Genomic DNA, 72089 nt, shown 5'->3' on the forward strand with positions numbered 1-72089 from the left:
ATAGTGGTTCAGAGTTTGTCCTCTCTTTGTCTACTCCACTCTTTAATGGTTTCCTATTGGAACCTGTTATGTTCCTTTTTATTTTGAAAAATATTGTAAGAGTTCAAATAATAACTAATCCACAACATCGCTGATAAAAATAAATCTCTTATATGGATCTTGACTTATATACATCGTAATGACAAAGTCTTCTACATAATCTTTACTCGATTCACGCTTCTTAAATCTCCCAACTTCACCAATTTGCTCACATTCTTTGTGTGTGGCAATCACCCTTTAATCCCACTGATTTCTTAAGCGATGAACTGTCTGAAGATTTGAGAAGAATTATGCCTTGTATATAGTCGTCAACACAGTCACTACCAAGGACACTTGGAGAGAAGAACCTCATTCTTTTCACTGGATTTTTTCAGCACCAGTGACAACAACCTCAAACTTTCAAGGTTCCTGAAAATATAAACCAAATATTCAAGAACAATTAGTTTCAAGACTACATTTCCCTTAATCAATTACCAATCTCTCCTGATCAAGATAAGAAATCAAACTTGAGGTTGAAGATGAACGAAATTCGTTTGCAAGAGTTTTTGAATTTTCAAAAGTGAGAGGGTGTTGATTTCACAAAATCACAATGTAGATTATGAAAATGTCATATGAGTTGTAAAGGTTGTGTTTGAAAAATGATGACAACAAGATTTTATATGTGCTTAAGACTAAGCATAAAAATGGATGGAAAAATTTAGTTAGATTTGAGTCAAGAACATTTCATGATTTGAGTCAAATAAGCAAGTAGTACTAAGCAAGACCTCATGAAGAAAACTGACCCATTTTCCTGTGATTCGAGTCAGGTTAAAGTTGTGATTTGAGTCACACAGGTTCCTGATTCAAATTACATGTTAAGACTAGTTCGAGTCAGACTAGTCAGTAGCTGCCATGAAGTCTGTGATTCGAGTCATGCATAAACTGTGATTTGAGTAATATAGTTTCATTATTCGAATCAGGTATAAATTTTGATTTTACCACAAATATAATTATTTTCCTTTTCATCTTTGTTTTGCTTGATTCTATTCATGGATTGTGAGTGGTTCAAATCATACACAATAAATCTCAAGTTTTTAAGTTTTTCAAAATAGTTTGAGATTCCACTTCCCACATGACTTGAATTGATATCACTTATGGTTCTTGTTTCATTAACTCAGGCAATTTACTTAAACCATCATGATTAAATCCCAAACATAACAATTGATTTATGCATGCTTAAAAATGAATCAATTCAAACTTGATTCCGAGATGTGCAATTATGAATGAGATTCAATAAGCAATAATAAATGAAACAAGAAAGTGATAAGACAAGTAACAAAACAATTGTGTTGGGGTTCTCCCCCTGAATGTGTTAGGTACATGCAACTTTAGTTTGTTTATTTGGTGTAATTAAATTGTCCAACTTGATATATTATAAACTGGTTAAACACATTTGTGAATCTTTCAACCGACAAGCATAATCTCTTTTACAAAAAAAATGCTTTCTCCAATTTAAAATTACATTTGTATCTCTGATAAAAACCTTTTTCGGATTGTATTTTTTGTTAGAAGTAATTAATATTCAAAAGCAGTGTTCTGACTCAGAAGCATAAGCTTCTGAGGTTGCTGTTCTATAAGTGTGTTAGCTTTTGATTGCAGTTTGTTTTGTTAAGCTTAACCTAGCTAGTGTAGGTTAGCAATTTAGCCTAAGTGGCAATTTTGTGTGTGTATATAAACCAAACGTGTAACAAAATTTTATAGTGAAATGAATATAGTTTCTCTTTCTCTAAAAGTTAGTTAGATATATTTTTCTCTCTCTTTTCTATCCATCTTCATCATCTTTATCTTTAACCTTGTGCACAAACAAATGGTATCTAAAGTTTCAGTTCGATTCACAAGAAAGATTTATAGGGAAACACGAGTGTACAGTGAGGCATGTGTGATTGATTTCATTTCTTGAATTCACGTTGAGTTCATGACAGAATTATAATAGAATCACATTTATTAATTTTGCGGGATTGGGAAACACGAGTGTTTGGTGAGATCTGTGTGAGTTTCAGTGCACAAAATCAAAGATGAATAGTTGAAATGGTAGCTTGAATATAAAACCTCCAGTGTTTGATGGAAAGAATTGGAATCAGTGATCGATTCAGATGCGTGTGTTATTGGCGCTTGAGACATTCTTGATCTCGCTAACGACAGTTATGTTTCGGTTGTGGTGGATGCGACAGAAGCACATAGAAACACCCAAAGAGAAATGAGGAAGAAAGATCAAAAGATGTTGTTTTATATCATTAGTGCATGGATGCGAACACGTTTGAGAAAATTGTTGATTCGAAAATGATGAAGGTTGCGTGGGACACACTGGTACGGTGCTACGACAATGATGCATCAGTGAATAAGGTAAAGCTTTCGTCTATATGTAAGAAGTATAAGAATATCAACATGAAGGACAATGAGAAGGTACCATATTACATTTCTAAAGTGATTTTGATCACCAATGAGATGAAATCTTATGGAGAAACTTTGTCAGAACAAGTAATTATTGAGAAGGTATTGAGATCTCTTACTACTCAATTTGATTAAATTATTGTAGCAATTAAATATTCTAAAGACCTTAGCACCATGAGGATTGAAGAGTTGCATAGCAGTCTAGAGGCATAAGAGTTGCGTCTGACTAAGAGAACCTCTGAAAGAGAGGTATAACAGGATATGAAAGCGTCTTTTGAGAAGAAGAGTCTAAAGCCGTCTTGGTCAGAAGCCAAGAAGAGACATGGTAGGGTTTTTTAGAAGTCATAAGTCTCCAATTATGATGAGAATAAACATTAGAAGGGAAAGGAGAAGTTTGACAAGAAGAAGATCCAATGCAAATGTTGTAAGAGTTTTGGTCACTTTGCTGCTAACTGTTGGTCAAACAAGGAAAGGAAATCAGAAGAAGCAAACATTGCCAGATGAGATTATGATGAAGAACCTATGCTATTGATGGCTTATAAATTTGATGCTGCATATTTGGTAGACTGATGGTATATGGACAATGGCTTTTCAAATCACCTAAATAGAAACAAAAAATGCTTGGTTGATTTTGTCTCTAGAAAAAGGAAAAAGTTCAAATGTGCTGATGATAAGTACCTCAACGCTGAAGGTATGGGAAATGTCAAAGTCAAGGTGAAGAATGGTAAAACTGTTTTGATCAAGGATGTTTGGTATGTTCCTGGCATGAAGAGTAATATGATGAGTGTAGGTTAGCTCATTGAGAAAGGTTTCTCAGTTACTATGAAGAACAATCTCTTGAAGTTGTATGATTCTGATCAGAAGTTGATTATGCAATATGAGCAGGGAAGCAATAAAACATTCAAGGTGAATATGGAGACAACTGAAACTAAACGCCTTAGTGCAAAAGGATCTAAAGGTGGGAGTGAGTTATGGCATAGTAGATCAGGGCATCTTAATTTCAGAAGCTTATGGCATATGAATTCTAAGAAGTTGGTATATAGCATTCCCAAGATTGTGAAGCCTGAGAAGTCATGTGAGATATGCATGAAAGGAAAACAACCTAGATTTACATTTGAATTAGAAGTAGACCCAAGAGCAAATCATGCTTTATGAGTAGTACATTATGATGTTTGTGGACCATTTGAAGTAGGGGTGCTCAAAAATTTGGTTAACTGATCCAAATATCTAATCTGAACTGAATTGAACCATAAAAAACTTAAACCATTTAAATGGTTAATAAATTGAATTGTTTATTTTAACCAATTCAATTAATCTAATTGAATTTAAAAACCAGTTTAAACTCTTATAAACTCTTTCCACAATTTTATCTAAAATATAAATACTATTATTTCACAAATTCAATAAACTTAATAAATCATTATATTAAAATGATAAATATTTTAATTATAATCTTTTAATAGTTTTTAGTTAGTTACTATTATCATAACATTTTCATTTTCACATTACGTGTTCTTCCCCAAATATGAAATATGAACCCTAAATCATCTTCTCTCCAATTCAAACTCAACATCAATTTCAATTTCACCTTCTATTTGTTTTGAATCGATTTCGATTTCAATTGATTTCAAATTTCACTCGATTTCATTTTCGATATGTTCCATTTTCACTGGGTTTCGATTTAACTCGGTTTCGATTTAACTCGGTTTCTATTTCACCAGATTTCACCTTCTCTACTCGGATCTTGCTCGTAGAAACTCTTGTCTCGACTCTTTTTGAGGTAAACCTGTTATTTTTTGCTCTCAATTTCACTTTGAATTGAAATAATATCTGAAAATTGCTTTTAGTCTTGATAGGATTTTATTTAAATTTTAATCTACCGGTTGATTTGTGTTCTCCTGAAAATGATGGTTCGGTTTGTTGGTGTAAGCCCTAGAGGCCAATACATTTTGGTACTTGTATCGAATAATAAAAGGCATTCTCTTTATTATGGTTGATTAATAAAGTCCCTGGAATAGATAGTCCGTTTAATGTATTAAGTGTGACTTAATCATGAGAACACATTAAACATAAGGACACTATTCCTAAAGTATCCGTAGTCGAGCTTTAGTGTGAAGTGGGATAACATTAAAGCATTAAGACTATTATGTTTGTAGACTGATGATCACATCTCATGGATCATGGATAAAGAGTTATCAAGTCTTAAACATAGGTATGAATATTAGGAGTAATATTTATACCGGATTGACCCGCTATGAGAATACTATATAGAACGTTATGCAAAGTGTCATAAGTTATTCTCATGGTGATAATAGTGTATTCCACTCTTCGACCTGAAACCACTATGGATCCTAGATGTAGAGTCGAGTGCTTTATTGTTGATCCAACGTTGTCCGTAACTGGATAACCATAAAGACAGTTGATGGGTACTCCACAAAGCATGCTGAGGGACATGAGTGACCTAGATGGAATTTGCCCATCCTGCATAACAGGATAAATGTCTATGGGCCCAATATTGAACTGGACAAGGATGACACGGTCTATGCCTTGTGTTCAATATAGACATAAGGGCAAAAGGGTAATTATACACATAATTATTATCACAGATGGTTTTGTCAGATCACTTGACATTTTCGTGTCTTGGGTAGCAGTGATGTGTTGCTAGATACCGCTCACTGTTTATTATATTAAATGCGTGATTTAATATAATTGCCAACGCCGCGAAAACCTACAGGGTCACACACAAAGGACGGATTGATGAGAGATAGAGTAACTAAGGAATATCGTAAGGTACGGTGCCCTTAAGTGGATTATAGAACATCGTAAGGTACGGTGTACTTGAGTAGAATACGAAATATGGTAAGGTACCATGGGCTTAAGTGATTTTGGGCATATTATAAGATATGGGCCAAAATACACTTAAGTGGGCTTTTAGCTTGAAGCCCACACAAGTGGTTCTATAAATAGAACCCTTGTGCAGAAGCACTAAGCGCGGTTGCATTCTTTTCGTTTTCACTCTCTCTCTCTCTTACTCAAAGCCTTCATTCGTACCAGCTAGCACTGAGATTGAAGGAAACCGTTCGTGTGGACTGAGTAGAGACGTTGTCATCGTTCAACGTTCGTGATCGTTTAGTGGATCTGCATCAAAGGGTTTTGACCGTCAGAAGAGATCTTCACCAAAGGTTTCAACCGTCATAAGAGGTAAATATTCTATCACTGATCATGACCATTCGTAAGGATCTCTAAAGGAGAAATTTTTAATTTCCGCTGCGCTTTGGGTCGCAATTTTCCTTCAGTGGTATCAGAGCCACTTACGAAACCATGACTCGGATAGCTGTTTAAATTTCTGTATTAATATGATTAAAAGACAGAAAGAATCAATTAATTAAACGGGCAATTAAATTTGGCATCATGAGTGTATAAGTTGGATGATTGATGTTGACTATGCTTCGGAATCCGACATTAGTATGGTGAAGCAGCGATACATCGATCGTCCATAGGTTACGCAATTGAGACCGATCAACTTATATATGATATAAGTAATCCTAATGCAAAGTACGGTATATGTGATATACTGTTTCTGTTTCGTTCATTCGAACACTAAATGATTGTTTTCCTTTGAGCGATCAATGGTCATTTGCTTCGGAATCCGACATTAGTATGGTGAAGCAATGACCTGTTGATCAATCATACTGAATCAACAATCGAGGTGTGTTTGACGGTCTGAAATTGGCGCATTAGGGTTGGTGACGGCGCAAGGGTTGTGCCGTCAAGGAGTTGTGAATTTAGGGCTTTTGGAAGAGGTCCGTAGACTGTTTCAAAGTCCTATTATTTTGGCTGCGTGAAGCTCGTGTGACGAGCGTGTTGACTGTTTCAAAGTTTGTTACTTTGGCTGCGTGAGGCTCGTGTGACGAGCGTAACAAGCGTAACAAACTGGATGTGTGACGGTCGTAACACACCCATGACGGTCGTCACACTCACAGAATTTTAGGCTTTTCTGTTTTTGATCTGTGACGGTCGTAACGTGCCCTGTGACGCTCGTCACACTCACATGGCCTGTGACGCTCGTCACACGCCTGTGACGGTCGTCACACTCCCAGAGTCAAAATTTTGGGTTTCTGATTTTGTGCCTACGCAAGAGTTGTGTTGATGCAAAAACAATGTCCATTTCAAATGAATTGTTCATTAAAATTTTGGACAGGGGCGCTGCCCCTCCAACCCCGCAAGGGCGCTGCCCCTTGACCCCGTCCGCTGATCGGTCAGCGGAACCACCGTCCGCTGACCGGGCAGCGGAAACCCCGGCTAACTCTGCGTAGTGTGATCGGTCGCCGAAATTTAATTTGGTTTTAATTAATTAAAGGAATTAAAATTAATAATAATAATGTGTTTGTTATTATTGCCTTGTTGTGATCAGTTATGGCCTTAGTCTTCCGTTATTTTGTTTTGGGTTTTAAATACGACCTGCGTGTCGTGCCTCTCCTTTTGATCTTTTAATGTAACTTCTTTTCTCATCTCAATCCCTCGTATGTAAAACGAGTTTCTTCTGTAATGTAATGATATGAAGAAAGAGAAGAATTCAATATCAAAGGAGAATAATGATATGAAGAAAGAGAAGAATTCAAGATCAAAGGAGGACAACCTTGAAGATCTTGCTTGGAGAAGCTTAGAGAAGAATTCAATACTAAAGGAGGACAACCTTGAGGATCTTGCTTGGAGAAGCTTAGATCGTTACTAGGTTAGCTTAGGTTCTCTCATTGGCTTGGGAGAACAATTGCGCTAGGGGCCATAACTGTTTCATTGTGTATGTATGTTGATGCATGTGTATGTATGTTGATGCATGTGAGAGACGATTTATATGATAAACAAGCCGGTGAGATCATAACAATTGCAATTCCCTCAAACTAAAATATTAAGTTTATGCTTTCCAAGTTTTAGCACTCATCAAGACTAGTATCGAATAATGTAGGTTTCGCCAAAGCGAGGTGCATGTTTTATATTGGTATGGTGCGATGGGATAATTGTAATATCCAACTGCTAAAACAATGGGTCAAACTTAACTAAACAAATTATGATGATATTATATGTGTTTGCTTTCCAAGTTTTAGCACTCATCAAGACTAGTATCGGATAATGTAGGTTTCGCCAAAGCGAGGTGCATGTTCTATATTAGTAAGGTGCGATGGGATAATTGTAATATCCAACTGCTAAGACAATGGGTCAAACTTAATTATAATAATATCATATATGTTTTAGAAGCAAGAGTTGGGAATAATCCATATGATGGATTGGAATAAGGAGTTGTTCACCCAACTGAAATTTTCGAGAGTTGTATGAGATACAACTGGAAGGAGTTCCTACCTAAATAACCTAGTTTTGTGTAATCCGCCTACGCGGACTTAGAACGAAGTGAAATATGGATCTCGACCCACTAGAAAATCTTCCAACGGGATTTTCCGAATCAAATGATGAGGGTCATTTGTTTTGAGTAAAATAGTGGGAGCATATTTGATTAAAGGCCTAATTAAATATGTCAATGATACTTATATTTTCTTAATCCTTATGTAGATAACCATGACAGCAAACACCTCTAACAACATCTTGCGATCAATCCTTGACAAGGAAAAATTGTCTGGGACAAATTTTCTGGATTGGCACCGAAACCTGAGGATTGTCCTCAAACATGATAAAAAGCTGTATGTCTTGGAGACACCTGTTCCTGAAGAGGAACCTCCTAGTTCTGCACCTAAGGCAGAAAGAGATGCTTATAAGAAGCATGTCGATGATGCCAATGAAACTGCTTGTCTCATGCTGGCTACCATGAACTCAGAATTGCAAAAGCAACATGAGAACATGTCAGCATTCGATATGATCGAACACCTGAAGTTGCTCTATCAAGAGCAAGCAAGGCATGAGAGGTTTGAAGTTTCAAAAGCCCTTTTCCAAAGCAAGTTAGCAGAGGGAGCCCCTGTAGGTCCCCATGTACTCAAGATGATTGGGTATGTGGAAAACCTTGAGAGATTGGGCTTTCCCCTCGAAAAGGAACTTGCGACTGATTTGATCTTGCAATCGTTGCCAGATAGTTTCAGTCAATTTGTCCTAAATTTCAATATGAATGATATGGACAAATCTCTTCCTGAACTGCTAGCCATGTTAAGAACTGCTGAGCAGAATCTGAAGTCAAAAGGGAAGTCCATTCTGATGATCGGAAATGGAAAGAGGCAGAACAAAAGGCCCACTAAGCAGAGTGATAAGGGGAAGGGCAAGGAAGTTGCAAATCCCAGACCCACTGCTGCTTTGAAGCCTAGTGGAGGCATAGCAAAAGAAGGCACCTGCTTCCATTGCGGTAAGACCGGACACTGGAAGAGAAACTGCCCAAAGTACCTGGAAGATAAGAAGAATGGAGTAGAGACTTCAACTTCAGGTATTTTTGTTATTAATTCATCTACTTATGCATCATGAGTATTAGATACTGGATGCGGTTCTCACACTTGTACAAATGTGCAGGGGCTGAAAGGGAGTAGAGATTTGGCAAAAGGTGAAGTTGACCTACGAGTTGGCAATGGAGCAAAGGTTGCTACTTTAGCCGTAGGATCTTATGTATTGACTTTACCTAGTGGTTTTATAATTCAGTTAGAGAACTGTTATTATGTACCTGCAATTAGCAGGAATATTATTTCCATTTCTTGTTTGGACAAGTTTGGTTTTTCATTTATAATAAAGAACAATTGTTGCTCAATTTATTTGAATGATATATTCTATGCTACTGCACAAATGAGCAATGGACTATATGTCCTTGATCTCATAATGCCAACTTATAACATTAATACTAAAAGGATGAAACCTAATGAGTTAAATCCATGATGAGTCACGTTGATCTTCCAAACTCCATTTGCAGACATGCACTATTGACAACAGCTTACACACTTAACCGTATTCCATCCAAAAGGTTAATAAGACACCATATGAGATATGGAGTGGTAAGAAACCACATATGTCTTACATGAAGATTTGGGGTTGCGAGGTTTATGTGAAACGACAAATTTCAACTAAGCTTGAGCCCAAATCTGACAAATGCTTATTTGTGGGGTATCCTAAAGAAACAAGAGGATATTATTTCTACAATCCTTCTGAGGGCAAAGTGTTTGTCGCTCGAACTTGAGTTTTCCTAGAAAGGGATTTTATTTCCAAAGGAATCAGTGGGAGGAAAGTAGAACTTGAAGAAATTCAAGAATCACAAATTATCGATACACCTATGGAGGAATTGGAGCAGGAAACATAAGTAGTTGTGTAAGAGCAACCTGCTCAAGTAGAACAAGACCAGCGTAGGTCAGGAAGGATACGTCACCTACCTAAGATATATGGATCAAGGTGATGTATTACTCATGGATCAAGATGAGCCTGTGACCTACTCATGGAATCTTCGTTTTGATGAAACAGTGAAACTGTATGGATTTGTTAAGAACGAAGATGAGCCTTGTGTCTACAAGAAGGTTAGTGGGAGCATAATCGTATTCCTGGTATTATATGTGGATGACATATTACTTATTGGAAACGATATCCCTACCCTGCAACAAGTAAACTCTTGGGTAGGGAAATGCTTATCTATGAAGGACCTAGGTGAAGCAGCCTATATATTAGGAATCAGAATCTATAGAGATAGATCATAAAATGCTTGGCCTAAGTCAGAGTACATAGACAAGATGCTGAGACGCTTCAATATGAATGATTCCAATGGTTATGTATTTTGCTGAAATGGTGGCGCTGTGAGCTTGAAAAGTTCAAAGCAAGATACAGTTGTTGATTCTACAACCGAGGCCGAGTAAATTGCTGCCTCAAATGCAGAATAGGGAGTTGTTTGGATCAAAGAGTTCATTAGTGAACTTGGCATAGTCCCTAGCATTGTGGATCCCATTGGTCTCTATTATGATAACAATGGTGCTATCGCACAAGCTAAGGAGCCTAGATCTCACCGACGATCCAAACACATACTTAGGCGTTGTGTGAAAATATGTAAAGTACCTACACTTGACAATATAGTTGACCCACTGACAAAGCCTCTTGCGCAGCAGAAGCATGATGGCCATACTAGATCAATGGGCATACGGGGTATGCCTGATTGGCTCTAGTGCTAGTGGGAGATTGTTGGTGTAAGCCCTAGAGGCCAATACATTTTGGTACTTGTATCGAATAATAAAAGGCATTCTCTTTATTATGGTTGATTAATAAAGTCCCTGGAATAGATAGTCCGTTTAATGTATTAAGTGTGACTTAATCATGAGAACACATTAAACATAAGGACACTATTCCTAAAGTATCCGTAGTCGAGCTTTAGTGTGAAGTGGGATAACATTAAAGCATTAAGACTATTATGTTTGTAGACTGATGATCACATCTCATGGATCATGGATAAAGAGTTATCAAGTCTTAAACATAGGTATGAATATTAGGAGTAATATTTATACCGGATTGACCCGCTATGAGAATACTATATAGAACGTTATGCAAAGTGTCATAAGTTATTCTCATGGTGATAATAGTGTATTCCACTCTTCGACCTGAAACCACTATGGATCCTAGATGTAGAGTCGAGTGCTTTATTGCTGATCCAACGTTGTCCGTAACTGGATAACCATAAAGACAGTTGATGGGTACTCCACAAAGCATGCTGAGGGACATGAGTGACCTAGATGGAATTTGCCCATCCTGCATAACAGGATAAATGTCTATGGGCCCAATATTGAACTGGACAAGGATGACACGGTCTATGCCTTGTGTTCAATATAGACATAAGGGCAAAAGGGTAATTATACACATAATTATTATCACAGATGGTTTTGTCAGATCACTTGACATTTTCGTGTCTTGGGTAGCAGTGATGTGTTGCTAGATACCGCTCACTGTTTATTATATTAAATGCGTGATTTAATATAATTGCCAACGCCGCGAAAACCTACAGGGTCACACACAAAGGACGGATTGATGAGAGATAGAGTAACTAAGGAATATCGTAAGGTACGGTGCCCTTAAGTGGATTATAGAACATCGTAAGGTACGGTGTACTTGAGTAGAATACGAAATATGGTAAGGTACCATGGGCTTAAGTGATTTTGGGCATATTATAAGATATGGGCCAAAATACACTTAAGTGGGCTTTTAGCTTGAAGCCCACACAAGTGGTTCTATAAATAGAACCCTTGTGCAGAAGCACTAAGCGCGGTTGCATTCTTTTCGTTTTCACTCTCTCTCTCTCTTACTCAAAGCCTTCATTCGTACCAGCTAGCACTGAGATTGAAGGAAACCGTTCGTGTGGACTGAGTAGAGACGTTGTCATCGTTCAACGTTCGTGATCGTTTAGTGGATCTGCATCAAAGGGTTTTGACCGTCAGAAGAGATCTTCACCAAAGGTTTCAACCGTCATAAGAGGTAAATATTCTATCACTGATCATGACCATTCGTAAGGATCTCTAAAGGAGAAATTTTTAATTTCCGCTGCGCTTTGGGTCGCAATTTTCCTTCACGGTTCCAGTAATTTTAGTCTTGATAGGATTTTTTTAATCTGTGTTCTCCTGAAACATGCTATTAGTTCAATAACGTTGTGCAATATAGAGGCTTTTCACTTATAGCTCTCACTATTTAACAGGCGAAGATTTATTATCCATTGCAGCAGACCAGCCCTTCCGGTTTCCTGCCACCTTCACATTTGTTGTTAGGGCCTTCTCAGGTAAATATAGTCGAGTTTAATATCATACCATGCATACGCATGTGACTGCAAAGTAACAGGTGTACTTGTTTCTGCAGTTTTGGATGGCATTGGAAAGGGACTTGACCCCGTTTTGATATTACCGAGATTGCCAAACCGTGAGTGTTATCTTTATATATATAAATTTATTGAACTTTTAAACATCGAGTTTTTATTTATTTTCAACCACACATGACAAAGGGAATTTTTGCTAATGAGTTTGAGTTATGAGATCGGTTTAAAGGTCCTAGAGGATCTCAATTCTAGTCGATGTACTTCCTCTATAATGAAATACAAGTAAAAGGGATTCAAAAGGTCAAATGATTTTGGTCTATATTATGGACTAAAGTTTTTTTTGGATCTTTTTTGCTTATATTTTGTTACAGAAAGAGTACTTAGAAGTTTTTGTCCAAAGGAGCTAGTGCTCTTGCGTAGTTTTGTTTTCCTATCTTGTTTCTGTTTCTTGTCCTTTCAGGTCTCCAATGTTCTAAGATAAAATAAAGGTGAAACCTCAAACTATTTGTGTTGCGTTGCATATCTAACAAAACTATCTCCTAGTCTTGCAGTTATGCCTTGGAGTTGCTGAGATTCCGTGAGGCAGGAGTTGAAGTTATTGTAAAGGTAGTCTTAAACTTGTTCTATCATAAATTATCAGTCTGAGTCTTGTTATTAACATTCAGGTTTTGTTTCTCATAATTCTTCTATAACATATACAGGATTTCAGAAAGAGATGGGACAGACAATCTCAAGCATTTTACAACTTATTTAGACAGGCTGACAGAGTTGAAAAGCTGGCCAGCGTTATCGAGAGATTGGTATGTATTATATTTTGATAGGAAAACTAATAATGAATCATATCAGGACATTTTTACATACCATGTTTATGTTCGGATTATAGTAACTGAGGCCTAATATAGCTTTTTAAAGTAAAATACTTATTGTTGGAAAAAACCATGCTGGAAATTGCTTCTAATTTACATAACAAAAGAAGATTATTGTAAGAATATAAGTGAATAACAATTTATCTTATGGCTTTTGCAGCTAGCTTCTCCTTATAGATCGAACGGATGCTTAAAACTTTTCAGCAAAATTCTAGTAACTTCGATATGGATGGTCATGACAGTGTTATGGACTTTGAGACAGAAGAACATATTGGTTCTACACCTCCAGTTTCTAATAATGCTGGTTTGTTGCCTCAAAAGCGTAAAAATCGGTCAGAATCATGGAATCATTTTACACCGACGCCGTCGAACACAGAAATGTCAAAGTCAGCAAAATGCAAGCATTGTGGCTCCTTAATCAAGTATAATGGTGGAACAATCGCTATGCTAGCTCATTTGAGAAGATGTAGTGATAATCCAGACAATGCGGTGAATGTGACGATGCATGAACCATCTTCAAGCTCAATGGAAAATAGGGAAGCGATTGTTAATTCATCTCCTTCGGCTCCCAAATTTGACCAAGAAGTTAGCCGAATGGACTTGACAAAAATGTTTGTAGCCATGGAACTTCCGTTTCAAAAGGTAGAGCATCCATATTTACATAGGTTCATTTATGGCTTACAACCAAAATTTAAGTTCCCATCACGCAATACACTAGCACGTGATATTTTGAAGAATTGGGACGTGGAGAAAGCGAAGATGAAGACTATTTTGTCACAAAATTGTCGCCGAGTTTGTATCACTACAGACACATGGACATCTACCCAAGACTCTAATTACATGTGTCTCACAGGGCATTACATTGATAACAATTGGAAGCTACAAAAAAATATTTTGAATTTTACTCAAGTCACAGACTACACAGGAGAGATTATGGCCAAAACAGTTAAGAAGTGCTTAAATGGTTGGGAACTAAATCGTGTGCTTAGTGTTACCGTGGACAATGCATCTTCAAATGACGTTGGAATTCAACATCTCAAAAGATCGCTTCACTCTCAGAATGGCATAGTTTTGAATGGAGAATATCTTCATACACGTTGTTGTGCCCACATATTAAACCTTATTGTAAAGGATGGGATGAAAGAAGTTGATGATTCTATTGTAAGAATTCGTGCAGCGGTGAGGTATGTGAGGCGTACTCCTTCGAGGTTTCAGAGATTTAAGAAATGTATTGATCATGAAACAATTGGATATAAAGGTTATGTTGGGAGAGATTGTGAGACTCGGTGGAACTCAACATATCTAATGTTAAAGGGTGCATTAAAACATAATAAGACCTTTACAGAGTTAGAATTCAGAGATCGGAAATATTTTAATGAAATGAGTAAGGACAAAGGAGTGCCTAGACCGGAAGATTGGGAGCATGTTGAGTTAATCCTTCCATTTCTACAGATATTTCATGAAGCTACAGAGCGTATTTCAGGATCTTCTTATGTGACAAGCAACATGTATATGCTTGAGGTTTTTGGTGTTGGAAGAAGCATTCTGAACATGTGTAATTCGGAAGATCAAAAGGTAAGGTCAATGGTTATAAAGATGAAGGCAAAGTACAATAAATATTGGGGAAAACCTGACCACCTTAACATGTTGTTATTGATTGCAATGGTATTAGACCCTAGATGTAAATTAAAGCTTGTGGTATGGATGGCAGCTAGGATTTATGATACTAGTGATGCAGAATATTTGAAAACCAAGTTGGGTTCATATTTGAAGTCTATTTTTGATGAATACTCTGGTAGGGCAGTGTCTCGTCTAGGTAGTTCAGTTAATCTATCAGGTGGTTTTAATGCAGTTAATGATCCGTACCATTGTGCTGAATTCTACCAATCAGATGAGTGCAGCACATCAGAGACAGAATTACAGAAGTATATTCAAGAAGAAGTAAAAAACCGTCCTCCAAATTTTGATGTGCTAGAGTGGTGGAAGGTGAATTCAAGCCGATATCCAATACTTGCAAGCATTGCAAGAGAGGTTTTAGCCATACCGATATCCAGTGTAGCCTCTGAATCAGCTTTCAGTACCGGAGGAAGAATCCTTGATGCATATCGTAGTTCTTTAACATCGGCTAGTGTGGAAGCACTTATGTGTACTGAAGATTGGCTCAAAGGAGTAGTTCCATCTTTTCTTAGTAGTGAGGATCTCAATAATATTTATCGAATTGAGGATGGTAAGATGTCAAAAGATATAAAAACTAGTGTCTTATTACTTTATTGTTACATGTTAAATTTTCATTCTTTCTTTTGCAGAACTATATTCTGCGCCAGATGCCAGAAGTTGCTCATCCTTTGTGTCAGTTGTTGATGATTAAGGGTAAGATTTTTTTCACTTGATATATTCTTTTAATAATCTAGTCCTTCATTCTTCTGCAGGATCTTGCGCCCGAGCGTGCTTTTGCTGATTTTGTTCTCTGCAATTTGGTGCAGATCAATATTACTTTATGTTTCAGTTAGTGTATTTCTCATTTTGCACGGCTACTAAATGAATCAATCTCTGCTGAATGGGATTGGAATTAATCTCTGTTAGCTGCTGATTTTGTTCTCTGCAATTTGGTGCAGATCAATATTACTTTATGTTCCAGTTAGTGTATTTCTCATTTTGCACGGCTACTAAATGAATCAATCTCTGCTGAATGGGATTGGAATTAATCTTTGTTAGCTGTTGATTTTGTTCTCTGCAATTTGGTGCAGATCAATATTACTTTATGTTTCAGTTAGTGTATTTCTCATTTTGCACGGCTACTAAATGAGTCAATCTCTGCTGAATGGGATTGGAATTAATATCTGTTAGCTGCTGATTTTTGACACTAGGTTTTGTAGGTTAGGCATCCAAATCAATTCACGGCCATGGGAAATGGCTTGTGAGCTGCTATGGAATGTCGTTTTGAGCTGCTTGGATAGGTTGCAATTGAGTTTAATCATAGGCCATGTGGAATGTGAACTTGGATAGGTTGTAACCTTTTGATTGAACCATGGTTCATGATTATGTATGTGGATGTTGAATTTTGAATTATGTAGGATTGTTAGGTAAGGTTGATTTGAATGAATGTAATGGTAGAATGATTTTGTGGAAAGGGTACTTATTTTTGGAGGCAAAAATTACAAATTTCTTTAGTTTTTCTTTTGACACATACAAATTACTTTAGTTAGAATTAATATTAGATTCAAAGTCAATTCTAATTGAAAAATTCTAAATATATCAAGATCAATGTTTCTATATTAAGACTTATGAATCCAAATACGTACCAAGATTTCTAATACAGAGTATATTATAAAACTGATACAATAAAACCTTTTTATTTTTGATTCTTTTTGTAATCATAAGTTTATGTAGTGTTTTTAAATGTGAAGTCAAATTTTCTGATATGATATAAGTGCATAGCAGAAAAAGTTGTCGGCTGTGGCATTCGCTGATGAATATGAATTCAATTTTTTTAAAAACAAAAAAGAAACAGTTTTTAAAAAATCCAGATTTGAATTCAATTTTTAAATTCAATTTTATTATAAAAACAAAAAAGAAACAGTTTTTTTAAATATATAAAAAAACCAGTTTGGAATTTGGTGAAAAAATTAATCCAATTTTTTAAAAAATTGGTTTTAAATTGGTTTAAATAAATTAAACTGGTTTAAATAAATTAAACTGGTTTAAAATTATGAACCGGTTCTGAATTGGTTTTAAACCGAATTGAATTGATTAAACAGATTAACCACTTTTTGCTAAAGTGGTTTTTAAAAACTGCATTGAACCATTAATATGGTTCGGTTCAATTCAATTCATGAACCACGAACACCCCTAATTTGAAGTACCTCCACTTGGAGGAAACAAATACTTTGTATCGTTTGTGAACGAGTTCACAAGAGTGACATGGGTAACACTCATCAAGTTTAAGCATGAGGTGCTTGCTAAGTTTCAGAAGTTCAAGGTGAAGCCTGAAAAACAGAGTGGTCAAAAGCTAAAAATTCTCATAACTGATGGTGGAGGTGTGTATAGAGTTCAGAAAGTTCTATGAGAAGAATGGAGTTAAGCATGAGGTGACTGCTCCATACACTCTTCAACATAATGGTCTTGCTGAAAGAAGAAACCGAAATTTCCTTGATATGACAAGGAGCATGATGGAGGAGAAGAAGTTGCCTCACACCTTGTGGGAAGAAGTTGTTGCCACTGCAGCATATGTACTCAACGAGTGTCCAATAAAGAAGTTGAAGAAAATTGTTCCTTTTGAGAAGTGGACTAGTAATAAGCAAAGTGTGAGTTATTTCATGGTATTTAGTTCTATTTGTTACAAACATCTTCCAGGTGCTACTAGAAAGAAGCTACATGATAAAATCAAAGTAATATTGTTAATTGGGTACCACAATACATGTGTGTATAAAATTTATTGTTTCGTCACTAATAAGGTTGAAGTCAATAGAGATGTCATTGTGAAGGAATCAAAAGCATGGGATTAGAGTAAGTTTCAATCCAACTCTGGTGTAGTGCCAACACCTGAGTTAACTTCTGAAGATACTTAAGAATCCGAGGGTTTTAAACATGAGTTAGAATCAGAAGATGATTATGAAAGTGACTCTGAAGGCGAGTCTGACTCCGAAGGTGAACCTGATTCTGATCCAGATTATGATGATAATCCAGACTTTGATGGTCAAGTCTCTAAAAGAGGTAAAACTTCTGAAGGTGAAGCTTCTGAAGGTGGTCCAACTTCTATAGGTGGTCAAGCATTTGATATTGTGTTAACATCTGAAGAATATTCTAAACAAGTTCAGATGCCACAAAAAATCAGACAAATACCAAGGATACTTATAGAGTTTGGCATGTTACAAGCTACTGAAGTAAACTCTAAGGGATAAGTCATTAAGTGTGCCATATTAATAGAATCTGAACTAGTTAGTGTTGAAGAAGCGGTCAAGAAGAAAGCGTGGTTGAAGGCTATAGAAGAAGAACTTAAGGCTATAGAAAGAAACAAGACTTGGGAATTGACTGAGCTTCTAAAGGACAAGAAAACCATCAATGTCAAATTTGTTTTCAAGGTGAAGTTAAAGCCAGATGGATCAATTAGAAAACACAAAGTAAGGTTAGTAGCAATAGGATTTCTACATAAACCTGAATTAGATTACTTTGAAGTGTTTGCTTCTGTAACTAGACATGAAACAATCAGATTGATGATTGATATAACTGCTAATAGAAATTGGTCTTTGATGCATCTGGATGTGAAATCTACATTTAAGAACGGTCCATTTCAAGAAGAGGTATACGTGTCACAACCTCCTGGATTTATGAAAAAGAATCAGGAAAGGATGCTGTATATGTTACATAAAGCATTGTATGGACTAAAACATGCTCCTAGAGCTTGGAATCTGAAAAATTGATTCATTTTTCAAGCTCCAATGATTCAGAAAGTGTGAGATGGAGTATTGCGTTTATGTTCAACATACTTTTGAAGGCAATATGATTCTGATGTGTCTATATGTTGATGACATATTGTTGACATGAAGTTGTTCATATGAGATAATGAAGTTCAAGAAGGTGTTGATGAATGAGTTTGAGATGACTGATATGGGAAATATGGTATATTTTCTAAGGATGAAGATTATGTACTCTGAGAAGGGTATCATTTTGCATCAGCTGAAGTATGAACTTGAACTTCTGAAGAGATTCGAGTTAACAAATTGCAAGACTACAACCATACATGCTGAGACGAATCACAAGCTGAATTCTAATACCGAGGGTGATGATGTAGATGCTACAACTTTTAAACAGTTAGTTGGCTCATTGAGGTATCTCTGTAACACCAAACCTGACATCTGTTATGCAGTTGGAATGGTGAGTAGGTTTATGAATAAACTAAAGTGGTCACATTACCAAGCTGCTGTAAGGATTTTGAGGTATATGGGTTCTAAAGTATGGACTGTTATCCGGTGTTAAGTATGACTAAAGATGTGAATACTGGATATTTTATCCACCTAAGGGATGAAATTGGTGTTGTATAGCTTAGTTAGCTGAATATGAATTAAGAGATGGTATTAGAAGTAATTCATATTCAGAAATAGTGTTCTAACTTAGAAGCAGAAGCTTCTGAGGTTGCTGTTCCAAAAGTGTGTTAGCTTCTCGCTGTAGTTTGTTTTGTTAAGCTTAACCTATCTAGTGTAGGTTAATAATTTAGCCTACGTGACAATTTTGTTTGTGTATATAAACCAAATGTGTAACAAAATTTTATAGTGCAGTGAATATAGTTTCTCTTTCTCTAAAAGTTGGTTAGATCTATTTTCTTCCTCTTCTCTCTCCATCTTCATCATCATCATCTTCAACCTTGTGCACCAATAATTTTAAATTAAAGGTTTAAATGCACTTTTGGTCCCCCTAGTTTGGTGTTTTTTAATTTGTAGCCCCTCCATTTTAAAAATCAGCTTTTTGGTCCCTCAACTTTACTACACTTGGGATTTTCATGATCCCCTCAAATTTTGCAGATGTGTCATCCATATTAATGACGCGACACTGCTACAAAAATACCACGCCAGATTTTATGTCATTTTTAATTAATATTTAATTATTTTTATTATTAATAATTTTTTTAATTTCATTTTAATATATTATTAGAGTAATTTAAATATGAAAATTATTGATAAGAAATATTTGGACCAAAAGTACATAGATACACCAACATTAGATTTTATATCATTATCATCTTTATCATTATCCGTTCCATACATATCACATGCTTCAACTAGGTGAAGTTGGTGACTTGTGTGTCACTTTCATTTCTTTACCAACCTTCAAATCAAGTAACTCTTTCAATTTTATAACAAACTCTAATCTATGTTGATGAAGTAATCGCTGCTGGTTGGGGTAATATGTCTAGGGTGAGATGAGTTGAGTTTATGGAATTTCTATTGTTGACGAAGAAGAAGAGTTATGAAATTGGTGCAACAACTTCAAATAGTAAGTTGAGTTCCACGTTGTTTGATTTGTATTCTGCTTAAGTGTTTATATATGTCACACTAACATTAACTTGTAATTGAATTATTGGGCTGATTGATGATGAATTAGGCTAAGGCCCTACGTTTAATTTTAACAATTTGATTAATTAATATAAAATTAATATAAAAAAATAAATAATTATTAATAAATTAGGATTTAATTGATATACAAGTATCATGTAAATCTTTTTACATTGACCGTATATAATAATTAATACCAATAAATTATCCTACTCATCCCTGTCATTAAAAATTTATCTTTTAAATTCAAAATTCAAAACTTTTAATTATGTTTAATTTCAAAATACTACTAGTACTCATTGACTTAGTGACGACCAGTTTCCATCATTTCTTTCGGAATTTATTACTTACTGTCAATTCCGAGTTTTTCGTTTCCACTCATTCTCGATTTTCTCATCATCCCTTACCCAATCAAACACAAAAGTTCAGTGGCAAAACCGAAATTACTTTCCAACACTGAGGTCAATCTTCTCCGCCGCTTCTTCCTTTCCCTTTCTCAGCTTACTTTGTTTCTTTTTCTTTAATTTTGCATTTCACTTCTCAGCCATTCAGACTCAACACAACACTGAAATTTTTTATGCTTTATTTTTCTCATTCTCTCTCTAACACACTTTCTCTCTCTACTGTTACTTCAGAATCAGATCACAGTTTCCTCACAGATTTTCCCCGTTCCTACATTCCCGCCTTTCTCCGTTCCGTTTTCTTCTCCGCCGCACCGCCGCGAGATCAGCGATCCATCAATCGCTGGAATCCGTGGAGTATTTCCTTCGTTCATTGATCGTGTGGTTCCTTTGTGACCTAGAAATATCTTCTGGTGTTTAACAGTGCTGGAGCTCAATTTTAGTGGTGGATGTTATGAAGTTGAGCGCGTGTGATAATTTAGCTTGGTGGAGCGTAGTCAATCAGGTTTTGGAAGGTTTGTTATTAGGTGAATGGAATGGTTTGGGTATGAGAATGGGTGAATGAGTGGAAGATTGGTGTTTGAAGTTTGATAATTGTTTGTGATTTTTCTTCTTCTTGCATTGAGTGATGTCACGGTCCGATACTATTATGATGACGACTACTGCAACTACTTCGGATCTGAATAGAACTGGTACCGTTGAAAGAGACATTGAGCAGGTATCTATTTTTGGCTACAATCTTCGAAATTTCAAATTCACTTTTTTTATATTCAATAGGTTTTTGATTGTTTGTTGTATAAGTAATAATGCCACTAAATGTTTGATAACTACTCTAGTTAGTAGCTAGGACAACAATACTAACGGATAATGCTAGGGTACCCTAGCAAGCAACTTCCATGCTAGCATGAGTCTAAGTTGCGTTAAAATGTGGTCAAATGCAGTTGCAATTGTGGATGCCGTGTTGGGACGGAAACCTCTAAAAAGGTTATATTGCAGGCATAGTTGCCCACAATTTAAAGCCATGCTTTCTAGCATGAGAATTTGTTTTCTGAATCTCTGTGCATTTCACGATATAATACTGGTTGGATTTAGATTGTGTACTCTTGCAACATACATTATCTGATAGAGTACTACTACATGGATTTAGATTGTGTACTCTTATAGCAAGGGTTATTTGCAATGTTCTATGATGCTATTGTTAGAGAACAGTTGCGATTTGGTGCATGTGAAACAGCCTAATTTAGTGGTGTTCTTTGTTCTATGAAGCTTGGATACTTAATATGAATATTATATGGCACAAATAGGAGAATACACAAATTTTTTAGTACCAAAGGTATGAAACAAACTAGATATGATATCGGAAATGCGTGCATGCATGCAGTGGACATCTGTGTGTATAATATACATTAATGTGTTTTGTTTGTGAAGTGGTTATTGGCATTGTTCATTAATATATAACCATATCAGTATATGATGATCACACTATAAAAGGATAGTTGTAATCATAACCAAAAAGCATAGACACCATATGTTTCTTTTGTTCATATCTAAGTAAATTCTTTCATCTCTAAAGATGTCAAAATAATCACATTGTTTCCTTACAAATGTCGCTGTCCACAAAAAGTATTAATTGTCTTGTACAAAGTCCTGACCATGTACAATTGCCTACCATATACTCTTGACTGTATACAAATTGTGTCATTTTTGTCACCCAGTTCCCCATTATCCAAAAAAGCAGAACTTCTATTTCTGGTTCATGAAGAGATTACTGTCAATTCAAGGAGTTCAACACCATCATATAGTGAATCTTTGAGTTGGTTTAGCTAAACTTCTGAAGATGTACTTATGGAAAATGAATTACTAAAAGAATCTTGCAATAACTATGCTTTTTAAAAACAATATAACTTCTCTAATAAGTAAAAACTAATCTCAATTTTTCCGGGAACTCTTATCATTTAAATTCTTCATAAATATACATACTAGGACTTTTTCATTAGTCAAGAACTATTAACTTATTTCAATTAAAAATCTCCCATAAATTAGAAGTTAATTCAGATTGGGGCCATGTACAATTCCACCAATATTCCACAGCCTTGTCTCTCTTTTAGGAGTGTATATATCCTTTTTGAGAAGCACATAAACCAATTCTTCCACATTCATTTTGTCTCTCTTAAAAGAATTACTAAAGGAGTACGAACTTCAATTCCTCTCACAGTATGATGAACACTGTTGTACACCAAGCTTCAAGACGTGTTCTTTGAGCAATATTCCTAACCTATCAAAGTCATATCCCAAACAGATCTAGGCGTATCATATGGATATTCGTATCGGATACGTGTATGCACCAATAGTTACATTACACAATTTTGGAGTAACTTGGCGTCATCATTTACAAGGTGAAGTGGAGCACCGGGCTGTTGAATTAATCACTAACTCTGGCATTATTACTGGCTCTTTATGCCAGGATTAAATGTATCATATAGAAAGTTGAAATGCCATATATTTAGCAAAGTTGGTATGATTGTACCAAAGATGGCTTTTGCACGTGTGATAAAAAGACTGATAAAGATAAAAATTTACAGAGTTAATTAGTTGGAAGAGAGCCTAACATTTAGTGGTTGAGGTAGACCATGAAAGACTCTAAGGGAAACCATAAAAGAGGATTTTGAGTTGAATGCTAGAAAGTATATATGCGACATAGGAAATGTGGATAAGACAAATTTTTAAAATTATAAAACAGTATTTATAAAAAAACACAATTATAATACTAATATAAAATACAAGCTTAAATTGAAAGAGAAGTTACTATTTTAAGTTAAAACAAACATGTCATCTAGACATAATAAAATGCTGTCATTCATCTAATCATTGTGGTATTCTATTTAAAAATTAGAAGTAAAAATTGCAAAATAGAACTAAGACCGATGTAGTCAAAATCGAGTGGTGGATTGTAATATCATGAAATCTTACGTGCCAAGGATGCCTGAGAGTGCTACGATCAAAGAAAGATCGTTTTCGTTGCCGACATGGTCAAGATTGAGCATTTTGAAGCAAGATCGTAAAAAAACGCGTTGGGGCTTTTTTTTTGGCCTGTATTATAATTCATGTGTTTGTGTATTTGTGTGTATATATACTACTCTGTTCACTATTATAAGCAAATATTCTTTTTTCAAGTTCATTGAATAATTAATGTATCTGACCTACATATAGACCGAATACATAAATTATTCAATGAACTTGAAAATGAAATATTTGCTTATAGTAATAGTGACCGGAGGGTGTATGTATGAAATTACCATTTTTCCTTCGATAGGATCTTACGTGCCGTGCTAACGAGAGTTTTACGATCTTTCACAAGCCGACCGATCCTACTTAAGATCCCGTGCTTCTCTACATTGACCAAGACAATTTAAAGGGCACAATAAGTTGTATACTGCACGGATAAGATATGGACACAACTGGTATAAGTGTTTGTGCTACCTTGATTAAATTTGGACTAATTCAGTGATATCATTTGATTGATTCATGTAGGGAACCCCGTCCAGTGTGAAGAAGCTTGGACTCTTATTGTTGTGTCTTAGTTGTTTATTCCTTTGATTAACCCAAAACTGTAGCGGATAAATTTGATCATGAAAGCTACTAGAGAATCTCTTTCTCTTCAAATAGAAACATTAATATATAGGTCGTAGACAAGGCTCGTGCTAACGATCCGAGTTTTACGATCTTTCACAAGCCGATCGATCCTACTTAAGATCTCGTGCTTGACTACATTGACTAAGACAATTTGAAGGGCACAATAAATTGTATACTGCACGGATAAGATATGGATACAACTGGTTTATGTGTTTGTGCTACCTTGATTAAATTTGGACTAATGTGATATCATTTGATTGATTCATGTAGTGAACCCCATCTAGTGTGAAGAAGGCTTGGACTCATATTGTTGTGTCTTAGTTGTTTATTCCTTTGATTAACCCTACACTGTAGCGGATACATTTGACCGTGAAAGTTACTAGAGAATCTCTTTCTCTTCAATTGGAAACATTAATATTCAGGCCGTAGACACGGCTACTGACTAGAAAATCCGGATATGAAGGAGGCACTTTCCTGTGCCTAACTGCATCTTGATTTTTCTCGTCTCCTCGAGTCTTTTCTTGTAGAGTTGCTTCTGAGTAGTGAATCAGGATAGGAAGGAACAGTTTCTGTAGAAAACTTATGACTCCATAGCTGTCAGAAGTATTTTCAAGATTCTAGCAGCGTTTATGCTTCTTTAGGGGACTAAATATGTTAAAAATTTACAAAATAGAAAAAGGTGTTGAATTGTGATCAAGTTGTAAATCTTCTTTTTAATTTTCATCTATGTTGATGTGCACACAGTTTATTGCTGTAGTGTGATGTGGAATTTGGGGCTTTAAGCAGGATACCCTTGGTGCTTGTCTATAGTGGGGATTATACTGATCGAGGTTCTTTATATATCTCAACTGCAGGCAATAACTGCTTTAAAGAAAGGGGCTTGTTTGCTTAAGTATGGAAGAAGGGGGAAGCCCAAGTTTTGCCCTTTTCGGCTTTCCAATGTAAGTTTTTACTACTTTAACGTATATAAATTAATTATTGTGAATGAGACCAATTAAATACTTCAAACATCATAGGAAGCTTTGCCTTGCCAAAAACCTAGGTGCATGTTGTTAAAGGAATCAATCTAATCTGCATGACTAAAAATTAATTTTCGAGTTAAGATAATCTTTGCTACCTTATTTGACCATATTAAATCAAGCCTTGCAGCATAATGTGGTTATGTGTTCATTGCTCTCTAGCCTTATGTTTGTTTATTTATTGCTATGGTTTATTTTGCATTATCTTGAGCACATCATTTGATTCTATTAGATATGTGCAACCATTTATATATGTTGAAGTTTCTCTATTTCGATGTTTTCCCTAATTTAGTTATTTCCTTGTATGTTGTGATTTGATCACTTCTACATATAGTGTAGAATATGAAATTGCTGCATCTGCTAGAGTTTGATCGCTAAGGTTGAAGGTTTTAATTCTGTATCAAATTTAGTATAAATCCAAGTTAGTATTTTCAAGCATTTCAGTGTTTATTTTATTTCAAGTAGTATCACAGATTATGTTTAATGAGCTTAAGCAAATCATTCGACTTTCTCCTTGGCTCACATTGTTTGGCTGTCTGCCTTTGTATTAACAAGTCAATCACCCTTTTTAAGTTGTGTTTATGTCTAGCTTTTGGCTTCTCCTTGTCGTGTCATCCTACTAGAAAGCTCAGCATCCTTTTCTATCATCTATGAAGTACCGGTACAGACACAAACCAAACACAACAACGATACTGACATGTAAGCACTATTAATAATTTAAGAAAATGGGAGTGATTGAGCATAAATAACTACATGATAAAACATCAACACATGTCAAACAAACAAACACACCTTCAACCCTACACGTGTCTGTGCCGTACGGGGTCAAACATCAACACATGTCAAATTGCCTACTTTCCAAACTTCCCTGTTTACTTAAACTGCGTATTAACTTCTAACGAGACTGAAAACTAACTTCTAGTTCTAATAACCGTCCCACACACTTCATGTCTTTTATTATAATGCTTATTAGTAATAATATGCCTAACAATACTCTCCCCAAAAGAATCATATTATCCTCAAGATGAATATTATTTAAACTGTTCGCACACACTTTTGGTTTCTCAATAATCGAATGTCTTCCTTTAGTCCAAGTAATGAAGCATCTCACTATTGGTTTTTGTTAATTGCCGTACTAGGATACTTGTAGTTCGACTTTATCTAATTATGGTAATTAGGATAATTGTGAACCAACATATTTATGATTCTCTCTCTTTCTGGTGTGATTAAAACACTCGAATTCGCTCATATAGATGGCTTGATTTTGTGCAATGTAGATTTTGTTAATTGGTTGTCCAAAGGTGAAGGTATTTAACCTTTCTATTGTTTCAGGACGAATCTCTTTTGATATGGTTTTCAGGGAAAGAAGAGAAGCGCCTTAAACTAACTAATGTTTCTAGAATTATATCTGGACAACGCACGGTAAGTCTTTCAAAATGACAATGAAATAATTGATATTATTTACCGCTTCAGGTTTTGTAAACGATATCATATCTTATAGATTAGTAGTTGTTGCAAGCTATAGTTTGTATATTAATAAAATTTGCATTTTATGCATGCACTTTTCTGGCCTATTCATCTTCGATTAAGAAGCTTTGTTTTTTTTTGTTGCTATTTTGAATGTTTTCCGATGCATGACTATTTAAGCAAATTGTTAAATCATGTTTCCAAGGAGAGATTTCAGATATATAATTATTTGATAGCATTTCATGATTAATTTGCGGGGGTTGTGGATTATCGCTCTTTCTTTCCCTTGCTATCACTTATGCAGTCTTTTAATAGCAACTATTATACTGATACACTTTTACGCCGTCTTTTGCATTAAGTTCTCACCTATGGTAAAATGCACCTGCATTAAGTTCTCAACTATTATACTGATATATATATATATATATATATATATATATACATATATATATATATATATATATATATATATATATATATATATATATATATATATATATATATATATATATATATATATATATATATATATATAGATATATATATGTATGTATGTATGTATGTATATATAGATATATAGATATGTATGTATGTATGTATGTATGTATATATAGATATATAGATATGTATGTATGTATGTATGTATGTATGTATATATAGATATATGATTTGGAGTAAGTTGATCCCATATATATATATATTCACAGTTCCTTCTTGTCTTTGACCTTGTGCAGTGAAAGCATCTCAAGGTATTATGATTGAATTAAACTTCTATTTTTTTCAGCCTATCTTTCAAAGATATCCACGGCCTGCGAAGGAATACCAGTCATTTTCACTTATCTACAATGACAGATCACTGGACCTGGTACAAATTTATTCACATTCTTTTTTTAAAAAGGAAATAGCCATAGATGTGGCTTAGAAAAAAGATTTTCTTCAGTTCTTGGGTATGTAATATTTGAGTAACCAAGTATCAATTGAATTTAATCAATAATCTACCCACAAACATGCAAAAGGGGTTATGTCTCATAGATTCTTAGTAAACTGTGTAGATTATCTCTATAATCAGATTGATACTTTGTTTGTCTTTTCCTAAGCTACACTTAGTGGTCATTTTCCCTCTATTTGGGTTGGGGGTGGATGTTATTCTTGGCCAGCTCTATGATTGCACAAATATTATAGGCGTTATGGCATTATTGACGTATTTTGTGTGATTAACCTTAATAGAATGTTTTTGATCTGATTCTTTTCTACTAGATTTGCAAGGACAAAGATGAAGCTGAGGTATGGTTCAGTGGATTGAAAGCATTGATTTCACGGAGCCATCACCGGAAGTGGAGAATAGAGTCAAGAAGTGATGGTTTTCCATCTGAAATTAATAGTCCTCGAACATACACTAGAAGAAGTTCTCCCTTGCACTCTCCATTTAGTAGTAATGAAAGCTTCCAAAAGGTATCAAACATCATCTTTATCCTCCTATTTTCTTCATGCTTGTCTATACTTCAGTTGAAGAGGTTTACTGGGAAGATATTTGTTTTCCCTTTTCAGGATAGTGGGGATCACCTTCACCTTCATAGCCCATATGAGAGCCCTCCTGAGAATGGTTTGGATAAAGCATTTGCTGATGCTACGTATTATCCTATTCCTCCAAAGGGTTTCTTCCCACCAGATTCCGTCAGTGGTTCAGTCCACTCCGTGTCATCAGGAGGATCAGATAGTGTGCATGGTCACATGAAGACAATGCCTATGGATGCCTTTAGAGTTAGTCTATCAAGTGCTGTTAGCTCTTCTAGCCAAGGTTCTGCTCGTGATGATGGTGATGCCTTAGGGGATGTTTTCATTTGGGGGGAAGGCACTGGTGATGGCGTTCTTGGTGGCGGGGTTCGCCGAGTTGGGAGTTGTGTAGATGTCAAAATGGATTCTCTATTGCCGAAAGCCTTGGAATCAGCAGTAGTTCTAGATGTACAGAATATTGCTTGTGGTGGGCAACATGTGGCCTTAGTGACGAAACAAGGTGAAATTTTCTCTTGGGGAGAAGAATCTGGAGGCAGGCTCGGGCATGGAGTCGATTCTGATGTTCCCCATCCAAAGCTCATTGAATCTTTGAGTAATACAAATATCGAACTAGTTGCTTGTGGAGAGTATCATACTTGTGCTGTGACACTTTCTGGAGATCTTTATACATGGGGTGACGCCACTTACAATTATGGTCTTCTGGGGCATGGAAATCAGGTGAGTCATTGGGTTCCAAAAAGAGTAAATGGTCCCTTGGAGGGTATACACGTTTCATCTATTTCTTGTGGTCCTTGGCATACTGCTGTTGTAACCTCTTCTGGGAAGTTATTTACTTTTGGTGATGGTACATTTGGTGTTCTCGGTCATGGGGACCGGAAAAGTGTTTGCTTGCCAAGGGAAATAGAGTCCTTGAAGGGTCTTCGTACTGTGCAGGCTGCTTGTGGTGTTTGGCATACTGCTGCAGTTGTGGAAGTAATGGTTGGAAATCCTAGTTCCAGCAACTGCTCTTCAGGGAAGCTGTTTACTTGGGGAGATGGAGACAAAGGTAGACTTGGGCATGGTGACAAGGAATCCAAACTTGTTCCAACCTGTGTTGTAGCCCTTATTGAACCTAACTTTTGTCAAGTTGCTTGTGGGCATAGTATGACTGTTGCACTTTCTAGAGCAGGCCATGTCTATACCATGGGCAGTTGTGTCTATGGCCAGTTAGGAAATCCTCAATCTGATGGTAAACTACCAACTCGCATTGAAGGGAAGCTTTCAAAGAGTTTTGTGGAGGAGGTAGCCTGTGGTGCTTATCATGTTGCAGTTTTAACTTCAAGGACTGAAGTTTTCACTTGGGGGAAAGGTTCAAATGGTCGTTTAGGCCATGGGGATACTGACGATAGAAACTCCCCAACATTAGTGGAAGCTTTAAAAGACAAACAAGTTAAAAGTATTGCTTGTGGTACAAATTTCACTGCTTCCATATGCCTGCATAAGTGGGTATCTGGTGTTGACCAATCCATGTGTTCTGGCTGCCGTGTGCCATTTAATTTCAAAAGGAAGCGCCACAATTGTTATAATTGTGGACTCATTTTTTGTCATTCATGCAGCAGTAAGAAGTCTGTTAAGGCTTCAATGTCACCAAATCCCAACAAACCTTATCGTGTCTGCGATAACTGTTTTAACAAAATAAAGAAAACTACAGAAACGGACGGTTCATCTCAGTCTTCTATTAGCAGGAGAGGAAGTATTAATCAAGGGTCACTTGAGTCTATTGGTAAGGATGATAAATTGGATTCTAGATCTCAAAATCAATTTTCTAGGTTCTCTTCAATGGAATCCTTAAAACAAGTAGACAGACGATCTTCAAAGAAAAATAAGAAAATGGAATTCAACAGTAGTCGGGTCTCGCCAGTTCCAAATGGAGGTTCTCAATGGGGGGCAATGCATATTTCTAAATCTTCTAATCCTGTTTTTGGATCATCAAAGAAGTTTTTTTCAGCTTCTGTTCCTGGATCTAGAATTGTTTCTCGGGCAACATCCCCAATATCTAGGCGTCCTAGTCCCCCACGGTCAACTACTCCAACCCCAACGCTGGGAGGACTGACAACGCCAAAGATAGTTGTGGATGATACGAAGAGGACTAACGATAACCTCGGCGCGGAGGTTGTTAAATTAAGATCTCAGGTATCCTACTTTATGCTTTCATTGATGAACAATATTCCCTTGATGATAAAGTTTTTTTAAAAGTGTGAAGAGTCTCACATCGGATAATATATGGCCTAAACATGTGTTTATAAGTGGAGGGACAATCCTCATTCTACCAACAGGTTTTGTAGGGTTGAATTAGGCCCAACCACATTTTCTTAACATGGTATCAAGAGTCTTGTTTAAGATCCGGTGGACCACCTACTATGGTTTCCGCTATCGGGCTACCCACCATTTATTTTCACACTCCAGTTGTCTAGTCCTGAACGTGAGTGTGTGTTAAGAGTAAGAGTGTCTCATTTACAATATTCTTTTTTTCAAACTAGTTGTCAGTTCCCTGAAGCATTAATAATTTTTTCCAAGTAATATATCTTTATTTATTGTATTTCAACTCGTCTAGCTACTCCACTAACTATTAATAGTGTTGTTATAGCAAATAAAACTCATTTTGTAATTAAAATAAACACAACTAATTATTTTATTAGAACATGGCACAACTCAAAAAACAGTGAGACAAAATGTTGGGGTAAATTTTGAGATAAGTGTCTAATAATGGTTGCCATGTAAATTTTGATTTTTAATTATTATGTCGGAATATGTGGCATGTGACTGTTTCAGGTAAGCTGGCTCAGTAAATATTTAAGTCTCAGGCTGTAACTGCTCAAGAAGCTAGTTGTGAGCTGATCTTGAGTTGAAAATTCTAGGTTGTTTAGTGAATGAGCCGAGCTAGAAATTTTATAGGTTCAACTCTGTTTAGCTCATAGCTGGCCCTAGTTTCACACAGTCAGTTTCTGTATTTAGGCTTTTATTTCACCAAAAGAAAAAAAAGGTTTTTATCCATGTTTGAGTCAACACAAAAAATAACTACAGACTTCTTTCTGTTAGAATTGGACAAGTATGACCTCAGGGACATGGACGACCTCAGGGACAGGGACGACCTCAGGGACAGGGACGACAAGTGTTGGGTGACGACACTGATATGTTTGAAGTGGTCGAGAAGTGGGGGTCAGAAACCCTAGACTGATGTGGGATAATGGTAGGCGGGACATTAATAACTGTCGGAAAAGGTGTGGGAGTACTTTCTTGAATGGGTTATGGAGTTACGTGACTCGATTTGAAATATGGAACCGACTCGAAGAAGGTAACATCGGCCGATACTAGGTATCGTTGTAGAGTATGTGAATAACAACGATAACCTTTTTGGGATCGATGATAACCAAGAAAGACACACTTTAGTGATCGAGCTGATAGTTTATCAAGATCAGAAGAGAGATTGTGTACAAAACATGTGGACCCGAAGACTCGGGGAGGAATTGGGTGAAGTGGGAAATTGAGAAAAAGGATTGAATGAGGGATTTTATTGTTAAGGACAGATGAGAGTATGCGATTTATAAGGTAACATGCCGTTAGCACAGCATCCCCCCAAAACCGAAGTGGAACATTACGATGGAGAAGTAGGGTCTGAGTGGTTTCTACAAGATGCCGATTTTTGCATTTGGCTATCCCGTTTTGTTGAGATGTGTGAGGGAAAGATGTTTGATGGAGAATACCATTGCGTGACATAAAATTCTGAAATTTTTGGGATAAATATTCACAGGCATCGTCACTTCTTAAGGTACGGTTAGACACACCGAATTGAGTTCTTATTTCTTGATAGAATTGTTCAAAAATAGAAAATAATTCTGCTTCATTAAAAATGACCACGTGCAACGTGAAAAAGAATCAATAAAGGTGACAAAATACCTAGACTCAAGAGTAGAGACAGTACGCGAGGGACCCTAAACATCGGTGTGAACTAAAGCAAAAGGGGACGAAACTCGTTTATTGACTCGATTGGAAAACTGACCACAAGTGTGTTTCCCTAGCTGACACGATTCACAATATAAATTAGATACCTTCAAATTATGTAGTTTGGAAAGACTATGATGACCTAACTGAGCATGGATAGTGAGTGGAGAATCTTTCGCTGAGCATGTCTGAGATAACACTGAGAGGTAATAAAGACATTGAGACTCACATCCGACACCTATCGTCCGTCCCGAATTCTGATCCTGCAGGGTAACATTATTGTTAGTGAAGGTGACACTACAATCAAGAGAACGAGTTAAATGACTGACTCAAAGTAAATTAAATAGACAATTAGGTACATAGAGGACAAAAGTAACAGAGAGAGAAGGTAGAATTTGATCAGTACCAATCCCTTTGGATCGGATTTGAGAACCATTGGTAGAAGTTATAATAGGTAAGAAACCGGATGTAGAGAGGGAAGAGAAAATATGTTTATTACCGGTAACATGATCAGACGCACCAGAATCAAGGACCCAAGGTCCAAGAGAAGATGATTGAGAGAGACAAGCAAATGAATTACCAATGTGTGCTACCGAGGCAGTAGAATCTAAGTTCTGATAATTCTGATATCACCTGAGGAAATCATCGTAGTTTGGCGTAAAGTTATGAGGAGTAGCCATGAGTATCGGATCTGAAACAGTTGACCTATGGAGAGTGGAGCGGTGGGAAAATTGTCGGGATCGACCGTCGGACGTGCTGTCACGTGCGAAGGTTTCTGCCGGTGAAAAGTGGGGAACGGCTGGATCGGATCGGAAGAGGCGCTTTTGTTGGTAGGTTATCAAAGAATTTTGAAAAGTGAGAGGCAAACCGGAGTGATGACACGGGTTGCAAAAAAAAAAAAAATTTTCACCGGAAGACAGTGGGTTAACCGGGTAAAGTACGGCGAAGAAAGAATTGCCTCTTATCAGGCTCTAGATACCATGTTGAAATACAAAAGACTAAGAGACATTTGAATAAACCGTGTGTTTTGAAAAATACTCTGGAGACTTTATTATATATAGAGAGATTACAACTAATTACATAATATAATCGATTTGGGACTATTCAATATACAAATATTCTTAATACTATATTTACAAATATCAACCGGTATAATAAAACTTTTTTATTAATGATTCATCGGTATTTTAATATATTTTCTCTAGATGATCCTTCTTCTTCGTGTATAATCAGTCACCGCCGACACTATGATAATCATATTGCTGCCGTCAGTCCAGCCACTAGACCCAAACCATTATCAGAGCAGTCATGTGCTAATACTTCTCCATCGTCTTGTCATTCTTCTAGCTTGTCTTCAAATTCTCAGTCATGTCATTCTTCCGCCGAGTTCAGAATTTCTTCTGCCGTTATCACTCTCAATTGGTTGGCATTTTCGTTCCACATCTTTGTACATGTTTAGTATCCTTCATCCAATTACACTCTTTTTTATTTCTGTTTCTTTTTGCATCTAATTGTGATTCACCGATTCAATCCCGAAACCTCCGACAAGCACAACTGACTTTGCTACGATCATCTAATCGACTTCGGCAGCTCTACAAATTTTCGACTATAGTTCTGAAGTTTCTATTATCTCTATAATACATCTTCTTTGTAAGCTTTAGCTTGAAGTACACTATTAGAATCAAAGAATAAAATTCATATCTTTTATTAAGATTTGTCTGTTATTAGAATTAGAATTAACAAGTAATATCAATTAGAATTAGTTGTATTTATTCTATATTCTATTTAAATAGAAGTGAGTGTAGTTTGATTCAGACACATAATCACAAACTCAACAACAATTAATAAATTACAACAACTAATAAATCGCAATAATCAATAATTTTGTAGCAAGCTTCAAATTTTTTAAGCTTTAACTTAAAGGACACTTTTAGAACCAAAGAGTAAAGCTTCAAATAATTTTGTAGCAAACTTCAAATTTTTTAAGCTTCAAATTTATTATCTATTTATAGTAGTATTATTTGTCAAAAAATCAATATTTCTTGCTGAGCTAGCTCAATGAATATTTGGCCCCTTTTAGGTGGAAAACTTGACTCGGAAATCCCAACTTCAAGAAGATGAGTTGGAAAAAACAATCAAACAGTTAAAAGAAGCAATAGCAATTGCTGGCGAAGAAACGGCCAAATGCAAAGCAGCAAAGGAAGTGATCAAGTCACTTACTTCTCAGGTAGAAATTTTAATCTTTCAAATAAACTGGATCTTGTTACACAGCCAAAAGCTTTCAACTCATTAAGCAATAAATGACGTGCAACGCTAGTAGTATATTGGTAAAAATGTTTTCATTTAAATAAACCAGTTGTTAAAAATAGAGTTAGACTTAACACACTTGGTATGAATATAAAGGGTTGGTGATCTGAAACTATATGCTGAACTTGGTTTGTTCAATGCACCACCCCATCACATCACGTTAAACATTATTGAATTTTATGCATGAATACAAATGATGGATAGTCTGATAGTGGAAATCTGATAGTATGTGGTCTACCAGATCTTGAACAAGACTTCTTAAAATTTGGGTTGGATTTGACTAAATTTTACAAAATCGACTTATAAGGTGGGGTCTAACAGATGTTGAATCGGACTTGACTAAATTTTACAAAACCGACTTATAAGGTGAAGGCTGCCTAAACTTTATAAACACTAATGTTAAAATACAAGAGACTAAGAGACATTTGAATAAACCATGTGTTTTGAAAAGTACTACGAAGACTTTATTATATATAGAGAGATTACAACTAATTACATGATATAGTCGATGTGGGACTATTCGATATACAAATATTCTTAGCACTATATTTACAAATATCAACACTCTCCCTCAAGTTTGAGCATATAAGTCAATGCACCTAACTTGCTACATATATAATTAGTTATGAGACTTCGCAGGAATTTTGTAAACACGTCTGCCAATTGATCATTAGAGTTGATAAAGTTTCTGACGATGTCACCTAATTCGACTTTCTCTCTGACAAAGTGACCGTCTATCTCAATATGTTTGGTCCTCTCATGGAAGACTGAATTTGAAGCAATGTGCAATGCAACTTGATTATCACAAATAAGTGTCATTGGTCTTGTTTCTTCAATTTGAAGTTTCTTGAGCAACTGTTTTAACCAAATACGTTCACATGTTGCCATTGCCTTGACCCTATACTCTGCCTCGACGCTTGATCTTGCAATTACGTTTTGTTTCTTACTTTTCTAGGATATAAGATTTTCTTCAACAAGTATACAATACCCAGAGGAGGATCGTCTATCAATGGTGACCCTGTCCAATCAGCATCGGAGTATCCAACTATCTGAGTATGTCCTTTATTTTCATACACTAAACCTTTTTCAGGAGCACATTTGATGTATCTCAGAATCCGGATAACAACATCTATGTGTTCCTGACAAGGGGAATTTAAGAACTGACTTACCACACTAACTGCAAAAGAAATGTCTGGACGAGTGACTGTGAGATAATTCAACTTTCCAACCAATCTCCTATATCTTCTTGAGTCAGATAGAGGCTCTCCCTGATTGGGTAGTAGTTTGACACTTGGATCCATAGGAGTATTAGATGGTTTAGCATTCAACATACCTGTTTCTTCCAAAATATCCATAGCATATTTCCGTTGAGAAATCATCAAATCATCTTTAGATTGGGCTATCTCAATACCCAAGAAATAGCGAAGTTTACCAAGATCTTTTGTCTGAAATTGATTCGAGAGATGTTGTTTGAACTGGAGTATACCTTGCTGATCACTACCAGTTATGACAATATCATTTACATACACAATAAGATAAATACACCTTGGGCTGAGTGACGATAAAAAACAGAATGGTCAGCTTCACTACGAACCATACCAAACTGTTGTACTACAGTGCTGAATTTACTGAACCAAGCTCTCGGAGATTGTTTGACCATAAAGAGACCTGTGTAACCTACACACCATATTCGATGACTCCCCCTGAGCAACAAATTTAGGTGGTTGCTCCATATATACTTCCTCTTCAAGATCACCATGTAAAAAAGCATTTTTGATGTCAAGTTGATGAAGAGGCCAGTGTCGAATGACTGCAATGGTTAGAAGAAGTCTAACAGATGCCATCTTGATGTCATTGCTTACCTCCACTCATGGTGAGATAATGCTTCACCTGGAGTTTTAGGAATAGAAACAGAAGACAAAGAAGGCAAACAAGTATACTGCAAAGGGGAAAGATGATGATAACATAAATGAATATAATGTGGAGAAGAATTTCCTGTTTGACGTATACCTTTTCGAAGGGCAATCGGAAGATCGGGCTCAGGTTGCAGGATCAGATCCGATGATGACGGAGGCGTCGGAGGAGTCTGCAATGACCTCAGGGACAAGGACGACAGACGTTGGGTGACGACGTTGATATGTTTGAAGTGGTCGAGAAGTGGGGGGGTCAGGAGCCCTAGACTGATAGGGGATAATGGTAGGTGGGTCCTTAATAACTGCCCAAAAGGTGTGTGAGTACTTACTTGAATGGGTTCTTGAGTTACGTAACTGGACTCGAAATATGGAACCGACTCGAAGAAGGTAACATCGGCCGATACGAGGTATTGTTGTAGAGTATGTGAATAACAACGATAACCTTTTTGGGATCGATGATAACCAAGAAAGATACACTTTAGTGATTGAGCTGAAAGTTTATCAAGACCAGAAGAGAGATTGTGTACAAAACATGTGGACCCAAAGACTCGGGGAGGAATTGGGTGAAGTGGGAAATTGGGAAAAAGGATTGAAGGAGGGATTTTATTGTTAATGATAGATAAGGGCATGCAATTTATAAGGTGACATGCCGTTAGCACAACATCCCCCCAAAACCGAAGTGGAACATTACCATGGAGAAATAGGGTCCGATAACATGATCAGACACACCAGAATCAAGGACTCAATGTCCAAGAGAAGATGATTGAGAGAGTAGAGACAAGCAGATGAATTACCAGTGTGTGCTACCGAAGCAGTAAAATCTAAGTTTTGATAATTCTGATATCACTTGAGGAAATCATCGTAGTTTGGCGTAAAGTTATGAGGAGTAGCCATGAGTATCGGATTTGAAACAGTTGTCCTATAGAGAGTGGAGCGGTGGGAAAATTGTCGGGATCGACCGTCGGACGTGCTGTCACGTGCGAAGGTTTCTGCCGGTGAAAAGTGGAGAACAGCTGGATCGGAGGAGGCGCTTCTGCCGGTAGTTTACCGGAGAATTTTGAAAAGTGAGAGGCAAACCGGAGTGATGACACGGTTTGCTAAAAAAAACAAATTTCAACGGGAGACAGTGGGTCAATCGGGTAAAGCACGACGAAGAAAGAATTGCCTCTTAGCAAGCTCTAGATATCATGTTGAAATACAAAAGACTATGGAGAGTGGATCGGTGAGAAAATTGTCGGGATCGGCTGTCGGACGTGCTGTCACGTGCGAAGGTTTCTGCCGGTGAAAAGTGGGGAACGGCTGGATCGGATCGGAAGAGGCGCTTTTGCTGGTAGGTTACTGGAGAATTTTGAAAAGTGAGAGGCAAACCGGAGTGATGACACGGTTTCCAAAAAAAAAATATTCTCATCGGAAGACAGTGTGTCAACCGAGTAAAGTACGGCGAAGAGAGAATTGCCTCTTAGCAGGCTCTAGATACCATGTTGAAATACAAAAGACTAAGAGACATTTGAATAAACCGTGTGTTCTGAAAAACACTACGGAGACTTTATTATACATAGAGAGATTACAACTAATTACATGATATAGTCGATGTGAGACAATTCGATATACAAATATTCTTAATACTATGTTTATAAATATCAATAACTACAAATGCCATATCTCTTAGCAATGTGAGATTAAATCCATCCCTTCACACCCAACAAAATGAAGGTGTTGGAGACTACGAAGATAGAATTTTCGACACATCCCTCCTGCGCAGGCCTAAATGAGTGGGAAGCATAAATGACGCGGGATGTCTAACAACAAATTTAAGATAAGCTCGATACCATCATAGAATTAGACTAGTCAATCCCAAATAGCGGCGCGGGACTGCGGATAAAATGAGATAGTGGAATAGCCGTTTTTAATAAATTTTTTGGACAAATTAACATAAATAATATTACAAGCATGAAAAATAAATTTGCTGTAAAATTAAAAAAATAACTCAATCCATACATCATTCTTATATCAAAACACACACCTTTATATAAAACACTCAAAAATCTACAAGTCTTGACTAAAACCTTCAATGAACTTGAAAAGAACTTTATCAAAACATTTATATGAGCAAACAATTATAGATGATGATGCCATGAAATAAAAAAACAGAATAAGAAATAGGAATAAGATTAACGAATAACTAGAGACCAAAAATAATAAAAAAGAAGAATGAAGAAAATGAAAAAAAAAACAGGGGAAAGAAAGAAGGAAAATAAATGAGGGAAAATAATTAAAAAAGAGAGAAAAAACAAAGAGAAAAAGAAATGTGTTAGAGAAAGAAGAAAAAAAAAGATGATAGGAAAGGGATGATGAAGGTTGGAGGGTGAATGATTGCAGAAGAAACATGTTTGAAACCTTGAACAAAACAGCACATCGTATGGAAGATGAAGAGCCACGGCTAAGTTAACTTTACCTCTCAAATGACCCTTAAAAATGCTATGGGGGTAATTCTGACTTTTCAAGTGAAAAACAATAAAGCAGTCCAGAATCTGCTTCAGGCCCACCTGCAAAAACCCTAGGAGCGGCCGCAACCCTATTGCGCCGCCACATGCCTTCCCACCACTTATTAACATATGTCCATGGTTCAAGGATCTTAAATAGGTTCTAATACCATTTTAAAAGTTAGGTTGAACCGAGTTTAATTTCACAAAATTGACTTGTAAGCGGATGACTCCCAAAACTTATAAACACTACATATATGTTATATCTCTAAGCAATGTGCGACTAAATCCATCCCTTCATACCAACGCAAAGAAGACATTGGAGGCTGCAATAAAGGCAGTTTAAATGCCGCAATTAGGCAGCTAGTGGATTGAAAAGTCGTATCCAACTCGAAGCATTTGAGTTTTCTTAAGTTGGTGGATTGAACTTTGTCTAAATCAACTAGTAGAAAAGCTTCCCTGATAAGGGAAAGTTTTCGGATGAAATTAAATAAATGTGACTGTGAGACTAAGCATAATACCACAAGTGGCTAGTGCCATAGTGTCATTTGTAAAAAATTCTTAATTAATTTTCATCTTGTGGAAAACTTCACAAATCTGAAAGCCTGTTCATTGGTTTGACATTTATATATTCAATTAAAGTAATAATCTAATAAATTTACTAAAATAACTCTAGGACTTGAAAAGATAATATTAACTGAACTACAACTAATTTTAAAAGCAATAGCAGTTACAGTTGGGATCTATATCAATAAAAAAGTTAAGCCAATGGATTGTCTATATACTCTTTAAACTTATGTCTTATACATTTGATCATACATTTCCTTGTTTCTTGCACCGAATAGCTGAAGGACATGGCTGAAAGGCTGCCCATAGGAGCAGTTAGGAATGTCAGATCACCCTGTAACTCCACCCCTGGTTCCAATGACTTGAGCGTTGCTTCCATCGATAGATTAAATATTCAAGCAACAAGCCCCGAATCAGACGTAACTGGATCATATAGCCAGTTATTTTCAAATGGATCAAGCACCGCCACCGACCGTTCTGCTGGTCACTGTAAACATAGTCAATCAGATGCAGCTAGCAGAAATGGGAGCAAACCAAAAGAGAACGAGTCCCGTAATGAGAGCGAATGGGTTGAGCAAGACGAGCCTGGTGTATATATTACTCTCACTTCCCTAGCAAGCGGTGCAATAGATCTTAAGAGGGTTCGGTTCAGGTATGAAATGCTTCATTGTATTTTCCTTGTCGGCTTAATATCTCATCCGAAATTTGGTATTCATGGACATGGTGTTTGAAAGTAACAGACAATTTCCTTCCTAAATGCTTTATCTTTGATTTGATATCTGATGGGAAAGCAAATCCCTTACTAACAATTCAAAATAAATATGTTTTATTTCATATGTTATCCGTGATATAATGATAGAGATATGAGTGACGAGGTGGACCTTAACTATGGACCTAAGCCAAAAGTGTGAAGGGTCTATACTAGAAGAAGTGTAAAGGAATAAAAGAATAAAAGGAATAATTATAGGAGTTTGTTATTGTTATTATAGGAGTTTGTTATCATAATTAGAGGAGTTTGTTATTATAATTAAAGAGGTTTGTTTCGATAAAATAGGAATAAGCTTGTGGCTATAAAAGAGGACAGAAAGGGTAGGAATCTAGAAATTCTATTAGGATTCACCATCTTGGTGAGGGAAGCACTGTGTGCTTAGGGACCGATAGGTATTCACCATAAGTTGTTACTTTCATCGTTATTATTTTGTATCTATTTATCCACGATAATACAATTGAGTCATTCTTTTACTATTTCATTAATTTATTCTCTATAATTCCATATATTCATATAAGAACCCATCAATTTGGTCTGACCTACCGGATCCGAAACCCGCACCGCGTCTGAGAGTGCTAGATGCCACAAAAACAAAAAATGGGAGACAAAATTGAAGCATTGGAGGAGCAAATGGGTGAAGTAAAGGCGACGTTACAGTCCTTGATCGAACAAATGCAGACTCAAAGTCTGGTGATTGGTGAGATGAGCAAGCAACTGGACAAAGAGAAGACATCACCAGAGAATGACACGTCTGTCAAAGTATCGTCTTACAACGCATCACGTCTTGCTGGAAAGAAAGTGAAGCTACTAGTCTTTGAAGGTGATGATCCAGTTGCATGGATTATGCACGCAGAGATTTATTATGATTTGCAGAACACCCCGGATGAAATGCGGGTTAAGCTGTCATGTTTGAGTATGGAGGGTTCAACTATACATTGGTTCAATTTACTACATTGGTCCAACCTGACTCACAAAACGGGTTCGGTGGGTTCCACGCAAAATTCCTCTTCATCTTTGCGTTCAACAGGAAAGAAAACAGAAAACGATCGACACTCTAATTTTTCTGAGATGGAAAGGGGTTCGAAGCGTGTAATGATGAGATGGAGGAAAGATGAGGTAAAGGTCTATGTTTCAAGTGCGGCGGGAAGTATCACCCCACTCTTCACAAATGCCCTGAAAGATCAATAAGGGTTTTGATACTAGGAGACGGCAAGAGTCTAAACGAGGAAGGCGAGATCGTATCCATGGAGGCTCATAATTCTGAGAGTGAAGAGGAAACGGAGGCAGAGTGTAAGTTCATTGGAGTGTTGGGAAGTATGGGTGAGTATCGAACTATGAAAATTGAAGGCAAATTGGGGGATGTTGATGTGGTTGTTTTAGTGGATAGAGGAGCTAGCCATAATTTTATTTCTCCTAAAATCACTGTTGCTTTAGGCTTGCAAGTCACTCCTATGGCTGCAAAGAGCATTAAGTTGGGAGACGGACATAAGGTGTTTTCTCAAGGGGTGTGTAAAGGAGTTAGGATAAATCTGGGTCCAATGGTGATAGTGGTGGATGCCTTGGTTCTGGATTTAGGGGGTTTGGATGTAGTGCTGGGAGTTTCATGGTTGAGTACTTTAGGGAAGGTCGTTATGGCTTGGAAGGCTCTCTCGATGCAACTTTGGCATAAAGATGAGCTAGTAATGTTACAAGGGCAGGGAGGGAATAAAGAACAACAAGGTTTCCTCAACAATTTCTTGGAAGATAGACATGAGAGAATGGGTGAAGTGTGGAGTTGGTCCAAAGGTGAAAAGAAACTAGATGGTGCAGAAAAGAATCAAGAGCTGACAAATATGTTGCGTCAATTTCAGAGCATATTCCAAGAATACATAAGGCTTCCCCCCAATAGGTCTCAAGTGCATCAAATCAAGCTGTTCTCAAATCATAACCCTATTAATGTGAGGCCATATAGGTACCCACATCATCAAAAAGAAGAGATTGAAAGACAAGTGTCCGAATTACTGGAAACAGGTGTGATTCGCCCTAGTATGAGCGCATTTTCAAGCCGTGTTATCTTAGTTAAGAAGAAAGATGGGAGTTGGAGGATGTGTGTGGACTCTCAACAAGGCTACAATACCAGATAAGTACTCTAATTCCCTAGTAGAGGAACTGCTTGATGAGCTGTTTGAAGCAACAGTTTTTTCTAAAATTGTTTTAAAATCTGGTTACCATCAAATTAGAGTAGCAGATGACGACATCTACAAAACTGCTTTTAGAACTCATAATGGACATTATGAATACTTAGTAATGCCATTTGGGTTGATGAATGCCCCAACCACATTTCAGGCCACTATGAATGACATTTTCAGACCATTTTTGAGGAAATTTGTACTAGTTTTCTTTGATGATATCCTTGTCTATAGTAAGACCATGTCTGACCATGAGAACCATCTGAAGCAAGTGCTGACTGTTTTACTGTCCAATTGTTTTGTTGCTAATCAATCTAAATGCAAGTTCAGTTGCCAACAAATAGACTACTTTTAGGACACATAATTTCTGGCGCAGGGGTGTCAGTAGACCCTGAGAAGATTAGATGTATAGTGGATTGGCCTGAACCCAAAAATGTAAAAGGGGGTACGTGGTTTTTTGGGTCTTACTGGATATTACAGAAAGTTCATTCGGGATTATGGCAAATTGGCGAAACCTTTGATTGAAATGACCAAGAAAGATAATTTTAAGTGGGGTCCAGAAGCCTCTGCGACTTTCGTTCAACTGAAGACGATCATGACCACCTCTCCTGTATTAGCTCTGCCTAATTTTTCCTTACCGTTTGAAGTGGAATGTGATGCAGTCGGAAGGGGTATCGGGGCAGTTTTGATGCAAAACAGACAACCTGTAGCTTTTTTCAGCAAGGCTTTGCCTGATGGCAATTTATCAAAATCTGTATATGAAAAAGAACTTATGGCGTTAGTATTATCTATACAACACTGGAGACATTATCTCTTGGGGAAGCAATTCACTGTGTTTACTGACAACAAAAGCTTGAAACATTTTCGTCAATAAAGAATTTCCTCACCAGACCAACAATGTTGGTTAGCTAAGTTGCTGGGATACCAATTTGAAGTCAAATATAAGCCAGGAGGTGAGAATAAAGCTGCTGATGCTTTATCCAGATGTTATGGGGATGTGGAGATGAATTCTATAGTCTCTTACCCAAAATGGTTGGAGGGTCATAAATTGTTACAAGAAGTGCAACAGGATCTGGGAATTCAGACGATCATTGATGAATTGATGGCCTCACCAAATGCTAGACCAGGTTTTACTGTAAAACAGGGTGCCTTTTTTTATCATGGCAGGTTGGTCTTGTCCCCAAACTCACCCTCAATTCCATTGTTGTTACAAGAATTTCACTGCACACCTACAGGAGGTCATTCGGGGTACCTCAGGAAAGTGTCAGAGAATTTGTCAGAACATGTGATGTTTGCCAAAGACAAAAATATGCAGCCATAACACCTGGAGGTTTGCTACAGCCATTGCCTATTCCCAATGCCATATGGGAAGATTTATCTCTTGATTTTATTATCGAGTTACCTAAGTCTAAGGGGTTTGAAGCAGTATTGGTAGTTATAGACAGATTGTCTAAGTATAGCCATTTCATTTTGCTCAAACATCTTTATAGTGCGAAATCTATTGCTGAACTGTTTGTTAGAGAAATAATCAGGCTGCATGGTATTCCTTCTTCCATCATTAGTGACAGGGATCCAATTTTTATGAGTCATTTTTGGAGTGAATTATTTAAGCTACAGGGTACAAATTTGAAGATGAGTTCGGCCTATCACCCTAAAACGGATGGGCAGACGGAGGTCATTAATAGGTGCTTGGAAAGCTACTTGAGATGTTTTGCTTCAGAACAATCTAAGACATGGTCACATTGGATCCCATGGGCTGAATTTTGGTATAACACCACCTACCATGTTTCTATTGGGAAGTCCCCTTTTGAAGTAGTTTATGGTAGACAACCTCCTAACTTGCTGAGATTTCTAAGTAATAAGATGAAAGTGGCCGCTGTGGCTCTTGAAATCAGTGAGAGAGATGAAGCCTTGAAACAATTGAAGGCGCACTTGCTTAGAGCTCAACAACAAATGAAGAAGTATGCTGATAGCAAAAGAAGGGATTTGAAGTTTGAGGTTGGTGAATGTTTTTTTCTGAAGTTAAGGCCTCATAGGCAGCAATCTGTGGTCAAACGTATCAATAAAAAATTAGCTGCTCGTTTTTATGGACCTTTTAAAATTCTTCAGAGGATTGGAGAGGTGGCTTACAAGTTGGAATTACCAGCTCAGTCCAAGATTCACCCTGTATTTCATGTGTCTTTGCTTAAAAAGGCAATTGGAAATTAACAGGTTCAAGGAGAACTTTCTAAAGAACTGGAGGTTGTTAGTACTGATGACATCTATCCTGACAAGGTGTTGGATACCAGGGTGACAGTACAGGCAGGGGTGACTGTTCCTCAGAGTCTTATTCAGTGGAAGAATAAGTCTTTGGATGATGTTACTTAGGAAGATGATGCTTATCTGAGGGGACAATTTTTCCCGAATTTAGCCTTGAGGACAAGGATGGTTTTAAGGAGGGAGGTGTTGATAGAGATATGGATGACGAGGTAGGCCTTAACTATGGACCTAAGCCAAAAGTGTGGAAGGTCTATACTAGAAGAAGTGGTAAAGGAATAAAAGGAATAATTATAGGAGTTTGTTATTGTTATTATAGGAGTTTGTTATCATAATTAGAGGAGTTTGTTATTATAATTAAAGGGGTTTGTTTCGATAAAATAGAAATAAGCTTGTGGTTATAAAAGAGGACAGAAAGGGTAGGAATGAGGTATCTAGGAATTCTATTAGGATTCACCGTCTTGGTGAGAGAAGCACTGGGGTGCTTAGGGGCTGATAGGTATTCACCATCAGTTTTTATTTTCATCATTATTATTTTGTATCTATTCATCCACGATAATACAATTTAGTCATTCTTGTACTGCGTCATTAATTTATTCTCTATTATTCCATATATTCATTTAAGAACCCATCATATAACCTGGAAAACCTTTGCATTGGTTGGATGCAGTCGCAAACGGTTTAGTGAAAAACAAGCAGAACATTGGTGGGCTGAAAATCGAGTAAGAGTATATGAACAGTACAATGTGCGCACGATTGACAAGTCAACCATTGGTATTGGGAGTATGGATCTGGCTCATTGATGTTACCTTGTAAATGGGTGATATGTTTTTGCTGGAGTTGAAGCTAGAACACTTCATCGGCAACATTTGGCTTCCATCTAATATTAAGCATTGAGGGAAGTTGGGATTGGTATGATAGAACAGGATAGGGGTTTGATTGTGATATTTTAATTTCACTTTTTTTTTTCAATTTGATTTCACTTTCCACTTTTTCCCCCATGTCTACCTTGTGTAGGGATTGTAAGGTGAGAAATGTAAATTCTTAGTAGATGACTCCCTCTTGCTGAAAGTAGCTGCTATATGTAAATTTCATAAGCGAATGCATTTACAAATTTTTCTTCTACACCGATTTTAGTAATACCTTCACCCATGTGAGATGTGGCGGAGTAGTTAATTTAGATTCCCTTCTGTCAGATGAGTTTTTTTCTTCCCGTTATTACAATACTTTTTGCAGCATTACCATTATCATTCCCATCTATCTGACAGAGTTCTTTTGAGTATGCATTCTCAACTATCAATATTCAAAGAATACAATGGATTGATAGCATTTTTACTTATAAATAGGTTAGGTCTACTTTAATCCACCTCTCAACTTGCTCAATGACATCTTGATTTTCCTATTTTAACTTTCTATAGGGATCTATCTAGACCTGTTTATTTTTTGGTAGCTATGTAAACATAATTTCGTTTTAAATTTATTCAAAAACACCTTGATTTTTTAATACAATTATACTTATTTATTTACTCTATCGATTTTATTTTCATTCTTTAATCATGCATATGTAATGTAACTTTAGATTTCTTTTCTGTTTTTTTGTGCGTTCCTCTAAAATAGTAGTAGTGCGGAATTTTTTTTTAAACGATTCTTCCATTGAAGAAAAATTAAATATAGAAGGGCTTTATAGATAGTTTTATTTTTTTATTTCTAAATTTTTGTTTCCATTTAATATCGTTTCAATTATGTTGGAATCAGATGTTCGCAACATAGTGGTTTAGAAACTAGAGCTTAAGAATATGAATGTTGAGAAATATATCTATAATCTATAACAATATATAAAGGGAATGTTTTTTTTTGGTGTAGCCTATTTTTCTACTATTTTTATCCTTATTTTATTGTGTAATTTATCTAATAACTTTCAATAAAACCACTATTATTAATATATAAAGGGAATATTTTATTTTGATGTATCTTTTTTTCTACCAAATTTATCCTTATCTTATTGAATAATTTACTTATTAATTTCCATTGAAACTATTATTATTAACTTTCAAATAACTTCTTATTATTATTAACTTCCACCTGCTATAGTTTTTAAAATTTTTACTTAAATATAAAATATAATTTATATTTTTATTGATGCGTCTTAAAAAAGAGGACAAACAGGCAGGCAAGTCCCCGTCTTGATGCTAGTATAATTGAATAGAAATTTATTCCTCGAGATGACTTGTTAGATTGAATTTTTGGTGGAAGCTTTTTCCATCCTAAACATAAGCATTACTTTTCCAGTTTAGTAAAAAATCAAAACTATTCACATTTGTATCTTCAAACATACTCTATTCACATTTATTTTTAGTCAAACTCTAGGATTATGTAAAAAAATATGAAAATTTATCTCCATATAACTTACGAAGATGTATCTTCGGACATTTTTTTAATCAAATATGCGCAAGAGTCTCTTCTCGTTCCTTACTTCTCAGCTCTCAAACTCTAGCTCTTAAAACTCTCAAGACTTCTCAACTCCCAAACTCTTTCAACTCACAAACTCTCAACTTATTCAACTCACGTCCAAATTTCTACCATCAACATCCAATCGATCAAAGAGTTTTACATCAAACTCATATTTGATAGTTTTTTTTATTTCTCTATACTTTTTAATTTCTAAATATTAAGTTATGTAATAGGTAATTTATATATGTTATTTAACTTAGTAATGTGTTTGATACGAAGGTTAAATGATCAATGCACTTTTTTTTTGGATGTTTAATTCAAAATCATTTCTGTCATTTTTGTTTTTTTGAGTTTGAAAACAATCTGAAAATGCATCTCTGATTTTTTTAATGTTTTGATTTCTAGAATCCAGAGATACATTTCCGGGTTTTTTCTGTCTCTATTGTTTGGCTTCATTTCATTGTGCTTCATTTGTATAATGCTTGTCTGGTTAACTTATATACATTATGGCTGATAACCAAGACAGATTGGGGGCACGATAGAGTTGCGCAATATGCATCGCTTCAGAGAGAAATAACTTGATCATCACAGGCACCATTCGGTTCTAGTTCTGTTGATGCGGATGTGTCAACTTATGGGGATCTTGCATTTCTGCCTTCATCTTCCCGTAGGAGGTAAGTCTCACCTCTTGATGCACTAGAAGCCCCACCGATACATGTTGAGGCACCCTAGGGGTTTGGAGGAGGCTTGTCAGACCTATTATTATTGCCTCTATATCCAGATCATCTTAGCAGAAATATTATTCCCGTTTCTTGTTTAACAAGTTTGATAGCTGCGTTTTTAATTTTTAAGGATCACTAAAGGAGAAAATTTTTAAGGATCACTGATCATGCCCATTCGTAAGGATCACTAAAGGAGAAAATTTTAATTTGCGATGCGTTTTGAATTGCTATTCTCCTTCAGTGGTATCAAGACCACTTACGTAACCATGCATCTGATAGCTGTTTATTTTATGTATTTTCTGTATTAATACAATTAAAAGACAAAATGAATAAAAGGATAAATGAGTAATTAAATTTGGCATCATGTGTGTACGGTTTGGATGATTGGTGTTGACTATGCTTCGGAATGCGACGTTAGTATGATGAAGCGGCGAGTCATCAATCGTCCATAGGTTACACAATTGAGATCGATCAAGTTATATATATGATATAAGTAATTCTGATGCAAAATACGATATATATATATATATGATATATTGTTTCTCTTTCGTTCATTCAAACACTTAATGGTTATTTTCCTTTGAGCGATCAATGGTCATTTGCTTCGAAATCCGACGAAAGTATGGTGAAGCAATGACGTACTGATCCATCATACTGAATTAACAATCGAGGTGTGTTTGACGGTATGAAATTGGTGTATTAGGGTTCATGACGGTACAAGGATTGTGCTGTCAAAGAGTTATGCGATTAGGGTTGTAACTGCGCAAGAGTTGTTCTTTAAAGTATCAAGTGTTGATGCGAAAACCGACGTCGATATCAAATGAATTGTGATCGGCAGCGGAACCCCGACTAACTCTACGTAGTGTGATCAGTCGTCGATATTTAATTTGGTTTATTTAATTAACAGAATTTAAATTAATAATAATAATAATATGTTTATTATTATTGTCTTGTGGTGATCGGTTATGGCCTTAGTTTTCCTTTATTTTGTTTTGGGATTTTAAAATACGACCTACGTGTTGTGCCTCTCTTTTAATCTCTTAATGTAACTTCTTTTCTCATCTCACTTCCTCGTATGTAAAACGAGTTTCTTTTATGTAATGTAATGTTATGAAGAAAGAGAAGAATACAATATCAAAGGAGGACAACCTTGAAGATCTTGCTTGGAGAAGCTTAGATCGTTATTAGGTTAGCTTAGGTTCTCTCATTGGCTTGGGAGAAAAATTGCACTAGGGGCCATAACTGTTTCATTTTGTATGTATGTTGATGCATGTGAATGCACGTTGATGCATGTGAGAGACGATTTATATGATAAATAAGCCGGTGAGATCAGAATAATTGCAAATTCCCTCAAATTAAATATTAAGTTTATGCTTTCCAAGTTTTAGCACTCATCAAGACTAGTATCGAATAATGTAGGATTTGCTTACGCGGGGTGCATATTCTATATTAGTAAGGTGCGATGGGATAATTGTAATATCCAATTGCTAAAACAATGAGTCAAACTTAACTAAACAAATTATAATAAGATTATATATGTTTAGAAACAAGAGTTGGAAATGATCTGTATGATGGATTGGAATAAGGAGTTATTCACCCAACTAAAATATTTGAGAGTTATATTAGATACAATTGGAAGGAGTTCTTACCTAATCAACCTAGTTTTGTGTAATTCGCCTACGCGGACTTAAAAAAAGTGAAATGGATCTCGACCCACTAGAAAATCTTCCAACGGGATTTTCCGAATCAAATGGTGAGGGTCATTTGTTTTGAGTAAAATAGTGGGAGCATATTTACTTAAAGGCCTCATTAAATATGTTATTTTAGTGATACTTATATTTTCACTATTTTTCATGTAGATTACCATGACAACAAAATATCTCTAACAACATTTTGCGATCAATCCTTAATAAGGAAAAATTGTCTGGGACAAATTTTCTGGATTGACACTGAAATCTGAGGATTGTCCTCAAACATGATAGAAAATTGTATGTCTTGGATAAACCTGTTCCTGAAGAGGAACCTCCTAGTTTTGCACCTAAGGCAGAAAGAGATGCTTATAAGAAACATGTCGATGATGCCAATGAAACTGCTTGCCTCATGCTAGCTACCATGAACTCAGAGTTGCAAAAACAACATGAGAACATGGCAACGTTCGATATGATCGAACACCTGAAGATGCTCTATCAAGAGCAGGCAAGGCATGAAAAGTTTGAAGTTTCAAAAGCCCCTTTTCAAGGCAAGTTAGCTGAGGGAGCCTCTGTAGGTCCCCATGTTCTCAAGATGATTGGGTATGTGGAGAACCTTGAGAGGTTGGGTTTTCCCCTCGGAAAGGAACTTACGACTGATTTGATCTTGCAATCGTTGCCAGATAGCTCCAATCAATTTGTCCTTAATTTCAATATGAATGATATGGACAAATCTCTTCCTAAACTGCTAGCCATGTTAAGAATTGTTGAGCAGAATCTGAAGTCAAAAGGGAAGTCCATTCTGATGATCCAAAATGGAAAGAGACAGAATAAAAGACCTACTAAGTAGGGTGGTAAATGGAAAGGCAAGGAAGTTTCCAAACCCAAACCCATAGCTCCTGCTTTGAAGCATAATGTAGGAATATAAAAGGAAGGAACCTGCTTCCATTGTGGTAAGACTAGACACCGAAAGAGAAACTGCCCAAAGTACCTAGAAGATAAGAAGAAGGGAGTAGAGACTTCAACTTCAGATATTTTTGTTATTGAAATTAATTTATCTACTTCTACATCATGTGTATTAGATACTGGATGCGGTTCTCACATTTGTACCAATGTGCAGGGGCTAAAAAGGAGTAGAGATTTGACAAAAGGTGAAGTTGACCTACGAGTTGGCAATGGAGAAAAGGTTGCTGCTTTAGCCGTAGGAACTTATGTATTGACCTTACCTAGTAGTTTAATAATTCAGTTAGGGAACTGTTATTATGTACCTGTAATTAACAGGAATATTATTTCCATTTCTTGTTTAGACAAGTTTGATTTTTCATTTATAATAAAGAACAATTATTACTCCATTTATTTGAATGATATATTCTATGCTACTGCACAAATGAACAATGGACTATATGTCCTTGATCTTGAAATGCCTATTTATAACATTAATACTAAAAGGATGAACCCTAATGAGTTAAATCCAACTTACCTTTCCCATTGTCGATTAAGCCACATAAATGAGAAATGCATTTCCAAACTCCATAAAGATGGACTCTTGGACTCTTTTGATTATGTATCATATGAGACATGCAAATCTTGTTTAATTGGAAAGATGACAAAGTCTCCATTCACAGGAAAAGGTGAAAGAGCTAATGATCTTTTGGCCCTTATACATACTGATGTATGTGGACCATTGGACATACCAGACAGATGAGGTTTTCAGTACTTCATCACATTTACTTTTGATTTCAGTAGATATGGTTATGTGTATTTAATGAAATATAAATCAGAGTCCTTTGAAAAGTTCAAGGAATTCAAGAATGAAGTACAAAACCAAATAGGTAAGAATATTAAAACTCTTCGATCAGATCGAGGAAGTGAATATTTAAGCCTAGAGTTTGATGACCATCTGAAAGAGTGTGGGATTCTATCCCAAATTACTCCTCCTGGAACACCCCAATGGAACGGTGTATATGAGAGAAGAAATCGAACCTTGTTAGACATGGTCCGATCCATGACGAGTCACGTCGATCTTCCAAACTTCTTTTGGGGACATGCACTATTTACAGCAGCTTACACACTTAACCGTGTTCCATTCAAAAAGGTTGAGAAGACACCATATGGGATATGGAGTGGTAAGAAACCACATATGTCTTACATGAAGATTTGAGGTTGCGAAGTTTATGTGAAACGACAAATTTCAACTAAGCTTGAGCACAAATCTAAGAAATGCTTATTTATGGGGTATCCTAAAGAAACAAGAGGGTATTACTTCTACAATCCTTCTGAGGGCAAAATGTTTGCCGCTTGAACTGGAGTTTTCCAAGAAAAGGATTTTATTTCCAAAGGAATCAGTGGGAAGAAAGTAGAGATTGAAGAGATTCCAAAGGAATCAGTGGGAGGAAAGTAGAGCTTGAAGAAATTAAGAATCACAAAGCATTGATACACCTATGGAGGAATTAGAGCAGAAAACACAAGTAGTTGTGGAAGAGCAACCTGCTCAAGTAGAACAAGATCATCGTAGGTCAAGCAGGATACGTCACCTACCTGAGAGATATGGATATCTCATAACTGATCAAGGTGATGTATTACTCATGGATCAAGATAAGCCTGTGACCTACCAAGATGCCATAACTGGTCCCGAGTCTGAGAAGTGGCTAGAAGCCATGAAATCTAAAATGGATTCCATGTACACAAACCAGGTTTGGACCTTGGTAGAGCCTCTTGTAGGAGTTAACCCTATAGGATGCAAGTGGGTCTTCAAAAAGAAGACTAACATGGATGGTACGGTACATACCTATAAGGCAAGACTGGTTGCAAAAGGATATAAACAAATTCATGGGGTTGATTATGATGAAACCTTTTCACCAGTTGCAATGCTTAAATCTATTCGGATTTTACTTGCTATCGTTGCATATCATGATTATGAAATATGGAAAATGGATGTCAAAACTACTTTCCTTAATGGGAATCTTCTTGAGGATGCGTACATGACACAACCTGAAGGATTTGACTTACTAGAAGAAGCCCAAAAGATATGTAAGTTACAAAGATCAATCTATGGATTGAAGCAAGCTTCTAGAAGCTGGAATCTTCGTTTTGATGAAACAGTAAAACAATATGGATTCATCAAGAATGAAGACGAGCCTTGTGTCTACAAGAAGGTTAGTGGGAGCATGATCGTCTTCCTGGTATTATATGTAGATGACATATTACTCATTGGAAACGATGTCCTTATCATGCAATAAGTAAAGTATTGGTTGGGGAAATGCTTTTCTATGAAGGACCTAGGTGAAACAACTTATATATTATGAATCAGGATCTATAGAGATAAATCACAAAAACTGCTCGGCCTAAGTCAGAGTACATACATAGACAAAGTGCTGAGACGCTTTAATATGCATGATTCCAAGAAAGGATTCATACCTATGCAACATGGCCTGTGTCTATAAAAAACACAGTACCCTTCAACTAAGGAAGAAAGGGATTGCATGAATAAGATTCCATATGCATTTGCAATAGGATTTATCATGTATGCCATGTTATTTACTCGACCAGATGTCTCGTATGCTTTAAGTGCAAAGAGTAGGTACCAATCTGATCCCGATGATGCTCATTGGGTAGTTGTCAAGAATATACTTAAGTATTTGAGAAGGACTAAGGACTCATTCTTGATATATGCAGGTCAGGAAGAGCTTGCTGTAATTGGATACACCGATGCTAGCTTCCAGATAGATAAGGATGACTTTAGATCGCAATCTGGTTATGTGTTTTTCTTAAATGATGGCACCATGAGCTGGAAAAGTTCAAAACAAGATACATTTGCGGATTCTACAACCGAGGCTGAGTATATTGCTCCCTCAAGTGCAACAAAGGAAGCTGTTTGAATCAAAAAGTTCATTAGTGAACTTGGCATAGTTCCTAGCATTGTGGATCCCATTGATCTCTATTGTGATAACAATGGTGCTATCACACAAGCTAAGGAGCCTGGATCTCACCAACGATCCAAACATATACTTAGGCGTTATCACCTCATTCGAGAGATAATAGATATAGGATATGTGAAAATATGTAGAGTACATACACTTGACAATATTGCTGACCCACTGACAAAGCCTTTTGCGCAGCAGAAGCATGATGGCCATACTAGATCTATGGGCATTAGGGGTATGCCTGATTGGCTCTAGTGCTAGTGGGAGATTGTTGGTGTAAGCCATAGAGGCCAATACTTTTGGTACTTGTATCGAATTATTTATTAATAATAAAATTCTTTTTCTTTATTATGTTTGTTTAATAAAGTCCCTAGAATAGCTAGTCCGCTTAATGTATCAAGTGTGACTTAATCATGAGATTCCATTAAACATAAGGACAATATTCTTAAAGTATCAGTAGTCGAGCTTTGTTGTGAAGTGGAATAACATTAAAGCATTAAGACTATTATATATATAGACTGATGATCACATGTCATGGATCATGGATAAGGAGTAATCAAGTCTTAAAAATAAGTATGAATATTAGGAGTAATATTTATACTGGATTGACCCGCTATGAGAATACTATATAGAATGTTATGCAAAGTGTCATAAGTTATTCTCATGGTGATAATATTGTATACCACCCTTCGACCTGAAACCACTATGGACCCTAGATGTAGAGTCGAGTGCCTTATTGATGATCAAATGTTGTCAGTAACTGGATGACCATAAAGACAGTTGATGGATACTCCACGAAGCATGCTGAGGGACATGAGTGACCTAGATGAAATTTGCCCATCCTGCGTAACAAGATAAATGTCTACGGGCCCAATATTGAACTGGACAAGGATGACACAGTCTATGCCTTGTGTTCAATATAGACATAAGGGCAAAAGGGTGATTGTACACATAAGTATTATCACAAAAGGATTTGTCAAATCACATGACATTTTCGTGTCTTGGGTAGCAATTGTTAGACTATGGCACGGATCTAGAAGGGGGGGGGGGTTGAATAGATCCCAATTAAAAACTTGAGTCGGCGCTACCAATTTAAAAGAAAATTGGTTTTGAAAATTTGTTTTAAGTGCGGAAGCGGCCGAGGAAAATTTTAGTCTAAAACGAACCGTTATTGGAAAACCGGATATGCGTTAAGCTAATGGAGTAGAGATAAAGTGAAATACAAATCACTACACAATTTGCACACTCAATGATATATTTCACTTACTAGCAAGCCTAGTTCCAATGATCCAAAATACCAAATTAAACTGGATGCAAACTTAAGACAACTTTGGCTTATGCAAATTAACAAACACTTGGTGTGCATAAACACTCCAAGTGATATTTGAGTTGAGTAAGTAATTCAAATTTATCTAGTACAATATACTATTGTACTTTGGATTCAAACAACAATCTTAATCTCTTACTCAACTTATATCAACGTTTGGTAAAATTGCTTAAACTAAAATCACTTAATTTTTAAGCTGAAAACCACTTATGCAGAAAATTAAAGAAGACAGAGATTTGATGAGGCAGTTCCCCCGCCGTCCTCGCTTCGGGGTACGTCTGCCCTCAATTCTAAACTTAGAATTGAGATGATTTAATTAGATATCACCTGTGAAATTTAACCGTTTATACAAGGATTGCAAGGCAAGTAAACAACAGAACTTCCAATGTGTTGAATGATGCTTCCTATCCTTGTTCCTTGATTCAAGATGAATCAAGACCTTCGATCGTTGTTGCTAGACCTCCGATTCCAGCCCCTTTGTTGAAGAATCTTCCGTTCTTCAAACCCTCGGCCCGACTGATCTCAAACACAACGAATCGAACCCGAATCCTTCACTTCAATATCACCGAATCCGCTACTAGACTGATGAAGACTTCCTCTTCTGAATCACCTTCGCTCAGCTGAATATTGATGAAGCAATTCGTCCAAAAACCCCCAAACCCAAACCGGTATTGGAGGACAAAACCCTAACGGTTTTATTCAAGAAAGAACCTGCCACAAGCTTCAACCCGAACCGGATTCTCCAATCACAGCTTCGAACCTTATCACCTTTAATCGATCACGAACCACATCAAAAATGATTGTGTGTTGTTGATGTGTTGTGAAATGTTGAAGATGAAGATGATGAGTCTTGGACACCTCTTTCACTCTTTCTTGTTTCCTTGAACACTTGAACTCAAATTGACAAATGTTAGTTGATAAAAGTGTTTTGACTTCTATATATAGTAACTGGCAAACTGACAAAAAATAACAGCTTTTCAAACAGTGGAAAGTACTCAGAAAACTGAGTTTACGCACGAGCGGTCGACCATAGGTCGGCGTGCGCTGACCCGTGGGAAATGCGCCGACCCCTATGGTCGACCCAAGGTTTCATGCGCTGACCCATGGATAGCATCATTATGCCATGCGCCGACCTCTGGTCGACTCAAGGGTTTTATGCGCTAACCCGTGAGTTATGCGCCGACCCTTATGGTCGACTCAAGCACGCATGCGCTGACCAATCTCTAATTTGGCTGAGTTTTGCGCTGACCCGTGAGCTATGAGCTGACCCTTATGGTCGACTCAAAATCTTCAAATCTGCAGAAATCTGTGTTTTGTGATTTTCATGCATTTCGTCATGATCACACTTTGTCCACATATGTTCTTAAGAATTATAACAGATTTAGATAAGCGTAGGAAAGGATATGATGGGTAATGTGTTGCATTTGTTTGTAGACGTGCATGATGGTCTTTTGTCATCATCGAAACTTGCGATCGTATGTTGTCTGACTCTTTGTCTTTACATACTCCCCCTTTTTGATGATGACAACCTGTATAAATCAACGAGACAAACAACATGCGGTATTGACACATTTTGCACACTCCCCCTTTCTTTTGTAATCTAAGGCTATCTGCAGAAAGCGACTGTTAGTTGTGGGCATTTTTGGCTGCCTGCTTTGTACACTTTTCTCCCCCTTTGACAACATCAAAAAGAGACACAGAATGATTATTCAACATAACAAGGAAATTTAACAGGAAATAACACAAACAGATAATAATATCACACCAATATCATTTTTGAGCAATAGTCATTAATTAAGAACAAGTAAAACAGAGAACTGAATACATCCAAAATAACAATCAAACTACAAAGTGCATGTGAATGTCTATGTCCTAATGGCGGTGTCCTGGATGGTAACAAATGCCCGGGTTTTTGTAGGGGTCAGCCAGAGATGATAGGTATTCGGTAACACCGTTCAGATGCTTGAGACTCTCGTCGATCGACCGTTCCTGACGTTCAAATGATGCCGAAAAGGCTGCATACTGGTCATTCATGCTTGTAGAGAAGGTGTCGAGACGCTCATTTTGGGCTTGAAGTTGCTCGTTAATATGAGCATAGCGCTCATCTTGAGTTTGCATGAAGGACTGTTGAGCGATCTGCATATTGCGCATCATATCCAACAGTTCTGAAGAGTCTGCTTGCTGTGGAGGGGACGGAGGAGATTCTTCATCATCTTGGTGATACGGCCGGTAAAATTGATGTTGAGTTGACCAGCCCGTATGTTGCCAGTCACCCCAGCCACCCCAGCGTGGAACATCTTCTTCAGTTGAATGCGACTGCTGAGCCCAAGCGGAGTCGGAGTAGTCGTGAGTGTCAACGGGTGGAGGACTATCATCTCCACCATTGTGATCAAAAGCGTGCCTGGCTTCCTCTTCTTCATTTTCCTCTTCATCTTCTTGTTCTTCGCTTTCATCACTGTCATCATCTGCAGGAACATTTCCTCTTCGAACAAACTTATACATTCTCCGCTCATCGCACCAAAGATATCCCATCATAGACATAGTTTTTGTGCTGAACTCTTTGTCAGATGAGATGGAAGTGTACGGGAAAGACGGATGATTAACGTTGGCTGCAGTAAGGACCTCTTGAATGAAGGATCCGTAGGCAAGAGCCGTTCCTCGTCCGGAATCACGTAGACTGAACATCCTACTGGCAATGTAGTAGGGCCAATTGATTTTCTTCTTATTTTTCAGAATGTAAATGAGATGAACCTCGGCCTGTTCGACTCTGGAGAGACCGCCCTTCTTTGGTCGCAGGATGCGTGAGATAATCCACTGAAGAATCCGTTCTCCGGCTTTCAGCTTGCCGGCAGTGACAGTACGTGGGAACGCGTCACTGTTCACAAACTGATCAGGATATGGTCGTTTCAGCATGTCATTCAATGCACTCTTAAACTCGTAGCCATCTATTTGGTGAGAGTCAGTTACCTCAGGTAGAGGATTTTCAGCATCATCGACAGACATATCAAAATATTGGTTCCAAATATTTGACTTAAGCGATACCTTTGTCAGGCCAATTCTGGAGTGAAACTTGTGCCCGCGAAAGTTGTCATGAAGGCCGGCGTAGAACACTCGGACTAAGTCTTCACTGTATTTAGTGTTGCATTCCAAGAAGTTGATAAAGCCTTGATGCTGCAGCAGAGCCATGATTTCATCGAGGTGCATGCGTTCGGCGGTAAGTTTGTAGAACGCATGTTGTTGCACAACTCCTCTTTTGCCAATATCTTTGTTGAAGGCTTCGACGCGAGCGGGTGGAACAAGCGATACAGCAGATATGGGGAGAGATACGGCGGATGATTCTCGGGATCTCTTACCGGAGGGTCTGCGTGATGTGGAAGCCATATGAGCAGGTTTGATTGGGTATAGAGTGAAGGTTTGTGAAGGGTTTTGAGAGTGATTCTGTTAGAGAGAGGTTTTTTTTTATTTATAGAGGAAATGTTAGGGTTTTGGGAAGATGGAAGATCAAGGAACAATAGCCACTAGGTAGATGCAAGTTACAAGGTAGTGGGTAGTTTGAAAGGTGATGGAATGTAAATGCACACTTAATGATGATTTTTGAATGGAATGAAACGGTTTTAAATTTTTCTGCAGAAAAACAAAATTTTCGAGCGATGCGTCGACCATACCTCTGTATGCGTCGACACATACTGTTTGATTTTTGAGAAAATACAGAAATTATTAAGCGTGCGTCGACCATAGCCCTGCTGCGGTCGACTCATACAGTCCAAATTTCAATTTTTCACTATTTAGCACATGCGTTGACAGGTTTGATGCATAAATAACAATTCATACAGCAATAAACATCCAAAGAGAGATATCATGTATATACAAACAACATCATTATGAGGTATAACTATTTTAATCATGAGACTTTACAGAGAGAGAAGGAGAGGAACAGTATCACCTCGATGCCGGAGTGACTTGGTGAACGGTAAACTTGTGCTTGCAACAACATTGATTTGTTAGAAGTACAAGATTAAAGTCTTATATGGAATAAGGTAAAACAGCAGATTATAGTGCCCGTTCCGAAATATCGAGAATGCCAAGTTCTCGGCGGATATGAAAGAAAGGTTCAGTGGCTAGCGACTTTGTGAAAATGTCCGCTAGTTGATTTTCAGTATTAACATGTTCAAATACAATCTCACCTTTCTCTACATGATCCCGAAGAAAGTGGTGTCGAATTTCGATATGTTTGGTGCGAGAATGTAGCACATGATTCTTGGTCAGGTTAATGGCACTTGTATTGTCACAAAAAATGGGAATACGTTCAAGTTTGAGGTTAAAATCCAATAGTTGTTGCTTAATCCATAGGATTTGGGCACAACAACTACCGGCGGCAACGTATTCCGCTTCGGCGGTTGACAAAGCAACTGAAACTTGTTTCTTGCTATGCCAACTGACCAAAGAGTTTGAAAATAAGTGACAAGTGCCACTGGTGCTCTTCCTATCCGATTTGCAGCCGGCAAAATCGGAATCGGAGAAGCCCACCAATGAACAATCATTACCTTTGGAATACCATAGTCCATACTTCGGAGTACCGGATAGGTATCGAAGTATTCGTTTAACGGCTTTTAAATGGGATTCCTTGGGACATGATTGATATCTTGCGCACATACATACGCTAAACATAATATCGGGACGAGAAGCAGTAAGATAAAGGAGTGAACCAATCATACCTCTATACCTTTTTACATCTACTTCCTTACCGTCTTCATCTTTGTTTAAGTTTGTTCAAGTAGGCATGGGGGTGTCTATGGCCTTAGCTTTTGCCATGTCAAATCTCTTGATAAGGACCAAACAGTACTTTGTCTGGCTCACGAAAGTTCCTTCTTTGAGCTGTTTAATTTGCAGACCGAGAAAGTATGTGAGCTCCCCCATCATACTCATCTCGAATTCGCCCTGCATAAGGTCAGAAAACTCTCTCACAAGATTCATGTTAGTAGACCCAAATATGATATCATCTACATAAATTTGCACTAATATCAAGTGCTTTCCTTGACGTTTAATGAAGAGGGTTGTGTCAACCTTTCCTCTTGAGTATCCTTGATCGAGTAAGAATTTGCTTAGTCTCTCATACCAAGCTCTAGGAGCTTGTTTGAGGCCATACAAAGCCCTTTTTAGTTTATAAACATGATCAGGATACTCATGGGATTCGAAACCCGGAGGTTGTGCGACATAAACCTCTTCATTTATGTGACCGTTAAGGAACGCACTCTTGACATCCATTTGGAATAGCTTAAAGTCTTTCGCACAGGCGAAAGCAAGGAGAAGGCGTATAGCCTCGAGTCGGGCAACCGGCGCATAAGTTTCCTCATAGTCGATGCCTTCCTCTTGGTTATACCCTTGCGCGACTAAACGCGCCTTATTACGGGTTATTACCCCGTTTTCGTCCAGCTTGTTCCTAAACATCCATCGGGTGCCGATTACTCGATGATCTCGCGGAGGAGGGACAAGGTCCCAAACCTCATTTCTGGTGAACTGATTAAGTTCCTCCTGCATTGATAAAAACCAGTGTTCATCGAGTAGGGCTTCTTTAGGGTTTTTAGGTTCCATCTGCGAAACGAAAGCGAAGTGATAACAGAAATTACTTAGCTTAGATCGAGTTGTTACACCCTTTGAGATATCTCCGAGAATGTTGTCGATTGGATGGTCTTTGGAAGACTTCCAAGCTTGAGGGAGATCATCGTTTGAAGGCGGATGAACTACCTCGGTTTCCTCATGGTGTACATCTTTGTCCTCCTCAATTTTGACTATGTCGGGTTGATCAATCCCCAGCTCGCCACCTTTGAGTATGTCTTTGGTAGATGTACCTGCACCATGAAAAACACTACCCTTTCCGACGTTTCTCGGATTGGATTCATCAAAAGTGACATGTACAGACTCTTCTACAGCAAGTAATCGTTTGTTGTATATTCTATATGCTTTGCTAGATTGAGAGTATCCGAGGAAGATACCTTCGTCGGCCTTGGAATCGAATTTCCCTAAGTTTTCCTTTCCATTGTTCAATACAAAACATTTGCAGCCAAAGACATGTAAGTGAGAAACATTTGGCTTTCGCCCTTTTAAAAGTTCATACGGTGTTTTGTTTAGAATGGGGCGAATGAGCACCCTATTCAGAACATAACAAGCCGTATTAATGGCGTCGGCCCAAAAATATTTCGGTAAGCCACTTTCATTGATCATTGTTCTTCCCAATTCTTCCAAAATTCGATTTTTACGCTCCACAACCCCATTTTGTTGAGGAGTACGTGGAGCGGAGAAGTTATGATCAATACCATGGTTACCGCAATATTCTTCAAATAAGTGATTTTCAAACTCACCCCCATGATCGCTTCTAATTGCAACAATGTTTGTATTTAGTTTATTTTGGGAAAGCTTAGCAAATCGTTCAAAGGCGGCGAACGTATCGCTCTTACTTACTAAGAAAATAGTCCAACAAAATCGAGAAAAGTCGTCCACTATTACGAAACCGTAATAGTTTCCTCCTAGACTTTTAATCCTAGATGGCCCAAATAAATCCATATGAAGAAGCTCGAGAGGTCTCGTTGTTGAAACGATATTCTTGGATTTGAATGAGATCCTCGTTTGCTTCCCCTTTTGACAAGCATCACAAAGGTGATCCTTGGTGAACTTAATTTTGGGGAGACCTAGGACTAGATCTTTTGAGACTACTTTGTTAAGTAAGTCAAAGTTAACATGTGCTAAACGCCTATGCCATAACCATGAATCTTCACTCATTGTTACAAGGCATTTGTCACTTGTTAACGATACTTCATTTAAGTCAAGCATATAGACATTGTTCACACGTAGGCCATTAAACATACTCTTCTTATCATCATTATGTACAATTTTGCAACAATCTTTTGAAAACGATACATTGTATCCTTTGTCACATAATTGACTGATGCTAAGTAGATTGTGTTTAAGACCTTCGACAAGCAAAACATCAGAAATAGTAGTAGAGGAGGGATTACCTACACTACCTTTACCAAGAATTGCTCCACGGTTGTTGTCGCCATAAGTTACATATCCCTTCTTCTTAGCCACGAAGTCAATGAAGAGAGATATGTCTCCTGACATGTGCCTTGAGCATCCACTGTCGAGAACCCATCTTCTCTCGGTAGTCTCGAGGCATTGTACCTATGACAATATAATTAACAAGAGAAGGTACCCAATGGCTTATTGGGTCCTGAATGGTGAGGAACGAAATGGTTGCATTTGGGCATCCATTGATAAATGCCTTTAGGAACTAAAAATCTCCTAAATCTACATTTAGCAATGGAGTGGCCTTTCTTGCAACAATAGAGACAAGAGAAATTTACATTTAGATTGCTTTTGCTATCTTCATCCTTTATAACATATTTATATTTTTGATATGGATTAACCATACTTTTTCGAAAGTTTGATTTGTCGATAGCAAAAGTAATCTTGGGCTCAAGAGCCTTGTCAAGTTTGGCCTTTAGGTTTCTTACTTCACCTTGCCAAATGTAACAAGTATCACACCCAAAGTTCATCATTCTACTTCTAAGGTCCTCATAACTTGTTTTTGTGCTTTCCACTATAGAAGCTTTAAGTACCTCAAGTTTCCTTTCGGATTGTTGAATTTTATGTTCCAAGTGTGAAAAAATTTTCTTATTTGAGGCAAGCCTTTTAAAGGCCTCTTTCGCTTCACAGTGTAAAGTATCAAAAGCATTTTGCAATTCATGATGAGACATACTGGAGGATTTTTCATATTTAGCATGTCGTACCTGTTTCTTTTTGTTCTTTTGATGAGCAGAGAGACATAGGTTTGCATTTTCATCTTCATCACTAGAGCTTTCATCATCGGAGGAGTCGCTATCGCTTTCCCAAGCTATGTATGCCCTCCTTGGCTTTGATGGTTTCTTGTGTGATTTGTATGATTCTTTTTCTTTTGTCTTCTTGTTCATCGGACAGTCCGGTTTGTAGTGACCCGGCTTTCCACACTTATAGCACGACCCTCTAGTTATTTTTCCTTTTGAGTCATCATTTTTAGAGTACCTAGATTGCTTCCGGAAGTTTACCAAGTTCTTCTCGGAATGTTGGATGCCGTTCTTTCTCACGTAACGGTTGTAGTGTTTAACAAACAGCCCCATATCTTCACTCTTGTCCTCTTCTTCTTCGTCGCTCGATGAATAATCACTTTGCTCTTTTGCTTGAGACTTTGAGGAGGAAGTCTTTAGAGCTATTGATTTCTTTTCACTATCCTTTGCTTTGTCCTTCTTATCTTTCTTTTCGTGTTGTTCCAGGCTCAAGAGAACTTGTTCGTGCTCTTGTAGTTTACCAAACAATGTTGTCAAGTCCAATGTGGTAAGATCATTTGCCTCTTTGATGGCGGTCACTTTCGGCTGCCATTCCCTGTTAAGACATCTTAAGATCTTATTAGTAGCAATATCATTGGAAACAGACCTACCAAGTGAATGTAATCGATTGATGAGATGAGTGAATCTCTTTTGCATGTCAGCAATGGTTTCCCCTTGCTCCATGAAAAAGAGATCAAACTCTTGTGTTAATGTATTGATTCTAGCCAATTTAACATCATTCGTCCCCTCATGGGCAATTTGTAGTGAATCCCACATAGCCTTAGCAGTAGGACAATGGGATACACGATAGTATTCATCTACACCTAATGAGGAGATTAGGATATTTTTGGCTTTCCAATCATAATTGTATTTCTTTTCATCATCATCGGTCCATTGTGCTTCGGGCTTAGGCACCACTTCGTTGTTCTCATTGGTCATGGTTATTTGAATTGGACCATTGAGAATAACATTCCATATTTTTCTATCTATGGAATTTATATGCACCCGCATACAGTCTTTCTAATAACTATAATTTTCACCATTGAAAACGGGAGCTCTATTATAAGCCCCTTTAGGTTCGTTAGCCATTTTCTATCAAAGTTGTATTTTGAAGCACGGAGTGAACCGGAGCTCTGATACCACTTGTTAGACTATGACACGGATCTAGAAGGGGGGGGGGGTTGAATAGATCCCAATTAAAAACTTGAGTCGGCGCTACCAATTTAAAAGAAAATTGGTTTTGAAAATTTGTTTTAAGTGCGGAAGTGGCCGAGGAAAATTTTAGTCTAAAACGAACCGTTATTGGAAAATCGGATATGCGTTAAGCTAATGGATTAGAGATAAAGTGAAATACAAATCACTACACAATTTGCACACTCAATGATATATTTCACTTACTAGCAAGCCTAGTTCCAATGATCCAAAATACCAAATTAAACTGGATGCAAACTTAAGACAACTTTGGCTTATGCAAATTAACAAACACTTGGTGTGCATAAACACTCCAAGTGATATTTGAGTTGAGTAAGTAATTCAAATTTATCTAGTACAATATACTATTGTACTTTGGATTCAAACAACAGTCTTAATCTCTTACTCAACTTATATCAACGTTTGGTAAAATTGCTTAAACTAAAATCACTTAATTTTTAAGCTGAAAAACACTTATGCAGAAAATTAAAGAAGACAGAGATTTGATGAGGCAGTTCCCCCGCCGTCCTCGCTTCGGGGTACGTCTGCCCTCAATTCTAAACTTAGAATTGAGATGATTTAATTAGATATCACCTGTGAAATTTAACCGTTTATACAAGGATTGCAAGGCAAGTAAACAACAGAACTTCCAATGTGTTGAATGATGCTTCCTATCCTTGTTCCTTGATTCAAGATGAATCAAGACCTTCGATCGTTGTTGCTAGACCTCCGATTCCAGCCCTTTTGTTGAAGAATCTTCCGTTCTTCAAACCCTCGGCCCGGCTGATCTCAAACACAACGAATCGAACCCGAATCCTTCACTTCAATATCACCGAATCCGCTACTAGACTGATGAAGAATTCCTCTTCTTAATCACCTTCGCTCAGCTGAATATTGATGAAGCAATTCGTCCAAAAACCCCCAAACCCAAACCGGTATTGGAGGACAAAACCCTAACGGTTTTATTCAAGAAAGAACCTGCCACAAGCTTCAACCCGAACCGGATTCTCCAATCACAGCTTCGAACCTTATCACCTTTAATCGATCACGAACCACATCAAAAATGATTGTGTGTTGTTGATGTGTTGTGAAATGTTGAAGATGAAGATGATGAGTCTTGGACACCTCTTTCACTCTTTCTTGTTTCCTTGAACACTTGAACTCAAATTGACAAATGTTAGTTGATAAAAGTGTTTTGACTTCTATATATAGTAACTGGCAAACTAACAAAAAATAACAGCTTTTCAAACAGTGGAAAGTACTCAGAAAACTGAGTTTACGCACGAGCGGTCGACCGTAGGTCGGCGTGCGCTGACCCGTGGGAAATGCGCCGACCCCTATGGCCGACCCAAGGTTTCATGCGCTGACCCATGGATAGCATCATTATGCCATGCGCCGACCTCTGGTCGACTCAAGGGTTTTATGCGCTAACCTGTGAGTTATGCGCCGACCCTTATGGTCGACTCAAGCATGCATGCGCTGACCAATCTCCAATTTGGCTGAGTTTTGCGCTGACCCGTGAGCTATGAGCTGACCCTTATGGTCGACTCAAAGTCTTTAAATCTGCAGAAATCTGTGTTTTGTGATTTTCATGCATTTCGTCATGATCACACTTTGTCCACATATGTTCTTAAGAATTATAACAGATTTAGATAAGCGTAGGAAAGGATATGATGGGTAATGTGTTGCATTTGTTTGTAGACGTGCATGATGGTCTTTTGTCATCATCGAAACTTGCGATCGTATGTTGTCTGACTCTTTGTCTTTACAGCAATGACGTGTTGCTAGATACCGCTCACTATTTATTATGTTAAATATGTGATTTAATATAATTACCAATGAGCGAAAACCTACAGGTCACACACAAAAAGGACGGATTGATGAGAGATAGAGTAAATAAGGAACACCGTAAGGTACGGTGCACTTAAGTGAATTGTATAACATCATAAGGTATGGTGCACTTAATTAGAATACGAAATATGGTAAGGTACCACACGCTTAAGTGATTTTGGTATATCATAAGATATGGGTCACATACACTTAAGTGAGCTTTTTAGCTTACAACCCACACAAGTGGTTATATAAATAGAACCCTAGTGTAGAAGCATTTGCTCAAATGAAAATTTCATTTTTCTCTCTCTCTCTCTCTCTCTCTCTCACACACACACACACACACACACACACACACACACACACACACACACACACACACACACACACACACTCAAATCCTTCATTCGTAGCAGCTAGCACTGAGACTGAAAGAATTCGTTCGTGTGGACTGAGTAGAGGCGTTGTCACCATTCAACGTTCGTGATCACTCCTTCGATCTACATCAAGGGTTTCAATCGCCACAAGAGGTAACGATTCTATCACTGATCATGCCCATTCGTAAGGATCACTAAAGGAGAAAATTTTAATTTCCGCTGCGTTTTGGATCTCTATTCTCCTTCACGAACATGCCTCTTTCAACGGGCACAAAGGGTCAAAACTTTGAATGAAGTTGTTAGTTATTTTTGTCTTTTGAAATTTCAAGTCAGTATGATTAAGTTTATTTACAAGTTTGATTTACGAAAGAGTTTGACAATTCATTGGCATAAGGCCAAAGTTTCTATTTAAAATAAGGTCTTAGTTTGAAATCACAAGAAAATAATTTTTTTGAAAAGAGGGAGAGATTTTGAAATTTAAGAAGTGGGAGAAGATGAAGAGGCTATCCTAAGTACAAAATTAAAAGTTAAGAGTTGAAAAGATCTGACTAATGAGATGCAATCCAACAGATAAGAAGGCCATATAGAAAACCTACTTTCCCTTTGGACTTTGAGTCAAGCAATAATCAATAAGCAATTAGCAATATCCAGACATCATGAAGATCAAGGCATCAAATAAAGATAGCCACATCCAATCAAGCAATCCCAAAAGCTAGCAGTCTTCTTTGTCTTCTCATGTATCAGATGAAATATTCCTTGATCAACTTAGAGCAAAGCATTAGACACAAGGTAAAAATAAAAAATAATCACAATGACATGGTAACAGATGAATCCAAACAGAGCTCAAGGCTTGCATCAGATGAAGGCTCACTTTACAATAGCTCAATCTCAGAATGTTGGCATTGGCCACGTCCTTTTGCACAGGGAATGTTGCCTAATCCTAAGTCCAATAGTTCAGATCAAGATCAACAGTCCACCATAATTTTTTTAGGGTTTTTGTTGTTATTAAGTATTTTAAGGTCCTAAGACCACAAACAAAATCAAGATGCACAAACAAATATACACAATCACAAGATATGGCTCAAATGAGCAAAGGGAAAATGACATACACATAAATAATTTAAATGAAATGTAAAAAATGACAATGAATGATAAATGGCTAAGATTTAAATTGCATAAAGTAAATGACTTGAAAGTAAAGCAGTATTAAAGATAAGTCAAAAGTTAGTCAAGTATTAGTGGTGATTTTTTTAATTGATTAAGTCATTCTTTGGAGAACACTCAACCATTCATTCACAAGTATGAATCCTTAAATCAAGACATCTTCCATGAGAAGGGCTCCAACTTGGATAAGTCAATAAGTATGCCACTAGCTCCCATGAAAGGAAAAAAGGTCAAGTTTCCACATAATACCATGAAGAATGGGAGACTTACAATCTCACTTACTAGAATGCTATGCCTTTAAGGTCAAATTTAGCTCTATGTTAAGCAATCGTAATTGGACTTATGTAGAAGTCACAACTATCTGAGGCCGGGCCATACAAATTTAGGTGTTAATGCTTGTTAGAGATTTGGTATGATAAACCAAACTCCTAAAATATACCACACACTAAAAGAAAAGATCAAGAGGGATGAACCTATCTCAGTCATACTTGTATTGCTTCATCTGACACAAGGTCATTGATGAACCAATTAGCCTTAAGACATTAGATATTTCATTGGTCAAATGAGGGAATGATAAAGAATAAGGACGGAGATGAAGAGGCACAGAGAGATAGAAACACAAATTGACCAAGGGAAAACTTTTATCAAATCAAAACTATTCATTCATTTTGGGAGATGAAATGTACATTTCAACAATCCCCTAAATCCGATGGTTTTGATCCAACAAAATTCAAATCAACCTTGACCAAGGCCCAAACAAATAGTCAAACATCACAAGACCATAAAAATGGCTCAACATAATTTTTACACATTTAATCAATTAAAAAATGAATTAAAATATAATTTAATTTGGTCAAAACCTAAAATCTCTTCAAAACACCAAATAAATGGCAAAGAGATTTATGCTAAGTCAGACAAGGTCAAAGGACCTTAGACAAAATTTTTCATGATTTTTAAAAAGTCAGACGTATTTTTAAACAATTAAAAATATGCATAGAAAGATTTAATTCATGAAAAATATCAAAATTAATCCAAAAAATAATTTTATTCAGAATATGAAATATAAAAATATTTAAAGATTTTTGGTGAAAGTCCCATATTTTTTGGATTAAAAATGAAATTAATATGAATTAAACAAGATAGAAGGATTAAACAGAAAATCAGAAATTAAAATAAAAATAGAAAAAAAAGGGCCATCAGATCTCCCTCATTAATTGAGGTGGCAAATGCAACGATCCAGATCATAACTACCAATCATGATCAGATGGCCAGGAAGCGTGAAAACACACCACCGGAGCTAGGGCTCCAGTCATATTCTCTGGTGACCTCCACCGGACTGGTCCAACTTCATCTCAATGGAAAATGAAAACAAGGACACTATTTCAAAGAGAAAATGCTCAGAATCTCGAATCTGGCCACAATTTTCTCCAATTCCAAGTATATAAAAAGATATAGGGATTTGAATTTTGAGGATCATGAACTGAGTTGCTTCGATTTGAGCTCAAAGCAACTCAATATTGTTGCCTACATTGGTAGGACTTCAGCCAACCAAAAATCACAAAGAATGGTGAAGAATTGAGTGAGAATCAAAGAGATGAAAATTCTAGAAAATCACCTTCAAGTGAGCTTCAAACCTGCTTGATCTTGCTTCCAATTGGCATTGGCTTGACCTTAGAAGCTTGTAGGAGTTGAATTGGATCAAGGAAAAGCTTGGACTCTTGGAGTTTCAATCTCAAAGTAGAATGAGATTTGAAGCTCGATTTTCCAATGAAAACCTTCAAGATTCTCCTCTAATGGTGAGGGTTTGGATTACAGGTTCAAAGCTTGGGCAAGGTGTCCTTAATTCTGAGCCATGAAGGTCTTATTTATAGGCAATGGATTTGATTTCCACACACTTCCAAAATTGACCAAAAATAGCAATTCTCTTCCATGCTTGCATGGGCGTGTGATAGGCCCATCAAATGATGTGATCCGGTCCAAAATCCCTCATGTGCAATTCTCAAATCATGTCATGTAATCATGCAATGGAGATTGAAATGTGTTCATGCAATTTCATCCAAATGAACTCTTGAAAGGAACCCACCTCCAATTCTTCGCCAAAAGAGATGATCTTGGACTTTTTGGAAAGGTGAGATCAAGGGAAAAAACTTTCATGTTGAACACTTTTCCATTTGAAGCTTGGATCATGATGAATTTTGAGGTGGAAGTTTGGAAAATCAAACATATTTGAAAAGTTTCTAAGTACCAAGTCAAATGTTCACTTCTTCCACCTTGAATAACTTTTGCTATGGGCTTCAAATGGAAAAAGTTCCTTCATCAAAGTTGTAGCGCTTTTAAACATATTCAATTTGATCACAAATTTGACCTCATTTGGATTTGGAATAAAGGAGTTATGCATTTTAGAAGTTGAGGAAATTCACTTGTTCAATAGTAGTAGCCTGATATGCACTAACCTTTGAGACTTATGCATTTCCTTCAAAATTCCTGAAACAACTTTGTTAACTTTTGGAATATTAATTCTTTTGTGACTCAAAGGAAGTAATCTGCCTTATAATTGAGAGAATGACAGAATTTGATACATGCATATAAAATAAACGAGATTGATATGAAATAAAGGAGAAATAAGAAATGGAATTAAGTAGAAGGGGCGCCACACTCTTTCTAATCCAAGAGAGAATGATAAGCCTATGGATGAGGATCACCACAAGAAACGGATTTCTTGATAAGATCAATTTTGGTCCAATCCAGAACCTAAGAGCAAATACTCTCACTTACACAATGTGTAAACTTGCCAAAATTCATTGATCCAAAAAGAAGATACATGCCTCCTTTATATAGGAATGGCTTAAGATGATGAAATAAGTAAAAATTAACTCCTAAGAAAACAAAAGGTTTCAGCCACTAATTATCATGACAGTGGGTTGAGTTATTACAAAGAAAGTGCAAAATAAAGAAGAGATAGTGGGGTTCTTGAAAGGGCAGAATAATGACAATTCTTTATTTACCACTTCTCTTGCAATTTTCGTCCATTATAGTGTGGTTATTGGTATTTCCTTTATTTTTATTTATTTATGCATTATTGGGCCTTTTATCACATGCTTGGATGATAAGAATAAACTTGGGCTCTTTTTCTTCAATCTGGCCCATGCATTCTATTGACTTGATCATGAAGTGAACTAAAGCATCATTGACTCTTCTTGCACGTGCCCTTGTCATAGGACCTCCTAAGCTTTGCATTGTATCATTTATGTCTTGGATTACGTCCTCATCATTCCCTCCTTCTTGAAAAGAATTCGACCTCGAATTTAGACCATCATCACCTACATCAAAAGGAGATAAATCAGCCACATTAAAAGTAGTACTTACCCCATACTCACCTGGAAGTTCTATTTTGTAGGCATTGTCATTGATCCTTGAAAGTACTTGAAATGGTCCATCTCCCCTAGGTTGAAGTTTGGACTTCCTTTGTGATGGGAATCTCTCTTTTCTCATATGTATCCAAACCCAATCCCCGGGTTCAAAAATAACTTTCTTTCGCCCTATGTTTGCACTTTTTGCATAACTTTTATTTTTCTTTTCAATTTGCAATTTTACTTGTTCATGCAATTTTCTCACAAATTCAGCCTTAGCTTTCCCATCTTTATGCTTCAAAATAGATGTGTTAGGCAATGGTAACAAATCAAGAGGTGTTAAAGGATTAAAACCATACACAATCTCGAAAGGTGAATGTTGTGTAGTGCTATGGACAACCCTATTGTAAGCAAACTCTACATGAGGTAACCATTCCTCCCACATTTTTAAATTCTTTTTAAGAACAACCCTAAGAAGAGTAGAAAAAGTTCTATTTACTACTTCAGTTTGTCCATCTGTTTGGGGATGACAAGTAATGGAAAATAATAACTTTGTACCCACCTTTCCCCACAAAGTCCTCCAAAAATGGCTTAAGAACTTGGAGTCACGATCAGAGACAATGCTCCTTGGTAAGCCATGTAGGCACACCACTTCCTTAAAGAACAAATCAGCAACATGACACGCATCATCCACCTTTTTATATGGAATAAAATGTGCCATTTTTGAAAACCTGTCCACAACTACAAAAATAGAATCTTTGCCATTCTTTGTTCTAGGCAGCCCCAAAACAAAGTCCATGGAAATGTCAATCCAAGGAAATTCAGGTACATGCAAAGGAGTATACAAACCATGAGGCATAACTTTTGATTTAGCCTTTTTACACGCAATGCATCTTTCACAAAGCTTTTGGACATCAATTTTCATGTGAGGCCAATAAAAATGTTCTTTTAAGAATTCTAGAGTTTTAGAAACCCCAAAATGACCCATTAGTCCTCCCTCATGCGCCTCTTTTACAAGTAATTCTCTAATGGAACCTTTAGGCACACATAGTTTTTTTTCTTTAAATAAATAGCCATTGTGCCTAAAATACCCATTGAAGGCAGTATGCTCACAAGCTAAAAATTTTGAAAAAAATTCAAGGTCACTTTTATACAAATCTTTAATATGCTCAAGACCAAAAACTTTTGTTTCAAGAGTAGAAAGCAAGACATGTCTTCTTGAGAGTGCATCTGCCACAACATTAGATTTACCTTTCTTATGCTTGATTACATAAGGAAATTGTTCAAGAAACTCAACCCACTTGGCATGCCTCTTATTCAACTTACCTTGTCCCTTCAAATGTTTCAAGGATTCGTGATCACTATGAATGACAAACTCTTTGGGCAGCAAGTAATGTTGCCAAGTTTGTAGAGCTCTCACCAAGGAATACAATTCTTTATCATATGTAGAATAATTAAGGGCAACCCCTTTTAGCTTTTCACTAAAATAAGCAAGTGGATGACCTTCCTGCAACAAAACAACTCCAATTCCCACATTAGATGCATCACATTCAATTTCAAAAGATTTAGAAAAATTAGGCAATGCAAGAA

General features: G+C 36.9%; 1 protein-coding gene and 1 long non-coding RNA gene across 2 annotated transcripts; both read left to right on the top strand.

The window, feature by feature from the left end:
• Positions 1-12055: 12055 nt before the first annotated feature.
• LOC127082108 (uncharacterized) lies at positions 12056-13031 on the top strand. Its single transcript, XR_007788151.1, has 4 exons — positions 12056-12190; positions 12268-12327; positions 12775-12829; positions 12925-13031. It is a non-coding gene; the product is annotated as an uncharacterized LOC127082108 (long non-coding RNA).
• A 7602-nt stretch (positions 13032-20633) lies between these two features.
• Positions 20634-45812, top strand: LOC127085331 (PH, RCC1 and FYVE domains-containing protein 1). Its single transcript, XM_051025850.1, has 9 exons — positions 20634-21257; positions 25027-25113; positions 26524-26613; positions 27443-27523; positions 27916-28110; positions 28207-30345; positions 34235-34381; positions 39703-40076; positions 45288-45812. Exons 1-9 carry the CDS (start codon positions 21168-21170, stop codon positions 45418-45420), a joined length of 3336 nt encoding a protein of 1111 aa, XP_050881807.1. The 5' UTR covers positions 20634-21167; the 3' UTR covers positions 45421-45812.
• Positions 45813-72089: the final 26277 nt, after the last annotated feature.

Source organism: Lathyrus oleraceus, chromosome 5 (genome assembly GCF_024323335.1).
Source record: "Lathyrus oleraceus cultivar Zhongwan6 chromosome 5, CAAS_Psat_ZW6_1.0, whole genome shotgun sequence".
NCBI classification, from domain to species: domain Eukaryota; kingdom Viridiplantae; phylum Streptophyta; class Magnoliopsida; order Fabales; family Fabaceae; genus Lathyrus; species Lathyrus oleraceus.

Excerpts from the sequence above, each read along its gene's own strand:
- LOC127085331 (XM_051025850.1), top strand. The coding sequence starts at position 21,168 with ATGTCACGGTCCGATACTATTATGATGACGACTACTGCAACTACTTCG. Across the intron at positions 26,614-27,442 it reads TTATATCTGGACAACGCACG|CCTATCTTTCAAAGATATCC; the intron begins GTAAGTCTTTCA and ends TATTTTTTTCAG. Across the intron at positions 40,077-45,287 it reads CTTAAGAGGGTTCGGTTCAG|TCGCAAACGGTTTAGTGAAA; the intron begins GTATGAAATGCT and ends GGTTGGATGCAG.